The following is a 63,429-nucleotide window of genomic DNA, read 5'->3' as shown; positions in this document are numbered from 1 at the left end:
TAGAAAGCTTACATTAAGCTTTATTACCAATATGATTAAATTATTCCTTATACTAATCACTGATCACAAAATCTGGATACTATTTTTATTGATTTTTATGAAAGAGAAAGTTTAATAGCTGTAAGAAATATGTCACTTACATTTTCTTTACAGTACAGTTTGTTACAGATCAAGGGTATCTATTTTGATAAATTCATTCTGAGCACAAAGGATGGACAGGCAGCAGTTTCTTATTTGATGTGATATGAGCCTTGGGAACAGTGGTTCCCAAACTTTTTCGGGCCACCACCCCCTTGGTTATCCTCAGCACCCCCCTACCTCACTTTGTATAAAGCATTATTCAGCACCAGAGGGTGGTACCGCCCACTTTGAGAACCACTGTTCTAGAATGAAAGGAAGGAAATACAAATAAAACAGTAGAAAGATTATTACATATGTATTTGTTCCAGTGTATACACAGCCCACCCCTCATCCCACCATTATTTCATTAATGTTATTACTGTCACTTAACCAATTGAAGTCATAACATATCTTGTTCTCAAATACTCTGAAGAAAGAAATTATTGCTCTGATGTAGAGAAGAAAAATGGTCACAAACTGACCAGTTCATCCCTTCTTTGCAGTATTGTGTCCCAGAGCGTCATAATTGTTGACAAATTACAATTGTTGCAAAGACCAGCGCATCCTCAGCAGACCACAAACCACTGTCTGGAACAGAAGAGGCATTAGTCTACAGACAAAGCTGACGGTGTACAGAATGAAAGTACTCCCAATGCTATTATATGCCTGCGAAACTTGGAAAATTTACCAGCACTATGTGAAGAAGTTGAACCACTTCCACACAACTTGCCTCAGAAGACTCCTCAACATCAAGTGGCAAGACAGGATCCCAGATACTGAAGTCCTTGCCCAAGCAAGTCTGCCCAGTATCCACACAATCCTGATGCAGTCACATTTTCAACAGGAAGGCCATGTACCTCACATGCCAGACCACCAGCTTCCATAAAAACTCTTTTATGGCAAGCAATAACAAGGAAAGCGCAACAAAGAAGGCCAGAGAAAATGATAAAAAGAACACCCTTAATACGTCACTGAAGAACTCTGGCATCAGTTATGATATGTAGGAGCAGACGGCCCAGGACAGGGCCATGTGGCACTCCTCCATCAGTAAAGGTGCTGCAGCTTGCGAGGCCAACAGGACAGCCACAGCAGAACAACAGAGGCAAGCCAGGAAATCCGATGCTAGTAATTCCACAATCTGCATTGATGCCTTCCCTATCCACAATGCCATAGAACATACTGGGTGCACATCGGCCTCTTTAGCCACCTGCCCACCCACTGGATGACTAAAGTATTCATCATTGACTCGATGAACAAACTCATACACAAATCTGAACTGGGTAGAAATAATATGGAAACAGAGAAAAATTAAACATATTTATTGACTTTTCAAACAAATCATATCAATTTATAACATATCCATGTAATTAATGATGATAGTACCTTAACAACTACAGTAATTTTTTTCTTTTTATTATATGTCATTACAACTGAGAAAATACATTGATCGATTAGTAGAAAAAAATGTTGAAGGTGTCCCAAATATTTGTATTACATGAGTTTTTTAAAATAATTTTGTGTCCCAACATTTATAGATCAAACAAAAATTGCTTTTAAAAATAATTTAGGGAGTCCCACTGTCATTACAGTAAACACAAGAGTCAATCAAGGTATGACAAAAGGACAAGAGTAGAGCAAATTTGTTAGAACTGACTTTTAACAGCAATAGCCTACACAGTCAAAATTCTAGTACAAACTGGTGCCATCTTCAAAAATCATTATGGGTAATTTTCTGAAAGGCATTAGGTAATAAATTGCATAACTTTTCATCAATAAATGGAGTGAACTAGTTTAGTTATAGCTATGTACCAGTTTATCGTAAAAGGCATGCAGAAAATTACCCACAAGAGCTTGAAAATATGGCTCATTTGTACAGGAATTTCCACATTAAAAACCCCACTAGTCCGCTTATCTGACAAGTGGTGGGGTTGAGTAAGAACAAGCAGCTAATTCCCATAAATAAATGGCCACGGCCTGAATGATGATCCAGCCCAGAAGGATTTGGTAAATTAAGCATTGAATATGCACAAATCTGCAGATGTTTTTGTTCTGAATTAGCAGAATGAATGAGTTTGATATGGTGTAGGAATATGTTGCAGCTGTCAGGCCAAAAAGTTTTCATAAGCCATATCAAACAAGTTTTTCCCCCCAACACAGTACAAACCACGAATGTGATTTTGTATTTATTACATCCCCCACTTATTGTTTCTAAGTAGTTTTAGCTTTACTGTATCAACAAAATTCAAATGAACTTGGGATTTATAACAGTTTGAATCACTGTCTAAAAAATATCAATACAGATATAAAAAAGGCACCTAAGTAGTTTAAATCAGGTTGTGTGATATGAAAGTATGGATCGAACAGTTGTATCAAATGCCAGCACGTAAGATTAAATGGGTATGTAATAAACATAAAGATGTATCCACATACCAAGTAGGATGACTCTGGCCAAATGAAACTAACCAACATGAAAAGGTTTAACAATGAGATGTTGACAGACAGGTGTTTAGATGCACACATACCTGGATGTCAAAGTGATCGCTTGATCACAATGCAATTGACATATCTGACTAATATCACTATTATATATTTATGATGTATACCTATATACCATATCTGTCCCACGATAAGCCCATGTTTGATGATTACCATATATACTCACCTATAAGACCAGTCCAACTGCAAAATGCACAGACCAGATCTGCCACTGCATAATGCACAGACACATCTGGGTCTGTGCTGTGTAGTTTGTTAGGAGTAATCAGTAGAACAAACAAAACAGACCCTAGTCTACAGACACATTATACTACAAGAGATCAGGATCTTTGTTGTTTGCAGTTTTACTTGACTTACAAGCAAGTAAATATGATAACTTGTCAACCACATTTAAAATATGTTGTACATTTCTATCAAGGAAAACATTTCCCTGTAATTAGTGCACAACAACCTGTCAAAATTTCAAAAGTTTCTGGGCAAACATTGCTTATTAGGATATAAAATACTGCAAGCTACAAAACAGAGAGACAATTTCAGTAAAACATGGAAGCATGCATGTGTGAGACAAGGTTAGGAAAGGCCAAGCTGAATCACAAATGTAAACATTACCAGGAGCAACCCGATTTCACATATGAAAGTACAAAGTCAGACCATACTGAAATGATTGTATTTTATAAAGAATATTAAATTCACAGTCCTTTAAAAACAGAACACACCTTCTTTCTCTGATGGTAACATTGTGCTTGAAAATGCTTGGGGTTTTATCTTGATCTTAAGCCTATTTCCCACTTGTACCAAATCTTCATGAGTTTATATTTATAAAATCTTTACCTAATGATAAGCCACTCCCACTCTTCCAAAATATGTAAAAGGCATATATCGTAGGCTTATCATGAAAGAACTGTTACTAGTTACAGTCTGACAGTTCAATTTGCACACTGATATTACCTGTAAACTTCTGTCAGGTAAGGTTTTGGTGGTATAATAACTCCAGCTTGACTCATAATTGGCTCACACATAAGAGCTGAAATCTGTAAAATAAACATGATTACAATAAAGGCTGAAAGATTCAGACAAGTTCTGAACCAACTCCCTCATGGAGCCTCCAAATGCAACTACATGTGGCATTCCAGGCAATGACACTTGTACTTTTTACCTCGGTCTGTGAAACATCACATACAGTGATATCAGTTTCTAAAAATAGCCATTCGGACAAGGCGAACTGGCTTAATGGCATTTAGTGATCATTTCCGTGTTATGGTTCTTACTGAAAACCATGTACCAGGCACTAAATTTGTTCATCTGAATACAGATGTGCATTCCAATATTTAGTTACTTTGGTTGTTAAGCCTGCCTGCAGACTGTATAAACCATATAATTAAATTTTATGAATTTTTCTAGAACAGTATAATACACAAATTGCTTGCATTTCATCACTGATACCATTACCCTGAATATTTTGAGATGAAAATTGCAAGTGAAATGCCCCCTCCCAAATAAAATAATGTTGATGAAGTATTCTTATATCTGATTCATATTTTAACATATAAATATAAAGGGATGTATGTAGGAAAGTGACTATTTTCTTATATTTTGCTTAGTGCATAAAATTACACTCTGCTTAGTTGATGTGATGTTATGCATGTAGAATCTAGAAATGTTGCATATATATATATTCAATATATTTAAAAACATTTTTGGTGGTTTTTTTGTATTATGCATTAGTGATTTTATTACCCCTTTCTGATTCTGATGTGTTAATCGGTAACAAAGTATAGAAAAGAGAGAAAATTAATATGTTTGTTTCAATGTCAGTTTTACAAACATATCAGTTTAGAACATATAAGAATGCATTATATTCATCACAGTTATGGTGTGGAAAAGAGCAGCACTGGTTGATTATATTTATACTACGTGGATAATACATTTCTGTAATTAAAAGATATATACAATTACATTTTGTCGGGAAGTATAATTGTATGCATGTATTGATGGAAACAGCAATACAAAAACTGCTGTCCCTACTGACAACAGCCACCCTTAGAATGATACACATTTTACATACATAAACTAACTGCAAGGGAAACAAAGTAGATATAAATGAATATTATTCCTTTCAACACATTCATTTGGGACACAGAGAGAGAGAGAGAGAGAGAAATATATATATTCCTTTTATGTGTTCATAAAAGAGTTTTACTTAATGAAGAGTTGAAAACAATAGAAAAGGATGACAAAGAAAAAAATGTACAAAAATTATTACTGTACACACTCATATTATAGCTGATTATATTAAAACATTATAAAGTGAGGGTATGCTACTAAAAACGACTTTATTTTTGCATATATTTTGTGAATTACTATGTGTTACTAAGCGTGTCTCAGTGCTTTGTTCAGAAACAATATGGGGCAGCCAGGCACAGTGACATAATGGTCTATTTTTAGCACAAGGTAGATTTCAGTACAAGTGCCATACTGATGAAAGCTTCTTTTGGTAAAGAGTGATACAAAGTGGGGTCTGTTTTGGGAAAGACATTTATGTTACTAGATGGATGGTTAGGTTTTTTATTAAACAAGAATAAATCAGCAATATAACATTGCACAAAGCACCAAATGGCCTTGCTGATGCACACTTTTATTAAACTAACAGCACAGTCATGTAGAGTTGACTGGAGTACTAAGTCATACAGAGTTGATCAGAGTATGTACAGTTGATTGGAGTACTAAGTTATGTACAGTTGACTGGAGTACTAAGACATGTACAGCTGATTTGAATACTGCCATGTACAGTTGACTGAAATACTAAGGCATATACAGATGACTGGAGTACTAAAACGTTGATACATTTTATTCAAATGGTTGGTTAGTTAATTGTGAATTTTATGTGCATCAGCACTGTAAGGCTATACAGTACCACAAAACAAGGTTATATGATAAAAACTAGGTGTCAAAAAGATTTATTACCAACGAACACTAAAAGTACAAAGACACAAAGATGGCATGGTGAAAATATATGAAGATTCCCAATCAAAAGAGGATGTAAATGGTGTGTAAAAAGGGTAATGAGATAATAAAAGATAAATTAGGGTGATTATAAGTACAAATATCTGTTAAAAATACTCAAAGAAAATAGAATTTCAAAAAAGCTATAGTTCTGAATAAATGTTAACTTCCTTCAAGAAATTTAAAATACAAGACACATGTACCATATCAAAAGGTTCCTTCAGGTGCTGTTGCTGAACATTGCAGCAATGATCACGTGTAGGGAAATAATCTGTCATAAAGTGCTTCACAGCCAAGAGTTCATTCAAAGAGACACACTCAGGTGGGTCTTTGACCTTTAATATGTAGCAATGGGTTTATATAAGAATGAACAGTTCTAATTCTTGTAATGACTACTTCATCCCTACAAATGGTTCTGTAGGAAGGAGGCCATTCGCCTAAGGAGGGTTTGATCACATGGAACATGTTATTGAAAGTATCATTCCATAATACCTGCCACTTACTAAACAAGTCTTTTTTTATAACAGGTTTAAAACCAGTGTATGGAATTTTGAAGTCACATGGTTAAACAGATAGGACTATTTTACTTTAATTTTGTAGCCGCTTCCAATCCCGGAGAGTTAAGGCCCGGCAATCCTGCCACAAGGACAAACAAACCCAGGATGTCCTAAGAAGATCAGAACATGAACCACTTCGTTAAGACCAGATTGTGAAACTGCTAAAGGGAGTTGTGCTAGCCAAGGAGCCCCGCACAAGGGTAGACAACCTGGGATGTCCTGAAAGTGTCAGGACATGGTAGCCCAAGCCACATGAAGTACCCTATAATTCACTACACAGTGAGAAGCCATTGGAGGGCACACCTACACAGTGAAGGAGCCATTAGAGGGTGTACCTACACAATGAAGGAGCCATTAGAGGGCAAATATATTCAGTGAATAATAACTCAGTGCAAGAAGTATTAATGAACATAAAATGATCTAAAGAACTTGTTAAAAATATTTAATAATGTTTTAACTGCAGTTATTCTTTTTTTACTATTGTGCAATTCTTTTTTTAATTCATCATAATCATTTAATTAAATCATCTTAATTTTTGAGTGTGTAGTCTCTATGTTCTTCATATGTAGCATTCCATCCATCCATTCTGTGATACTCTTAGTACTGGTGAGTCTTTGAAAGCTAGACACATGTAAAAGACTGTACATTCAAATGCAGTTGTATATCCAAGATTTAAGTCATTTTTAAATTATGATTACTCAAGAATGTGACATTCACCATGAGCAACCAAATTTCAAAAGACATATTTTGAGAAAGGACTCATGGATTTATCTTGTGTAACTGGAAATGGGGCCTTGGCCCATAATTTATGAAAAACAATGATTCAAGTGGGAATATTTTCAGGAGGAAATAGCGAAAATTTTGAAATGACGTATGATTTGAAATTCCTTATGTTGGGATTTGGGTCTACTTTTGACCCCAAAGGACTCTTAAAAAGTCTGCAGGACTTGTACCAAAAGGGTTAGGATTTACAAAGCAAATCTAAAAACATCGATGATAAGAGAAATCATGCATTAATATTACTGATGAAGATTTATGGGTGTTAGAACGTCGTGCTGACATAAAGATAACTGGTAAATGTTAGAAGTATACAAGACAGACAACCATGGATTTATTTTAAAAATTCTGGTTATACATTCTTTAAAATTTCATTTCCTGTAAACATGCTTAAAATAACTGTGGGAGGGATTAAAATTCCTCCATTTACAATAATGGGCTCTGATATAAATGTTGCAACCTGGAAAATATGAATAGCATGTAGATTTTTAGTCATATTAAAGTCACGCTATCATATCACATAGACATCTAGTAAAGCGTGTGCTACAAAACAGACTCCTGAGCAAAATCTGCAAGCAGCAATGTACTCCAAACAAGCAATACATAATGTAATCATAATGCCCAAACAATGGTAGCCTCCCTAGAGTCATGTTTTATAAAATATAATAGTTTGTTTGAAAGAATACCCATAAATGACTCCAGACATGTAAAATGACAGTTATAACTCACATTTCTGCAGATTTAAAAGATTGGAAATGATAGTACAACAAACCCCTGACTTGTGCAATATTTGCATTCACAAGAGTACTCGCACTACTTAAAATCACTTAACTCTAAATTTTTGGTTTCACTCCTTCAATTTTCATTGAAAAATAAGTAATTTGATTAACTTTTATATCCTTCATTTTAGCTGCTTACAAATCCTACTTTGTTATCTTCGACAAATAATTTAATTATTTTGTAATCTTCACCAAAAAAATTAAATTAAAAAAAATTCAGTTGATATCATGTTAATAGAAAATTTTCATAAATTGAAATTGTGCAAGTTGGTGGATACCAATATTAACAACGGTATCATGAATGGCGGATTATGTTTCTTCTCCATGTTTAACAGTCATATCTAAAGCCACTAAACATTAAGCTTGATGTGCAGAAACCATTATTTTCTCATCAGACTTATCATCATCGTGACCTCTGACATTTTGATCCCTGAATCTATACGTTCTTTATTACTAGCCAAAAACTTACTGTAGAACAAATGTTTTTCTATAAAACCAACTTTTCTTCCAGTCATAATGACCGCGAACTTTCATATTTTGACCCCCAAATCAACAGGCATCTTCCACACCTTAATGGCAAGCCCTCTGCAAAATCTTCTTAAGGTACATAGTCCCAGTGACCTGGACATTTGACATTTTCACCCATAATCAAAAGGCTTCTTTCTTATGCAATGTGTAAGTCGTCCACAAACTTTGCTGAAGGTACACGGTCAAAAACCTTAAAGCTGGATACAATTTTTGTATTCTTTTAGTCATGACCTTTTACATTTTTTCTTACCCCAACATGAAAGTCATTCAAAATGTTTGGCCTATGTCTGTAACATGGAATTAATGGAAAACATTTTTCATTTTTCAGTCCCAATGACCTTGACCTTTCTGACTACAAATGAATAGGTTTCTTCCTTACGATATGAGTAATAGCCATCCATAAAGTTTAGTTCTGGTCTGTGATGCAGAAATAATGTTTTTGTGCAGAAACCATTTTTATTCTTTCAGTTATAGTCATCTTGACCTTAGACCCCAACATACATTGGTTTCTTTAAAATACAAGCTATCCACAATGTTTGGCAACTTTGGACTGGTGGAGAACTTGTGTTATTATGCAGAAAAGAATGTCCTTTCAGTCACAGTTACTTCATCTTTCACCCTCAACACAAAAGTGTTCTTCATTACCCTAAGTGTTAGCTATCTACAAAGTTTGGTAACTGTAGACTCCAGTTATTGTGTGGAAATTAAATTAGTAAACAGAAGGGCATCGTAATACATTCTGTTTTATAACATGCACATGAAAATAAAATCTTAACCATCTCAATTGATACATTCAACATCAAAAAAATTTCAAAACCTTTAATCAGGTATAATAAATGGTTACAGCAGACTAAACTATAAAAAGTGAATAGGTCTTGGTCAACAGCCAACATATCAATATTTGGATTATATAATACCTTGTTTGTTTCCAGTAAATCACCATTCAATGTATTATCATACTTGACCTTATCAGACCTCTGTTTAAGCCCCTAACATTGGACAACCAGGGAGATGCTAATGGCATCACATAACTGAATAGGTAACATTTATATTATAAAGAACACATATTTTGATGAGCATACATGTATATTTCTAGCTTTCCGTATAATGTAAGCTGGATTATACAATAATATATCATAAAATGATTCTATTTTTGCTTTTAACTTAGTCTCACGTTCCAAAACCAATTACTTCATTTTATATGACTTGTATCTATTCATTTATGTACATGTTCGCAATATCCCTGTCTTTATTTTGTATGAACTGCATGAAATACATATCTGGTCTATTCATTAGTACATTACATATCTGTTTGAATGTATTTATATATGTGGACAGCATTTAGACTGGTTTACTGAAACATGAATATTCACGGTTCATGGTTTTGGGAAGGGGTCTTTTGATTTACGATAAGGATCACTGTATGTTAGGGTAATAGCTATCTGATGATCCAGCTCCATTATTTTAAGCCTGATAGTTTAATTGATGTAAAGACTGGTGCTCTGTGATCATGCTATTGAACAGCTGGACATTATCCTTAATACCAATGTTACAAGGAAGTCAAATTTCAATGTAATATGCTTTTTCTTCTGACACATGAAAAGAATGTAATGAAATGAAACTTTAACTTAAAAATATGCTTGAAAGAATTAAATGTATTTGGCAGTGAACTATTTCATAATTAAATGGAAATAATCTGGAGTATTCAGAGCATGAATGATTTAGTACTGTACTGGATATTACACTATCATTCTGTGGCCATCAAAAATAATGAAACAGATATCCAGTGAGAGAAAGAGAGAGAGATATATCCATGAGCATGATACCTTGTCCTGTGGATTCACTCGTTGGCAGTTTCATAAATATATTAAAATAATAAAAGAGTACAGCCCAGTATAATAAGTTAACAAAATCAGGTTGCTTCTGGAACATTCCTGGCAGGTCAACCAATCCATGCCACCAAACCTGGCACACAGATGAGCTGCATCGACTCATGGCATAATTAAAGAAACCTTATGTTGGCAATACAAGCCAAAACAGCCTGATAATTCTGCAACATTTAACTCATTAACCCCATGTACATTACATGTTATAAAGTTGTACCTTACTTCCAAGTCTGCACCATGAACACTATTTAAGATACACCAAAGTGGGTGGTATTTTAGAAAAGTTGACAAATGTAGCTCTATGGTGATACCTTCTTAAATATGACTTTCTACACTCATTATAAAAAACAGTGGGACAAATGAAATTTTTGAGACCTGATTTTTTAAGACTAAAAATTACCAGTTGTTGGAATCTAGATTTGAGACTTTTTGGCCTAAGATCTAATTCAGGCCAGTCTGAACTGCACACTGACAGGTGAACTTTAATAAAAAGTCAGAAAAGTTTAAGATTGTGTGTAAAAAGTGGCCAGGACACAAAAATGATGGGTCCAATAAGCAAAAAACAAAAACAAAACTCTAATTTTTACTCTACTGCACATGTGTGAGCAAAATAGCCAATCCAAAACAATAATGTCCTTAACACAACTAGGCATCCAGCTAAAAGACAATCTCTTGGAAGCAGATGTATTTGGATGTTTTCAGAAGAAACCCCAACAATTTGTTTCCTACCCCCATTTCAGATAAAAATGACAAAAATCTCCAAGGGTTAATAGTTAACACAAGCCACTTCAAATTGCTCCAATTACTTTATTCCTGCACAATTCAGAACCCCGGCAACCCTTAGCTTACACTAAAAATCCTGGCCATTTTCTGGCAACAGCATATTGCCAAAAATTTTACCACTACAGAAAACTATTCCTTACTCAGGAATAACCACCTGGGATTCTTCTGCCATACTTCTGAAGAAATTAAATGACCAAGAAATACCATCTGCTTTGCAAACAGTGGGCACTTGCTGACTTTAGCATGAGTCCTACAACCCTTAAGTTATCAATCAGTGGCACTTGCTGACTTTAGCATGAATTCTACAACCCTTAAGTTATCAATCAGTGGGCACTTGTTGACTTTTGCATGAATCCTACAACCCTTAAGTTGTCAAACAGTGGGCACTTGCTGACTTTAGCATGAGTCCTACAACCCTTAAGTTATCAAACACTGGGCACTTGCTGACTTTAGCATGAATTCTACAACCCTTAAGTTATCAAACAGTGTGCACTTGTTGACTTTAGCATGAATCCTACAACCCTTAAGTTGTCAAACAGTGGGCACTTACTGACTTTAGCATGAATCCTACAACCCTTAAGTTATCAAACAGTGGGCACTTGCTGACTTTAGCATGAATCCTACAACCCTTAAGTTATGAAACACATAAGTCTCTTTAGATGCTCCTCAAATGTTCTCCCAAACACAACAAAGTCATTAAGGTATAAACCAGCTAGTGCCTCTGCATAAATCTTTCAAAGGTGTGAGGCATTGTTCAGAGTATAAGGGGCATGGTCTTAAATTGGTTAAGTCCCATCCAAGTTGAAAAAGCAATCTTAGCACAATCATATGGATCTAATTCAACCTGCCAGAACCCTCAACATAAATCAAAAGTAGAGAACCAGGATGATCCAGTGATCAAGACAGTTATCTATCCTTGGCATCATTTTGATCTAAGCAGTGGTTCAATAATCCCCTATGCTCAATGAATCCTGGGCCTGGAAATCAGTTTGTCATACTAATAAAGGTGGAAGCCTTCTTAGCCATTGCTTAATTAACTGTTTCAGCTTTAAATACTTGGTAGCAATCAAGATTTCCCTCCAGAATACATGGTATCAGCAAGATATCCAAAGAGAACTGATTACCAAAAACTGTTGGCAGCATTCATTTACTATCTGAAGTCAAGTCCTAGTATCCTTTATGAATTAATTTTGGTGACAATACCGGTAAATTGTATTTCCTGCCCTGAGACAATGATGAATTCCACCTGGCCAAGAACTCAAAACTTGAAGACTCACCACAAATATCTTCTTGTAAAATATTCTTTGGGCATCAGTCTGGCTTAATTTTATTACATTATCCTATACCTCTGTTATCATTGTCACACTGTAGGGTCTTTTTAAAGAGTTACTGCAATGGTGTCATGAAAACCTTCTGGTATTTTAAATGAATTAATGCAACTGTGTAAGGTAAACATGTAAAGTCTTTTATAGCAGTCTGCAACTGTGTAAAATAACCATGTAAGGTCTTTTATAGTAGTCTGCAACTGTGAATTAACCATGTAGGGTCTTTAAAAGTAGTTACTGCAACTGCACTAAAATAAACCTTTCCTTTTATCAAAGCAATAATTTGCTAAAATCATCATAGGTAATTTTTGTCTCATTCAGATTAAGTGTCTTTCATTTTGGCCAATGTGCATGGACATGAAGTTCTGATTTTATATATTTTAATTCTTTGCTGCAATAAAAGGTTTCAATATTTAAGTACAGCAAAACAGTCTGCAAGTTCTGAGGTTCTTTTAACACAATGTACAACTGTTTTTCTGTTGTGATCAGCCATGTTACAAATGGTTTAGCAATTCTGTGATATCAGCTGTACTCCAAAAATGTAATCACACTCTGTCCAGTGTATACACACATTTTAAATCTTACAAAATTTATTTTGATTGCAATTTATAAATCATTCATATTTTTAAAATGATCATGTAAAAGTAAAAATCATACATGATCTGCTAACTAAATAAGTTTTGACATGATTCAAACTCTTACTTTATGTTTCAGCAAAGTGTTCAACATAGTGACTCATGAATGATATCTATATTATCAGTTACAATCTACCAGCAACACCTTAGCTGAAAGATTTCTATAACGTCAGTTACAATATACCAGTAACACCTCAGTGAATGATTCCTATAGTCTTAGTCACAATCTACCAGTAACACCTCAGTGAATTATTCCTATATTATCAGCTGCAAACTACAGTAAGAACTCCATGAATTATCCCTATATGATCAGTTACTATCTAGAGTAAGACCTCAATGAATTATCCCTATATTATCAGTTACTATCTAGAGTAAGACCTCAATGAATTATCCCTATATTATCAGTTACTATCTAGAGTAAGACCTCAATGAATTATCCCTATATTATCAGTTATTATCTACAGTAAGACCTCAGTGAATTATCCCTATATTGTCAGTTATTATCTACAGTAAGACCTCAATGAATTATCCCTATATGATCAGTTACTATCTAGAGTAAGACCTCAATGAATTATCCCTATATTATCAGTTACTATCTAGAGTAAGACCTCAATGAATTATCCCTATATTGTCAGTTATTATCTACAGTAAGACCTCAGTGTATTATCCCTATATTGTCAGTTATAATCTAGAGTAAGACCTCAATGAATTATCCCTATATTTAATTTATCAGTTACAATTGACCAGTAAGACCATAATGAATGATCCCTATATTCCCAGTTACAATTGACCAGTAAGACCATAATGAATGATCCCTATATTCCCAGTTACAATCTATCAGTAAGACCTCAGCAGAGATGCAACATGCAGTTCAAAGGCTGAATGCTAGGATTCTTTCGAATCTGGTGAAAGTGGACTGAGATTTGTATTTAACATGGGAAGATGTACACTGGCACCATATGATCAACTTACCAAACCCCTCAGATTAAAGTAATTTATAAGAACATAACACCTATATAATTTGAAATAGTGAACAAAAACAGCTATAATTTTAACTAGCAAACAAAAACAGCTATAATTTTAACAAAAGAAGAAAACAGCTATATAATTTTAACAAAAGATAAAATGGGAACATCAAATACCTACCGTTCTCCCTTTTTCTTTGATTTTCTGTATAACTTTCTTTACTTCTTGTGCATACAAAATTCCTGGATTTGCAACAGTCTCCCTGAAGATTCCACGATATGTATCAGGCACTGCAACCTAAAGTTGTAATAAACCGGATATATTTATTCCAGTTTCTTTAAGTAAACATACAATATACAGCTGGTCTTGGTGTTCAAAATTTAATGATTAAACTGCTTTCTGGCAATGGGTTAATCAAAAATGTAAAGCTACTACAATGCATATCATACTCATCTTTGTACAACACAAATTCTGATCCATTACGTAATGCATCACCCAATCTGACTGTCATTTATTCTACTTGTGGGGTACCAGTACTGCCACCACAACATTGAAAATCTGGTGGTAAAATCTACCTGGAGAAAACCATGCATCTGGATAACTGCATTGTACTCAGTTTATACTGCAATTTTCTGTTATCTTTTCTCCACAAAACGGATTTGGTGCAGAATGTGAAAATTTACCTGGGGGAAATTGTCAGGAATTTAAGGGCTGATGATATTACAAGGTAGCATACAAAAGACATCACAATAAACTGTTGCCATGGCAATAAAGGCATCTGATTCCCCCATATATTGTCTGGTTTCGTTCCTTCACTACTTAATAAATTTCAATATGTGACAGGGTCAGATCAAGTTGACATTTTCATATCCTAATACACAACATCCAAAGATTTAGATTACCTGGGGGTTAAAACAGCCTTATGGCAGCAATATATGCAAGAGTATGAGCTGTGAGGAACTTGTGATACCAAACTAACAGCACTTTACAGGATGGCAGATCAGAATCTACACTGCAAAGATGACAGCTGTTGTGAAATATGAATGTTTGCCTTTATAATAGGCAAACTGCAAACAACAAAGATCCTGATCTGCTGTAGCATAATGTGCCTGCAGATCAGGGTCTATGTTGTCTGTTCCTACTAATTAATCCTAACAAACTGCACTGACAAAAATCTACCAAAGCATAATATGACAGCAGATCTGGGTCTGTGTAGTTTGCAGTTGGACTTGACTTATAAGTGAGTATATATGGTACACAGAAATAATTGAAATTATAATCCATAAGTTTGTTTAAAGTATTACCAGACTGATTAAACCTTTGCAATGTAACGCTCTTTGCAAACTTTAAAAATCTGTGGTCCAATGCTTCATAGAAGAGCATTCTCTTCAGCATTAATACAGACTTACATTAACAGCAAGGAAGACCAGACATCATCTGACAAAGTTGGCAGAAAGACTGTTTTGTTCTTTCACACCATGCTAAAAATGCAGAATTTGTACTTTAAGACTGTCCCAGCTCTATCTACTCTCTCTTCCCATCATACTTCTTCTGTAAGACTGTCCCAGCTCTATCTACTCCCTCTTCCCATCATACTTCTTCTGTAAGACTGTCCCAGCAATATCTACTCTCTCTTCCCATCATACTTCTTCTGTAAGACTGTCCCAGCTCTATGATTCTCTGCCTGCAGTATTTCTTCTGTAAAACTGTCCCAGTTCTATCTATTCTCTCTTTATGTCATGGTTCTTCTGTAAGGATGTCCCAGCTCTTTCCATTCTCTCTTCCTGTCATATTCCTTCGTTAAGACTGTCTCAACTCTATCTACTCTCTCAACTTGTCGTATTTATTCTTTAAGAGCATTCTCTTCAGCATTAATACAGACTTACATTAACAGCAAGGAAGACCAGATATTGTACAAATTCTTACCAGATTTTATCCTTCAAATTCGGACTTTTAAGTTCAGGAAAAACTAATTTCACCAGTACAGGATATCTTGTTACCAAAATACAAATTTATTTTGTGTTTCGAATCTCAATGGTCACTCATTACAAGTTTATCATAACAACACTGGCTTGCAACAACCCAAATTAAACCATATCTTTCATATATTACAAGTAATGACACCCTCTGTCGACTAAGAATAACTGCCTACATGGAACAAAATATTTATAGCACAGCAATATCTGATAATCATTGCAGCATTAAAAACTGTGAATGTCTAAAATTTAAAATTAACAAACTTGTGTACCATAAGAAGCCTACTGTACAATTAGATACTATAGCAATTTAATGTTTGGGATTGGATCAATAAACATTTAATGTTAATCCATGTATACAGTGTGTATGGGAAGTAAATCTAGCCAACTTCATCTCCTGTAGTTAATTTTCTAAACATTACATCCATCTTCACAGAAATAGGTCCGGCAATCCCCTGCTGTAACTACATTAACAGCATGCAAAATTACATGTTCAATATTTATCTCTTACCATTCTGCTGTCCAATTTCATTAATCTTGTAATTGCTTCAAAACATTTACATTGGTTTTAGACCTGGGGAATATGAAGGTGTGAACTGGGATCCCAAAATTCTATTGTTCTATTTTTCCCATGGTGCCCAAATATTTGTGAAATTTAAGACTGAAGCATTCAAAAGAGGTATAACAAGTTATAAGATAAGTCACTCGACTCAACTGGCCAGAAAGAATTTCCAGGAATTCAGAATAAAGTCATTTCTTCCTTTTCAATGCTGAGTATGGAAACGATTTCAGTATGACATTTCTTCAGCAATAACAAGATTTTCAAATTAGCTTCCACTGAGGTCAGATTGGATTCATTTTCATTTAGGACCAATAAAAGATCAAACAGAGTCTTCTGGAAGAAACTACATGTTAACATTACTTTTTTGTTTTGGAGACAAAATAATATCAAGATCATCAAGATGGCTGTCCTATGACCATTGGATATCAGATTGGCACCATTTCCATTCAAAACCAACCAGACACCACAAAAAGTCTTGTCGTAAAAGTACAATGTCAGTCTGATAAGCCATATAGAAGAATTAGCCATAAAAAGATTTTCTACATGATTTTTCCTCCTCTCATACTCAACATAACATATGCTGATTCTGCAGCAGCTTTATGGTGTAAACATCTCAGGCAATACTCACTCTAATATTCTCTTGGCCTTATGGTGCAAACATCTCAGGCAATACTCACTCTAATATTCTCTTGGCCTTATGGTGTATACATCTCAGGCAATACTCACTCTAATATTCTCTTGGCCTTATGGTGTAAACATCTCAGGCAATACTCACTCTAATATTCTCTTGGCCTTATGGTGTATACATCTCAGGCAATACTCACTCTAATATTCTCTTGGCCTTATGGTGTAAACATCTCAGGCAATACTCACTTTAATATTATCTTGGCTTTATGGTGTAAGCATCTCAGGCAATCCTCACTCTAATATTCTCTTGGCCTTATGGTGTATACATCTCAGGCAATACTCACTCTAATATTCTCTTGGCCTTATGGTGTATACATCTCAGGCAATACTCACTCTAATATTCTCTTGGCTTTATGGTGTAAACATCTCAGGCAATACTCACTCTAATATTCTCTTGGCCTTATGGTGTATACATCTCAGGCAATACTCACTCTAATATTCTCTTGGTTTTATGGTGTATAGATGTCAGGCAATACTCCCTCTAATATTCTCTTGGTCTTATGGTGTATACATCTCAGGCAATACTCCTTCTAATATTCTCTTGGCTTTATGGTGTATACATCTCAGGCAATACTCACTCTAATATTCTCTTGGCTTTATGGTGTATACATCTCAGGCAATACTCACTCTAATATTCTCTTGGTTTTATGGTGTATACATCTCAGGCAATACTCACTCTAATATTCTCTTGGTCTTATGGTGTATACATCTCAGGCAATAATTCTCTAATATTCTCTTGGCCTTATGGTGTATACATCTCAGGCAATACTCACTCTAATATTCTCTTGGCCTTATGGTGTAAACATCTCAGGCAATACTCACTCTAATATTATCTTGGCTTTATGGTGTAAGCATCTCAGGCAATACCCACTCTGATATTCTCTTGGCCTTATGGTGTATACATCTCAGGCAATAATTCTCTAATATTCTCTTGGCCTTATGGTGTATACATCTCAGGCAATACTCACTCTAATATTCTCTTGGCTTTATGGTGTATACATCTCAGGCAATACTCACTCTGATATTCTCTTGGCCTTATGGTGTATACATCTCAGGCAATACTCACTCTAATATTCTCTTGGCCTTATGGTGTAAACATCTCAGGCAATACTCACTCTAATATTATCTTGGCTTTATGGTGTAAGCATCTCAGGCAATACCCACTCTGATATTCTCTTGGCCTTATGGTGTATACATCTCAGGCAATAATTCTCTAATATTCTCTTGGCCTTATGGTGTATACATCTCAGGCAATACTCAATCTAATATTCTCTTGGTTTTATGGTGTATACATCTCAGGCAATACTCACTCTAATATTCTCTTGGTCTTATGGTGTATACATCTCAGGCAATAATTCTCTAATATTCTCTTGGCTTTATGGTGTAAACATCTCAGGCAATACTCACTCTAATATTCTCTTGGCCTTATGGTGTAAACATCTCAGGCAATACTCACTCTAATATTCTCTTGGCCTTATGGTGTAAACATCTCAGGCAATACTCACTCTAATATTATCTTGGCTTTATGGTGTAAGCATCTCAGGCAATACCCACTCTGATATTCTCTTGGCCTTATGGTGTATACATCTCAGGCAATACTCACTCTGATATTCTCTTGGCCTTATGGTGAATACATCTCAGGCAATACTCACTCTAATATTATCTTGGCTTTATGGTGTAAGCATCTCAGGCAATACTCACTCTGATATTCTCTTGGCCTTATGGTGTATACATCTCAGGCAATACTCAATCTAATATTCTCTTGGCTTTATGGTGTATACATCTCAGGCAATACTCACTCTAATATTCTCTTGGTTTTATGGTGTATAGATGTCAGGCAATACTCAATCTAATATTCTCTTGGTTTTATGGTGCATAGATGTCAGGCAATACTCCCTCTAATATTCTCTTGGCTTTATGGTGTATACATGTCAGGCAATACTCCCCCTAATATTCTCTTGGTTTTATGGTGTATACATCTCAGGCAATACTCACTCTAATATTCTCTTGACTTTATGGTGTATACATGTCAGGCAATAATTCTCTAATATTCTCTTGGCTTTATGGTGTATACATCTCAGGCAATACTCACTCTAATATTCTCTTGGCCTTATGGTGTATACATGTCAGGCAATACTCCCTCTAATATTCTCTTGGCTTTATGGTGTATACATCTCATGCAATACTCACTCTAATATTCTCTTGGCCTTATGGTGTATACATGTCAGGCAATACTCCCTCTAATATTCTCTTGGCTTTATGGTGTATACATCTCAGGCAATACTCATTCTAATATTCTCTTGGCTTTATGGTGTATACATGTCAGGCAATACTCACTCTAATATTCTCTTGGTCTTATGGTGTAAACACCTCAGGCAATACTCACTCTAATATTCTCTTGGCCTTGTGGTGTATACATGTCAGGCAATACTCCCTCTAATATTCTCTTGGCTTTATGGTGTATACATCTCAGGCAATACTCACTCTAATATTCTCTTGGCTTTATGGTGTATACATCTCAGGCAATACTCACTCTAATATTCTCTTGGTTTTATGGTGTATACATGTCAGGCAATACTCCCTCTAATATTCTCTTGGCTTTATGGTGTATACATCTCAGGCAATACTCACTCTAATATTCTCTTGGTTTTATGGTGTATACATGTCAGGCAATACTCACTCTAATATTCTCTTGGCTTTATGGTGTATACATCTCAGGCAATACTCATTCTAATATTCTCTTGGCCTTATGGTGTATATATGTCAGGCAATAATTCTCCAATATTCTCTTGACTTTATGGTGTATACATGTCAGGCAATACTCCCTCCAATATTCTCTTGGCCTTATGGTGTATACATGTCAGGCAATAATTCTCTAATATTCTCTTGACTTTATGGTGTATACATGTCAGGCAATACTCCCTCCAGTATTCTCTTGGCCTTATGGTGTATACATATCGGGCAATAATTCTCTAATATTCTCTTGGCTTTATGGTGTATACATGTCAGGCAACACAACATCTAATATTCTTTTGCCTTATGGTGTATACATGTCAGGTAATACTCCCTCTAATATTCTACTGACTTTATGGGTAGATGGTGCATCCTACTGCCAAGTCACTAATGCATCTTTCAAAAATTCTGGGCAAAGAAAAGGGGGAGGGGCTAACTTAGAACTATACTCTGATCTATCTAAACCATAATAATTTTCTGATGCTGTATTGGTGCTTGCAACTAATTTGTCTTTTTCTCCTCCTGTTTGGCTTTTTTATTCATTTGTGAATAAAATAATTGTTTGATGGTTCCAACATTTGAAGGAATTTATTGTACAATCCTCTAAAAAAAACATCTGAAAGTAATGTTTCATTACTTTTTCACTCTTGTCTAAGCAGCAATCAATTAAAATTCCTTTACATCATGTTATCTATGTGAACTCTTGTCTAAGCAGCAATCAATTAAAATTCCTTTACATCATGTTATCTATGTGAACTCTTGTCTAAGCAGCAATCAATTAAAATTCCTTTACATCATGTCATCTATGTGAACTCTTGTCTAAGCAGCAATCAATTAAAATTCCTTTACATCATGTTATCTATGTGAACTCTTGTCTAAGCAGCAATCAATTAAAATTCCTTTACATCATGTTATCTATGTGAACTCTTGTCTAAGCAGCAATCAATTAAAATTCCTTTACATCATGTCATCTATGTGAACTCTTGTCTAAGCAGCAATCAATTAAAATTCCTTTACATCATGTTATCTATGTGAACTCTTGTCTAAGCAGCAATCAATTAAAATTCCTTTACATCATGTCATCTATGTGAACTCTTGTCTAAGCAGCAATCAATTAAAATTCCTTTACATCATGTTATCTATGTGAACTCTTGTCTAAGCAGCAATCAATTAAAATTCCTTTACATCATGTCATCTATGTGAACTCTTGTCTAAGCAGCAATCAATTAAAATTCCTTTACATCATGTTATCTATGTGAACTCTTGTCTAAGCAGCAATCAATTAAAATTCCTTTACATCATATCATCTATGTGAACTCTTGTCTAAGCAGCAATCAATTAAAATTTCTTCCAAATTATTTGCAGCGTACTGGGCAGCTAAGTGAAGCTGACGACTGGGACAACCCTGAGCATTGACACCTGTTTTTGTTATTAAAGTATGTAAAAATCACTCCATTTTTTTGCCAATTAGTACTGATGCATTATCACATGACACATATGTATACATCAATCCTGTTCACAAATTGATGTATATTATATGCTGATAAATACAATATACTCCATCTACTACTCATTGTGAACTTGACCTTTGACCTTTTGACCAAATGATCCATTTCAGATCTTCATCCATCCACGATAACTGATAAAAGCAAAGTAACATCAGTCAGGGTATTATCAGTCAATGCGTATTATCGGACAAACCAATAAAAATTAGAAAAACTATTTATTCACAAAGTAGTAACCCATAAATATATTATCTTATCATGTAACATCAGACCTCATCATGTTCATTATTTTGAAATACGACGACACTCTAATGAAAAAAGGTGAAAGGTACTTTGTACTAAAACGAGTGACTTTTACGGCACTTCGGTATTCAAATAGTTAATTCCAAAACTGCATTATTGTATTACCGGAGAGAAAGAAAATATGCCTGACACAGCTATGAACCTGACATGGTATAGACCAATACTTGTTCTGTTTGACTGAATGTTTACTCTGATGCCTGCATTGAACTTTGTTGGATTGGTTGATAAATATATAAGGGTACACCTGAAGGGGGTATTATCGGATGTTTGAAATACATGTAGCAGGTTATGAAGTACAACCAGTTAATATTTCAAATAAATTAAGCTTCCAAAGAAGATAAAAACCACCTCAACGAATATTGTAGAAGATTTAGTTGGTATTCCCAGCAAAACTGCATTGATAACATTTGTGATTAATTAATTAATTAAGAGTCAAATATGTCAATACTCTACATTAACCCTCACCACTGACAATAAAATAAAATCTTTTCACCAACTTGTTTGTTATTATTATTATTATTATAATTATTATTACTATTATTTAAATATTTCATTTTAAAAAGTTTAAGCTGTCTCTTGACAAGTCATCAAGACTGTTTACATAACAGTGTAATACACATTATTAAGACATGATGAAACGTTTATAACAATCCCTAGCTTGACAATTCATGGACTAGTAATGTAAACATATAAAAGATTATCTTGAAACATAAATGATGTAATTTCTTTCATTGCACTTGGGTTATTGGAAAACAAAATAGTATTCAACTTTCTGGCAGAGCTGACATCAGCAATAACTGAATTTTTTGGTTACATAGATCATTTAAACATTTTTGAAACGCCATTATGCAAATTTTATACAGGCAGTAACAATCATGATAAATAACACAAAGGCGGACACAATCATGTTAAATATAACCAAAATTTTGAATATTTACATTTTCTTGTTTAATTTATTTCTTGTGCTTGATTAAATTACATATGTTAGGATTTAAACATTTTTAAAAAAATAATACAAATTAATGTCCAAGAATACCTGGAGGTGTCCGATTTTACCCCATATTGAGCCTCTATTTTGCATGACACAGCATGATCACATTATACATGTATGTTCAAAATGGATGCTGCAAAATAGCAGTTGAGGTTATTTGCTAACGTTAATTCCATTTGGCAGGAAAAACTTAAACAGATAAGTCTTATTACTGCATTCCATTTCATATTCATCCAATAATACCCAAACTGATGTTATTATAAAGTCATATACAAACTTTTAAAGAAATGCAGAAATCAGATGAACATGCAAACACTATGTGTACTACATTTTTGCTTTTCTTTTTCAGATTTAAGCATTACATATGAAAATTATGACAAGGGTAAAACTATTAATACATACGAGAAACTTTATGGGAGTGCATCCAAAGAACCACCTTCTGCAATGTCTCCTGCCAAAAATTACACAATCCATTCAATAATACCTTATGAGTTATGTAAATATTACAAGAATACAGTAAGGGTACTTGAAAAGTGGTGATAAAAAATGATCTTATAAATATACAGCCACCTTTCCTGTATCGTACCACAATGTCAAAGATGAAAATAAGTCAATAGCAATGTCTCTTCAAACAACTGTGGGACCAGTTGGCTCCAGTTGCAAGATTAAAAGGGCCAATAACTTTAACAAAAATTCACAAAATACAATGAGTGGACAATATTCACATCTTCACATGATGACTATAATATGCAACAAGGACCACAGCAATCCATCAATAACTGCAAGACCAGCTGCAACAATCCATGAATAACTGCAAGACATGCACTCCATCAATAACTACAAAAATAGCTGCAGTCAAAAGTACCACAGCAATCCATGAATAACTGCAAGACCAGCTGTAGTCACATATAACAGCAATCCATCAATAACAGCAAAATTAGTTGCAGTCACGAGTATCACAGCAATCCATCAATAACTACAAGATCAGTTGCAGTTACAAGATTGTGGAATATACTGACTACAGATTAGGTTGTAAAGGACAATAACTCAAAGAAAAAACATATAACAAACAAAGTCACTGATCAATATCTAGGCTTTTTCAGATGTTGACCATACTACAGGGTTAGTAGCATATTTCTTTTAAAATTTTCAAGGATTTTTCAAGGTTCAAAATCATGTTTTTCAAGGTGGATTATTACATTAATTGTACAGGATGCATAAATGAAACTGCATGTAAACACAAGCTAATTATTACTCCATACAAGGAACATTTCTTGCAAACTTATTTTTAAAAAAAACAAAATAAAATATGAAGTCAATAGTATAGTCATTGATATCTTTCCCATTAATATTAAACATCCTACATCTGTGCATTAGAATAATGTAGTCACTGAACAAAGTTCATTTTACTCCGTCTACACTAAACTATTTACAAAGTCCAAAATATTTTAGAGTGAATTTTTCATTTCTTGTAGCTTGTCATCAAGCTGTTTTTCAAGAGCTCAAAGTTCAGCGATTATGTCCTTTTCACTTTTCCTCAAATTATTGATGTCATGATAAAGAAAATTTTCCTATGGATCTTTGCTTTCAATGCAATGTCATCAGCAGCAGCTGTCATTGTCTCAATGTCTTTTTCACTACCTTCCTTTCTTTTTCACTCATCCCCATAACAAAAAAAGAAAAGATATTTGTTTTTTATATTATCGCTTATTTAAAAGCAGCATATGGATATTTTAAACTATTTCATATTAGATATATTAACATTTCTCTCAGCTTAGCCGTATTCTATATTTTTAGATTTATCTTGTTCATTGCGATTATTGTCTGTCCTATTTCTGCTCAATCCCAAATTAAGACTATATACAGTTTCTATTTTAAAACTTGAATCTCTGTGTTCACAGACATACCTCATTCATCAAAAATGATTTCATGCTGAAGGCTTCTTGTTTTGCCTTTAGTCCTACAACGTACGACACATCACCCAATATTTTTGTTCTGGGGGGTGATGGGTCTTACTAACTAATGGCACTGTGTAGTGTGTTTTGATCTTGACTAACAGAGTAACAAAAGTAACATTTTCAGGAATATCATGCACAACTTTACTTTCCCTGATGTCTTTTCTCTAATAAATTCAAATTCTCACAAAAGAAATGAACCCGTTTTCAAGTTTCATTCGCCTACATTTCAGTTGGCTGAAAAGTGATGAAAGCCAGAAATGCTGAAATTGGGTTAAGTTGAAATATTATTTTTTAATGAAACGAATCAAATATATTATGCCTGTTGGAACTGTAAGCAACATTTCGTTTCATTCAAGAAACATATCCCCTACATGAACCTACTTAAACATACTTTGGCATACCTTGACTACCATTGCATTGCAACAAATTCAAATGTATGTCAACAGAACATGAAAATGTGTCCATTTGCTAGTGTCATATTTTCACTCTGCCAGAATGAAGACAGCACAGTAAGTATATTAATTACACATAAGTTTGTGGAAGAGTGTCAATTTAGGCTGCCAAGTGTGTGAGACATTCCTAAACTTTGACTACTCATTCCGATGTCAACTGAGATCAGAACACACTATACAAGGCTGTTATTTGGGTAGTAAGACATTGCACTAAAACAAAAACAACATGTGCTATGTCTTACATTGTAGGACTAGTTTTGCCTGTATTAAGTGCCATTACAAGAGCTTGTTTTCATTTCTTCAGATGTATGTGACCATAGAGCACTCTCTCCCACTGCACACAAATCAATATCCTTCTGGCATAATTTGCATTTTGCAAAGCTCTTCTGAGAAAGATCTCATAATCCAAACTTTATATTTTTCTTCATCTATCAAGTGAAGTTGGAATCAGCAGCCAGCCATGTCAAAGCGAACAATTCAAATTTAAACCACTGCTACATCCAGGCTTTGTACAATCAGAAGTTCAGAATATACGACTGCACAGTAGCCAGTTGTGGACAAATTTCTATTCCAGCACAAACTTAGCACGAGCTTGATTTTTTGTTGTTTTTTCCCCCTTTTCTTTTTATTTAATTCTGTAAAATGATAACTATTTATTAATTCCTTTAGGTTTCATGAAAATCAAAGCTTTTCAAGGTACACTGACAATATTTTGAATTTTCAAGGTGTTTTGAAGGCCCTGAGGAAAAATTCATTTTTCAAGGCTTTTCAAAGTTCCCTACGGACCCTGATACTATTTACTTGATTTCACTGAAATCCGTCAAAAACTGCAAGACTACTTACACAAACATGATTCCATCACACACAGAATCCTGCTCTAAGACAAAATGAGACACTATAACAAAAATCATGGCAGTATCAGTATTGTCAATATGCATACCTTTAGATTATAAAAGTAATATGCACAGTTACATTCATACCATGTTGCATGATGCACAGGAAACCCTACAAACATCCAACTCAATAAGGCACGGGTAAAACAATTAAACAGGCGGTGGTATCTGCCACAGTGAAAGTCCCAAGAGGTGATCATTTCCATGACATGTAACACGAATACACTTATGCGTCAAGAGGGAGACATGGCAGCTAAAATGGTAGAGCATTCAACTCGGTATGCAAGGGCAATGGGTCTCATACATGCCCAGGACAACTGCTTTGGTGAAAAGGCACTTAACTTCCATTTCCCCAGCATGATATAACAAATAATGCATAAAAAGTAAAAAAATTCACCTATGTTAAAACCAGCCAACAAGAACTATTGCATCACTCTATGAAGCAGACGTAAAACAATCACATCATTCAAAATCAGTAAAAACACACAAAAGGACAATTTCCACTACTTGATGGCAGAAATGATGCTTAAATGTACTTTTAAAAAAGATTTGTGAATTGCTTTAAACTGAAAGATCTTTTAAAAATGTCATCTGATAAACATTCTTCTTCTACCAGGAGAACATGATAGAAATCTATGTCAGCAGACCCAAAGGAAATGGCTGACCAATATATCACAAAGTGAATGTCTGCAAGGAGAAAGACCCAAAGCAATTAAGATTGCATTATGTCAGCATCAAAATACAAAGAACACATTATAGGGAGAACCAAATACTGGATATGTGGAAAATCTGCAACTTACTATGTGAACCCAGTCTTTCTTTTCCATTCCATGTCTTTTCAGTCTTGAAGGGCTGATTTCAATGAGACTGGATATATTTCCATGGTAGGCACTGTAAAACAGTACAGTGAATGTTACATTATTCATCTGCCTCATCTTTATTAGTCCTCTAAATAGATAACTGATTTATTTTGTCTGCATAAAAATCTTTTCTTCTTTCTGTCACTGAATTTGACCTTTTAAATGAATACTGAAAGGCTTCTTTCTCAGCCTAGCCAACAAAAAAGTTTGGTGCAGGTATCTGATATACAAATAATGCTACTTTTCAGAAGCCATTTTTATTCTTTCATTCAGTGACCTTGACCTCTGACTCCAAAATTTAGTGACTGCTTCCTTACTCCAAGTGAAAGCCATCCTCAATGTTTAGGAACCAAAGATGGTATAGAACTCAAGTTATAGTGCAGAAACAATTTTTCTTTCTTTAGTCATAGTGACATTGAAATTTGAACTTTTATCCCAAAAGCAACATGATTATTCCACACAGAGTTTGGATACTGTTTGTGGTGGATTGCACTGAGGCCCAGAAAGCATATTTCTTCTTTCAGTGATAATGACTTTGACCTTAGACCTTTGGACCCTAAAATCAATAAACTTATTCCATACCTTATATGCCAACCATACTCAGAGTCTGGCAACTGTATATGATGGAGATCATGAGTTATTGTGCAGAAGCCAGGTTCCTTCTTTCATTCATAGAGTTTGGCCTTTGACCTTTAAACTCCAAGAAAAATAAGGTTCTTATATACTCCTAGTATAAGCTATCCACAAAGTGGATGGTAGCAACTGCAAGTTATTGTGCAGATATAATTTTCTTCATTCAGTCAGTGACCTTTACCTTTGGTTGACAACTGAAGTTATTGTCCAGAGATAAATTTGGTAACAGACAGATGCATGGAGAGATGGATCAGACAATATAATACAATACAACCCACCTTATGGCAGGGTTACAAAAAAGTAAAAGTCTCTGCAATCCAAGGATGTAAGAACATACCCAGGGGACAATTCATATAGGGTCGGGATAGCAGTAGTTTCCAAGGTGTAACTAAGAAGCCCAAACTTTATGCGAAGAGACCAAACCCAGGGGTCTCATTCAACCCTTCCCCTTCCATGTGTTATTTGTTGGCACAGAAGTCTACAATTTCTCTGGCTCTCTGTCTTTCTCCGTCATACACAAACACACATCATGCACACATTACCTACATCTGAAGGAAAGAAAATCTCAAATTTACACACCAATATTAAGAGGACATATGACATGAAGTTGATTTCCAAGTAATGCTTCCTCCTAATGCATGTAAAGTGAAGTGAAAAAGATTACTATCTAAACAACGATTAATATTTCATAGGTACTTACAGTAATGAATTCAAACTTATAAGAAAAACAAATCAAATATTTGAACTTAAAAATAATTAACCAGAATTATGTATTTTGAAAACACATCTCCCCTTGCTTCCCAATTTGACATTCCTAAAGGTATGACACTGGAATATGGGGGCACGGTAGACCCACATGTAATATCAGCCGTATGTAAATATGTATATATGGTTTACTATTGTATATCTGATTAATCCCTTCTTTAGCATTGTGTAAATGTTTAATCCTTTGGTTAGCATTGTGAATATGGTTAATCCTTTGGTTAGCATTGTGTATATGGTTAATCCTTTGGTTAGCATTGTGTATATGGTTGATCCTTTGGTTAGCCTAATCCTTTGGTTAGAATTGTGTATATGGTTAATCTTTTGGTAAGTATTCGCAGACCTGCCAGCCCTGACGAGTCTCAGTAAGGCAGTTGTTTTTTTCCCATAAGATTGACCAGTTTTTGGTAAGGTGTAACAAAATATCAATAACTGCTATTGTAAAGCTGGAAAATGTAATTAAAAGTTTGACGCATCGACGATAAACATTATGTTCAAATGAAAAGTTTGTAAAGTACGAGTAGGCTTTATTTACCACTAGTACAGTTGCATAAACTCTAGTTCCAAATCCTATGGAGCTCAATGGCTTGTTGCTATCTCTCAACTTGACATAATTCTTGGAAATTCTTTTCCATTTCACATGATTACAGCAATCATATCTCCTGCCACGAGACATACTCAAATTGACACGTGATGTCCAATTAACGTAACTGTGTCCTTTCCAGCTTTTATTCACAAGAATCTGAATACTCCTTTTTATTCTTCTGTGTTGATTATTAACACTTTTCCAGAAGCTTGTTTTCCCTTTCATCTTAAAGGTATCACTGTAGCAATTGTTTTTCCATAGACCTCAATGCAAATGTTTTGTGAAATAAATATACTTTCTACCTCGGCATGCATGTCACAATGTCATAGAGAACAATATTAGATCGTCAATTTGACAAGGACAAAACCAGGTACTGCATTTAAGAGAGATAACTGCTGGAACCAGACAGGAGTAAGAGTTATCTAGTCACAACAGACATAATTTCAGCCATGTGTACCACATTTTAAAAAAAATCATAACAAATACAAAATATGATCTAGATATGAATTAACATAATCTCACATGTTGCCAAGAGGCTCAACTTTTTTTAAGCCTAACAGAAAGTACAACTCTTACATAATGCATCAATCACAGCTAGTGTTTTTGTTTATTTCTGAATACAATTTTCCCTACACCTTAAGCTCTGCCCACCTGGGGTTGTACAATTGGTACCGTTATACCTTAAACATGCATCACTTTCTGGACGCCATTTTTAAAAATTCTATAATCAACAGTTTGATCATGCAGATGCTTTGCATGAATAAATAGGTGCAGTTTAAAGCATCTGGGGTGCTGCTTTAAAGTTAATCTGGTTCCCTGACTAATCTCACTAATTCTAAGATGAAACCCAGATATAAATAAAACACAGATGAATCAATTATCCAGATTTTTTGGCAACATTAATTTTTCTGTAGTTTTTGCTAGCATGCCATCTGTATTTTAAGGGTACCTTTCATAAGACTTATGGCAAAATCGTAAGAGTTGGCAGGTCTGAGTATTCTTATATGGTTAATCCTTTGGTTAACATTTTGTATATGGTTAATCATTTGGATAGAATTGTGTATATGGTGAATCTTTTGGGTAGCATAGTGTGTATGGTTAATCCTTTTGTTAACATTGTGTATATGTTTATCCTTTGGTTAGCATTGTGTATATGGTTAATCCTTTTGTTAGCATTGTGTATATGTTTATCCTTTGGTTAGCATTGTGTATATGGTTAATCCTTTGGTTAGCATTGTGTATATGGTTAATCCTTTGGTTAGCATTGTGTATATGGTTAATCCTTTTGTTAACATTGTGTATATGGTTAATCCTTTGGTTAGCATTGTGTATATGGTTAATCCTTTGGTTAGCATTGTGTACATGGTTAATCCTTTTGTTAGCATTGTGTATATGTTTATCCTTTGGTTAGCATTGTGTATATGGTTAATCCTTTGGTTAGCATTGTGTATATGGTTAATCCTTTGGTTAGCATTGTGTATATGGTTAATCTTTTGGTTAGCATTGTGTATATGGTTAATCCTTTGACTAGTATTGTGTATATGGTTCATTCATAACTACTGTATCATGTTACAAGCAAAAATATGACTAGTACACTTACACATGTACATGATGATTAAGAGATAGACATAACAATGTGGTTTAAATTTTAAATTTGAATCTTACAGATTCAAAAATCTTGCCATTATAAAATTCAGTTGTAACCAAAAAGCTTTCACTGATCCTTACATATTTTTTCCTTATAAACATACTTTAATAATTCATGCAACCTGAGTGGTTAAAAATTGTTTTGGACACTGTACATACTTAATTCATTCGATGCAAAACAACGCACTTATCAGCTCATGAAAATTTAATGACTTTACATTAATTCCATTTGCATGAAAAACTCTGACAGCCAACTCACTTGTCCACTACTAAGATATCACTCTGTTGGGTGTATGCATGAGCCAGACGTAGAGCCAGGTCATTAGCCTCGGAGCTAAAAAAGATGAAATAGATTTTATATAATTACTGAACTTGATAATGAATGATTATTATTTTAGGCCTAATTTTCTTGGTAGAGTAAGAAATGTTAAGGGTTGTTATAAAACTGAAAATTATGGGAAGAAAATCACTTTTCTTGCCAATTTATATTCTAATGTATTTTGGGTATACCTAAATTAACACTATACTATATAGCCAGAATTGTACTGGTATGTCTACTGATATGTATGTGCATGATAAACACAAGATAATACAATTTATCTTGCATTACATTGCCAGTTTTTCACCTCTGTCTGCGTGGGTTTGAGTCTTGGATTCGACCAATATGGGTATGTGAGAAAGACTGCCAGTAGCTTCTCATTGGCTGGTGGTTCCTTCCAGGGTTTTCCAGGGTTCTTCCTCCACCATTTATACTGGCCGCCATGTATAGCCTAGCTTGTGCTGAAAAATGGCGTTAAACCCTATAATAACAACAACCAGTTATCCATGAACAACTAAACTGCTACATGTTCATGACAAATGTGGTCACTCAAAGTAGATGTCGATCAAATCCAGTTTTATTGTAACAAACAAAGGAATTATGAATAGCATAATATGAAGAGTATTTTTTGCCAACATTTTCTTGTGGGTAAGGTACATGCATTACTGTCAACAATCTCTTTTGTCACTATTGTATTGCATAAGGTACATGCATTACTGTGAACAATCTCTTGTCACTAATGTATTGCATAAGGTACATGCATCACTGTGAACAATCTCTTCTGTCACTATTGTATTGCATAAGGTACATGCATTACTGTGAACAATCTCTTTTGTCACTATTTATTGCATAAGGTACATGGCATTACTGTGAACAATCTCTTTTGTCACTATTGTATTGCAAAAGTACATACATTACTGTCAACAATCCTTTTTGTCACTACTGTACTGCTAAAGGTACATGCATTACTGTGAACAATCTTTTTTGTCACTATCGAATTTCAAAAGGTACATGCATTACTGTGAACAATCTCTTTTGTCACTATTGTATTGCATAAGGTACATGCATTACTGTGAACAATCTCTTTTGTCACTATTGTATTGCATAAGGTACAAGCATTACTGTGAACAATCTCTTTTGTCACTATTGTATTGCATAAGGTACATGCATTACTGTGAACAATCTCTTTGTTGTTGTTGTTGTTGTGGGGTTTAACGCCATTTTTCAGCACGATAGGCTATACATGGCGGCCAGTATTAATGGTGGAGGAAGAACCCGGAAAACCCCGGAAAGAACCACCGACCCACGAGAAGCTACTGGCAAGCTTTCTCACAACAATCTCTCTTGTCACTAATGTATTGCATAAGGTACATGCATTAATGTGAACAATCTCTTTGTCACTATTGTATTACATAAGGTACATGCATTACTGTGAACAATCTCTTTTGTCACTATTGTATTGCATAAGGTACATGCATTACTGTGAACAATCTCTTTTGTCACTATTGTATTGCAAAAGTACATACATTACTGTCAACAATCTTTTTTGTCACTATTGTATTGCTAAAGGTACATGCATTACTGTGAACAATCTTTTTTGTTACTATCGAATTTCAAAAGGTACATGTATTACTGTGAACAATCTCTTTTGTCACTATTTTATTGCATAAGGTACATGCATTACTGTAAACAATCTCTCTTGTCACTATTGTATTGCATAAGGTACAAGCATTACTGTGAACAATCTCTTTTGTCACTATTGTATTGCATAAGGTACATGCATTACTGTGAACAATCTCTTTTGTCACTAATGTATTGCATAAGGTACATGCATTACTGTGAACAATCTCTTTTGTCACTATTGTATTACATAAGGTACACGCATTACTGTGAACAATCTCTTGTCACTGTTGTATTGCATAAGGTACATGCATTACTGTGAACAATCTCTTTTGTCACTGTTGTATTGCATAAGGTACATGCATTACTGTGAACAATCTCTTTTGTCCCTGTTGTATTGCATAAGGTACATGCATTACTGTCAACAATCTCTTTTGTCCCTATTTTATTGCATAAGGTACATGCATTACTGTCAACAATCTCTTTTGTCCCTATTTTATTGCATAAGGTACATGCATTACTGTCAACAATCTCTTTTGTCCCTATTTTATTGCATAAGGTACATGCATTACTGTCAACAATCTCTTTTGTCCCTACTGTACTGCATAAGGTACATGCATTACTGTGAACAATCTCTTTTGTCACTATTGTATTGCATAAGGTACATGCATTACTGTGAACAATCTCTTTTGTCACTATTGTATTGCATAAGGTACATGCATTACTGTCAACAATCTCTTTTGTCACTATTTTATTGCATAAGGTACATGCATTACTGTGAACGATCTCTTTTGTCACTATTTTATTGCATAAGGTACATGCATTACTGTGAACGATCTCTTTTGTCCCTATTGTATTGCATAACGTACATGCATTACTGTGAACAATCTATTTTGTCACTATTGTATTGCATAAGGTACATGCATTACTGTGAACAATCTCTTCTGTCACTATTTTATTGCATAAGGTACATGCATTACTGTGAACGATCTCTTTTGTCACTATTTTATTGCATAAGGTACATGCATTACTGTGAACGATCTCTTTTGTCACTATTTTATTGCATAAGGTACATGCATTACTGTGAACGATCTCTTCTGTCACTATTTTATTGCATAAGGTACATGCATTACTGTGAACAATCTCTTTTCTCACTACTTTATTGCATAAGGTACATGCATTACTGTCAACAATCTCTTTTGTCACTATTGTATTGCATAAGATACATACATTACTGTAAATATTACTGCTTAAAGTCCTAGCAATTCAGAGTATATGCTGTTCATTCTTATGATTTTGAGCACATTGGGTAGATTCTGATATGATAGCGCACTGGGCAATGCCAGATATGGGTCTATACTGCTTAAAATTAGTGCATTTTTAATAAAATATAGGATACAACCTTGACGTTCAAGTAATTTTTTCATTATACACACCCTGAGTTGACAAAATAACAAACACAGAGATTGTCTGGAAGGGTCAAAATAAGCTGTTTGGCGTAATCCACCATGGAGTCATTTAGGAATCCACAACATGTGGCTAGTTGTCCCATCTGCTCCTGTCCAACACTGACCACATGAGGATGACAGTGACCAACTGTAAGAAAAATCTAATGTAATAATATTCTGACACCTCTAAAATGTGGTAAATTTAAAATTTGTGAGAAAAAAGCAATGCTGAGATCATGAAAAATCTGTGATCATTAATTCTTTGTCTTCTACTTGTACCTAACCCAACAGTCTTTTCCATTCAAATTTTTCTCCACCAAGTTTTTTTTGTATATTTACTGAACTAGGCACTGAACATTTTTCCACTTTTTTAAATAAGAAATGATCTAATTATCTAATTTGAAACATAATACAACATAATCTTGAACACCATATACTCCTCCCCTGACAGTGACTCAGCAGTAAATACCCTATTTTGATAATGTATTCAGTACAGTACTACAGCATATTACTTAAATGAATGCTCTGCGGCCTAGTGATAAGAGCATCTGCCTAAGAAACAGGAGGTCATGGGTTCGAACCCTGGCTGAGTCATACCAAAGACTTGCAAAAGTGGTACTAACAGCTGCCTTGATAGGCGCTCAGCAGTAAGAGGTTAGTTTCAGAACTGGTCAGCCTGATGTCAGGATAATGTGACTGGGTGGGACATCATGCTACATATCTTTGGCATGGTGCCCCAGTACTAAGCATCACTATAAACTGCCACACTGCAGACATCATTGCGATATGACTGAAATATTGTTAAAGCTACGTTAAAAATCAGACAACTAGTATTTAATTCCACCCAGCAGTACAGACAGCTACTATACCAAGTTTGGTACATTTTTACCAAGTGGTACAGGACAGATAAGAAGACACAGATCTAGACAAAGAGAAAATAAGGCTATTACAATATCCCAGATACTTAAGACGGGAGATAGTTCCTGCTTATGGGGATGGCAATATTCTTTTGGTCTTTTTAAAAGTAGTAAATTATATGAATTTATGGGTATGAATATTAAGATCCACAGCCTAGCCAGAAGCAAAGATTCAAATTCTGAGTGAAGAAAACCAATAAAAGCTGTGATACCTCATTCAGCTTCCTGAATAAAGCAGGAGCAAATGTGATCTAACCCAAATTGTGTGTTTTGCTACAACTTGATACAGGATGATACATGATACTGAAGCTATGTGCAACACAATGGTTGGTGGCATGGTTTTGGTAGCACTCACTGGATTGAAACCTTTTCACAGTGGGAAATGGGAGGATGCAAGTCCTCATTTAAATATTTTTCAGTAAGGGACTGGTATGATCTTTTGATTGTCGTGACAATCCACCGTGAGACAGTGGCAGCTGAAATATCTACAGAGATCTTAAAACAAAGGAAAAGATGTTGCATAGCCTTTCTTTCTCCTAAGATCTTAAGAAAGACATGAAGGGTCATAACTGGGCATGAATCTATCATGATCATCCCCAGCAGAGATTCATCTGAGACTGGGGATCTCTATAGGTAGTGGGGCTAATGAAGATAATTTATTTTTTGACAAAAATCCTGATTGACAAAGGAGAGAAACAGAAACATAATTTCCATTTAACCAGAGCAGTCAATAATTCAATGTTTGATAAAAATCCTGGTGACAAAGGAGAGAAACAGAAACATAATTTCCATTAAATTAGAGGCAGCCAGAGTCAAAAAACAAATGCATGAATATAGCTGTGTCTTCTCCCTGTCACTAGGGCAAGTAAAAACAAGTACCAGATGGAATGGTGGAAGGGCATATACGAACAACTGACCCCACTGGTGGCTGATGGCATCCACTGCCCATGCTTCCTGGTCCGAGACAGAAGAAATGTAAAAGGGAAGTATGTTGTTCAGCCTGGTCACAAACAGGTCCACCAGGTTACTTCAGCACAATGTGTTATAGAGCAGTGAAGAGATCATAAGAGAATGGCTCTGCCATTCCTGGACAGGCGGTTAACTAATATGTTCTTCTTTCCCAGAATGTGGCAGACCTGGACGGCAATGTTCTCCAATGTGGACTAGGGGGGTAAGTTTCCAGACCTCAATGCAAAGAGAAGGAGCATGTGTGCCTATGGCAGACATATTATCTAGGGAGATCATGACACAGTGACCCCTTAATCTGTTGATACATCCCTGCCAATGTGCAAATGGTGATAAAACAAGGTTCACAAAAGGGAGTTAACATGATCAGACAACGATGCTTTTTCTCACAGCCCCTCTAAAAGTACCAGAATTCAATCTGTCCTATCCAATGGAGCCCATACTAAATTCTAGTTGGTGAGGAAGTACACCCCCATGTAAACAAAGTCCTGTGATGGAATAAGCTCCAGCGTCTCAAGATTGGGTAGAAGACCAGAGTTACTGCAGACCAACAATGGAACAGATTCTATACTAGTCAGTCATAATTCCATGAACAGTGGTATAAAGTACACTGATAATTTTTATGATTCTATTACTAATCTTAATTTTACAAAAATCTCTTCACATTAGTGGGTAACTATTAAATGGCAAACATAGCATCTTACAAAACAACTGCAATTCAGTCAGAGTGAAGATGGTTTTAAAACATAACATATGCATTAAGCATTAGGTCATACATGATCAGCTAAAATGATTATTACATACTACTTCATTTACTACTGCAAACACACAACTGATGCTCCAACCCAAATCATTGCGCATCACAAAAATGTACAGGCTGGAGTTTAGATGCCTCAGAAATGGAACAAACTTAAATTCTTGAATTCCAAGCATCACAATCTGCAGGTATGCCTCTATTGGAAACCCTGGTTCATATATTTTGCTGAGGATTTTGCTGAGGTTAAGCCTCAAACGGTTTATATAAATAACTTTTAACACAGAGTGTGAGTATTCTGTGTGTGTGTGTGTGATTTAGATATTTAAGGTAGCTTTAACAATTTTAGCCATATCACTATGATCTCTGCAGTGTGGCACTTTACAGTGATGTCTAGTACTGGGGCATCAAGCCACAGACATGTGGCATCATGTCCCACCAAGCCACATTATCCTGATATCAGGACAACCAGTCATAACACTAACCTCTTAATGCTGAGCAGCAAGTGAGGCAACTGCTAGTACCATTTTATAAGTCTTTGGTATGACTCGGCTGGGGTTCGAACCTGTGATCTCCAGCATCCAATTTGGATGCTCTAATCTTTAGACCACTAGAGTGATCAGTATTATGCTGAAACTGGTAACCTTGTATTAATGATTCTAGTCATTATTTGAACAATCAGTTTACAAAGACATAAATTTCTCACATAAAGCATGGGTTAGGACCAAATATAAATCATCAATGAAACATGTCCAACAATGTCTTTAAAAGTTCAGATTGAATATTGTGGAATTTACTCACTGACATTTTGACTTATAATACAGACATGTTACACTCTCAGATGTTATAGAAACATGTTACAATCCCAGATATGTTAGAGACATGTTACATTCACTGATATGTTCGAGACATGTTACATTCCTAGATATGTTAGACTGAACTTACCATGTGCAACACTGCTAATACAATCCAAATATTCGTTTCCAAAGTCATCATACAGATACTGTTTCAACGCTCGCACGATCTTCAAGGGGGAAGCATCAAAGTGCAGCCTACAGGATTTTCTGCCATAAAATTTATCAAAGTATTACATTTTAATATCAATGAAATTAACTACTGAATGGTTACTGCAAATCAACTAAATAGGCTGTTTCCTTGCTTTAGATTCAATAACTCAAATAATAAAGCAACAAAAACAAGCAAAGTCATTGAACTGATGTCCCCTACTTCTCACTCTTAGTAGGAGTGTAGATTTTTAAAGGAAAATAGAACCTATAAAGTTGATTACAAAATTCTGCTTCATAAAAATACAATAGTCATTGTGCCAAAACAAACATATATATCTAACAATCAGACTAAAAGCTGATAATCAAATTGTGCTTAAGTTCTATACAGAATTGCATATGACACTTTGTTGAAATCCAATACTAATTTGGGGAATTATTAGTTGGAAACAATAGCTGGTGGGTATTAAAATCTGGGGCTTTAACGCCACAAAATGATGATGAACAATTATGCAAATCAAATTAATCCCAGGTGTCATATAACATGAATTAAAGATTCCACACAGAAATGAAAAGAACTAGTTCTGACCATGAGCAGTACAAACTGATGATGCTGCATGTTGACACAGAAAATCAAATTCAGCAAAGGTCTCATCTGAATCAAGCTGCCTCCTAAATTTGGTTGAAATCAAATAAATGAGTTAATTAATCATGCAAAGATAAAGTGGGCAAGTCCAACCAAGACTTTATCTCATGTCTGATAACTAACTTAAATGAATAAAGATAAAATAATTGTTTATCTTCATCATTGGTACAGCAACAGTCATCACGTGTAATGACAATGTTGCTGGTCTTGATCTGATATCCACTACGGTTGCCATGGCAGCTAGCTTTAAAATGTTATCAGTCCTCCTCCTAGATGTACAATCATATCAACATGGAGTTCTCACTAGAAGACTTTGCATCATGTCTACTTCATCTTAAATGAAAAAGATGCTGATCTATCAAGTATGGTCTCAATGGCAACCATCTTGAAAATCTTGTTATTGCTACTCCTGAATCAATATCTATATCGCATTTTGCCCAGTTTGGGCACCAAAAATATTTTTAACAAATGTAAATAGTCTCTCTCGAGGGTACCCTAATTATATCCATATAACTTATAGCTGTGTGTGAGTTGATTGCCAGTAAGAGGTCCCACTACTCCACTATCAATCCATACTACCAGCTCTCAGGGTGAACCAGAAACAAGACTGGTTAATGTTTGTTTTTTGTTGTCTTTTATCTTTGTTTTATATGTCAAATACCTATAATCTAGTGTTATGCTTCCATACTGGAATGTTCAGCACTCAAAGTTGCTCCTGTTGGATAACTTCAGCTAAAAGGAATATGGCAAGTTTCCATAATCAACCAATCACAAATGATGTTGTAGACTGTACTGGCTTATTATGTAATGGCTAAATAAGGTCCAGCATACAATAGTTTAGAGTTCCCTGCAAAGGCGATGCATACACTAGTATCAGATAAACAAGAACATGAACTGTAATCATGTAGCTCAGATAAACATAAAAGTCAGATAAGCCTGTGGTCTCGGGTTGCAAACTACTGTACTACAATGCTGATGACAATAAGACTTGGGTTGCCAACTACTGTACTACAATGCTGATGACAATAAGACTTGGGTTGCCAACTACTGTACTACAATGCTGATGACAGTAAGACTTGGGTTGCCAACTACTGTACTACAATGCTGATGACAATAAGACTTGGGTTGCCAACTACTGTACTACAATGCTGATGACAATAAGACTTGGGTTGCCAACTACTGTACTACAATGCTGATGATAATAAGACTTGGGTTGCCAACTACTGTACTACAATGATGATGACAATAAGACTTCGGTTGCCAGCTACTCTACTACAATGCTGATGACAATAAGACTTTAAAAAAGGAGTAAATTTTTGATGTTTTATTTACTAGATTTAAAAGGATTAAATCAATGTAAACTTGTGTGATTTTCCATCAACAGGACTGATGGTGAGTTACAATTATTGTGTGCAATTAGGACTTAACATAACTAATAGCAAACTAATCAGCTAGTGAGTGTGTGTATACATCCAAATAATTTTGACAACGGTGATCTTGGGTGCAACCACAGTACTGTATGGGACAACCAGAATGGTTAAGCTATGTGTCCCAGGACAACCTTGGATTTTCACTATATTTCTACACCTGAATGGTACAGTCGGGAATGGGAGCTCAGAAAAATCAAGTTAATAGAAACACTGAAACATGCTCAAAAACTGAAATAAACTTATTATTTTCACTACAATACCCAAGAAGACGAGTATATTAATGATTTCCATTTTAAAAGAACACTTTGTGCAAAGAAACTCAAATGGCAAGACTATGATCCCGGGTCTTTTGCACTATTGGGAATATAATCACTATGGACCCAGTGTTTACAATCTGTGCATTGCAAAGCACAAGCCCTGACTCAATTCTACAAGCCTGGACTGCAATTTTAATATGCCCAAACATTCCCTTTTTTAAAATACATGCATTATTTGTAAAACAATGTAGCAATTGCTACACTTTTAATATGAATCCAAAAGGGTTCAAAAGGGGTTTGAAGGTAATGCAAGCATCAGTGTTCATCGCTACACTCACAAGACAATGGATGGTACTCTGAACAAATCCTGGCCAGAACTGAGTTGTACTTCATGACCATATTGTTAGCATTGTCAGAACTGTATCTGATGAAGTCTCATCACAAGAAATGATTTGTTTTATAGAAAAATAAATACCACATTTGGGACTGACCATTTCATTAGGAGAAGGGGGGCATAATATTTTAATTTTTATTGGGGTTTTTACAGGTAATAAAGCAGTAATAAACGCCTCTGTATAGTACGGGTGGTATCACTTTATCAACACAAATCAACTGTGCAAACACAAGCATGTGCTTATTACTGAGCTTCAATCAATCTATTTCATAGCTAAAATCATCCTGAAAAGAATGGTCATTTGAGAGTATTTTAATAAGATAAAGATAACAAATAATAATAAAGAGAACTAATCTGAATGTTCAGTTCTGCGTGTCTAATATGCTACATACAGGTGGTGCTCCTATTTTAATAGACATAATACACAAAGGAATGACATGTTGATATGCTGTTTGCCCTATGTACAAGGAATTAAATGCCCTTCCCCCTTTTATTTTTTGTCTGCATGCTTTATAAAGTAAAACTCCATCAACCAGGAACTCCAATGATGACTGTCCACCATCAATACATGCTACAGTCGAGTGGTCTAAAGCGCTCTCCATTACGGATCATTGCCATCTCACCTCTGTCTGCTTGGGTTCGAGTCTTGGATTCGGCTAATGTGGGCATGTGAGAAAACCTGCCAGTAGCTTCTTGTGGGTCGGTGGTTCTTTCTGGGGTTTTCCCGGGTTCTTCCTCCACCATTAATACTGGCCGCCATGTAAAGCCTATCATGTGCTGAAAAATGGCATTAAACCCTACAACAACAATATATGTTACAATATGTAATGGGAATATACTTAAGTGTTTTTCTATTTCTATTTTCAAACATTACTGAAAATTATATTTTTCTAACCACAACCATGTCAGCAGCTATGGGAGTGAAAAGTTGTGTTTTTAGAATGACAAACTGTGTTAAAGCAGGTAAACATCTTGAAAATAGTTTCCTCATGTCATGATTTAAATTATCTCAGACAAATAATAATTTTTTTGACAAACCCAATGGGCATTTCACCCACAATACAGGAGGGTCCCAATCTGAAATTAGAGGGACCCTGGGTGTCAGGCTATCAGATTTTTTTTAGCACTGATGAGACATTGTTTTCTTAGCCTGAGATATGGGATCAAAGAGTCTAGAATAATGGTATGCAGTGAATTAAAAAACTAATTAAACTGACTTTCATCTGACTCTCTCTTCCGATGATTCTATCCACTGTATTTGAAGTCTTCATTTACTTTAAAACACATAAGTCTAAATGATATATACAACAAAAACATGTCAATACATATTCTGTCTTCCCTCAACCATAATCTCATTCTTACATATACCATCTTATATTTTAAGTTCACCTCTTATTAAACCTGTCCAATCAAGTAAAATCAAGTACGACCGAGTGACCTGATTCCAAAAACAGTTAGAAATTGTTATATAAAAAAATAATTAAATAATCCCTATCAAAATAGCTTACATTTAAAAAAATGGGAATTCATTATTATTATTATTATTATTATTATTAAAACACTTAGAAATCATAATTGTGGTGTGTACACCGATATATACATTGAAAACGTGTAAATATTTCTGCATTTGTTTTTTTAAAGTGCATTTCGTATATATATATTTATATATGCGTGTGTGTGCTATGTACCAGCGTTGCATGCACACACTTGTAAGAAATACATATTTTTGGTAATACTTTATCAGATATCATGATTACATAAACAACATATACCCCGCCTACGTTATACAAGTGCAGAGGTTTTAGAATTCTCACCCGACATAATTTCTTCTCATAGCTAGGGTCTGTTTGAAATCGATTCTTTCTGACATTTCCACCCTAGAAGAAAATTCAAGCTTGGTCAGTCTTTGGGATCATACTGGACGGGACAAATTTTCACCGACACCTGATCACTGTTAAATTAGGTTAAACTGTCAATGGTCAATGCGAGTAGCTAATTCGAGCGAACTCTTCATTCTCATTCGCAAAGGACGTACTTGATTTAGCGTTCGGCTTAAACTGTTTACAATATTCTGTCATATCAAGTGTCACAGTGTAGCCTCTGGACGAAAACTTTCCTGCATTTTATCAACCGTATGTGCATCGGGTGACCGTGTAATGAAAAATGCACAATGGCGTCAATTATTTACCTATGCAGAGAATGCAATTTTTATTTTCCTTCATAGTTTATGTTAGGGTCCACAAAAGCATGTACTGTTTCAGTTTGTATATGAAAGAGTCGAACACACACACACACACACACACACACACACTGATAACGGCGCAAATTCAAAACGGTTTACCATCGTTTCGGGCTAAACAAGCTCTTCGCCAGAGGGAGAAAAAAAACTTACATATACAACACAAACATTTATAGTCTGAATAGCATATAAGCAACCCTTTTGTTGGTTCCACCACCGACAAGAAAAGAAAAAAACAAAAAAACAAAAAAAAAAACAAACACGAAAATGACAAATGAGATGAAAGATGCACAAAACTTAGTTAATTTATTGATTTGTAATTTCAAAGCTGATTATGACCAGTGGGTGACCCTAACCCTTATCGTCTGCGCGTTTCTTTCCGACGATAGTTTTCAATGTCGAGACGACGCAGCTCCCCAGATCCTGGACAAGTCCATATTTAGCAATGGGGTGCACGCACGACTACCCATGTATGTAGATAGAAGGAAATTACTTCGTCGTCTGCTTTACCATATGGTCTTATTGGATAGTTTCGTATTTTGACACCTCATGTAAAAGGCTTCAACCAAATTATTACAAGCATAGCATTGATAAATTCACACATAAGCTAAATCTCTAATGTGGTTTAGATTTACTTTGAATTAGGTTTGGAAATGGGTTGGTTTGTTGGTGAGGGCCTGTCACAGTTAGACGAGCATTGGAGATCAAATTCGTAACTTAGGCTGCAAATGAGCAGTCGACTTGGCTTACGTATTTACGTGTGTTTGCTACAGAAGTAAATATCTAAAAATCTAGATGGTTGAGGGGTAATGAAAAGTATGCTAATTTGTTATAGTACTAGTGAACTTTATTCATGCATAAGGCACATACTGATTCTTTTAACAGCCTTGTCACAGGAAAATATTCAAAAGAGCTCTTTGCTGTCAAAAATGATTGTAAAATTTAGGAGTTGGTTGCAGTGTTGGTTAGTATAAAAGCCACCAGTTGCATCAGGAATTAACCTGATTGTCACAGTCAAAATCTCACATGTATACTTTCTACAAATATCATTTATTTGTTTTTATTTGGATGTTCAGTGTAAAATTAATTGTCATTTTTCTGCAATAGGTCATTGTCGGATGAAAATTACCAGATAAACTGTCCAGTGAGACCTATCGAATCAAGCAAAAGCAAATAATGGCAACTACAAATTTGCCTATCACGTAGATTTAACAACCGGTTTAATTGCTATGTTCATGTGTGCGAAGGGAAATAACTCTAACTAAAATGACTACTCCCTTGTGTTAAAAAGCAGCCTGGATTAGTCTAAAGTACACTATACATAGCAGCTATTAAAATAGGGAAAATGAATTTTGCCAGACTAGACAATACCAGCTTCTGAAAGTGCAATGAATAAATTACCAAATATATAAAATGTAAAAAAAAAGTTATCGGCTCTTTTTTATACAATTTACCTCTGAAGTTCAGGAAGTGAAAATCACCAAGTAGAGCTAGCACATTTTTGAAAGATGCACATCTGAAGTAAGGCCAAGCTGTATACTCTATAACCCATAGCACACCCATCAATCATACACCAAACAAAAGGGAATTAAAGGTTCTTTGCATTATACCTAAGATATACAAGGTCTTTTTTAAATAGCCAGTATAACCAGTGAGGAAAGCCGGGGAAATTCTTTTTCTTTAAAATCCTAACCCATGCAAAATACGAAACTGTAGAGCGCCACCTGATCTACATCACTCTGTTGTCTAAGGAATATAGACTCGCCCATAGTGTACGCAATTTGGCGCCGTGTTGGTATGGAAAGCTTGAAACGCGCAGAGGCTGCCAGTGTTTGGGTTACTCTGGCTAGAGTCAGTTAGAAATTATAAATCAGTGAATAAATTTATTAAGTTCTGTGCACTTTTTTTTTTAAATCACATTAAAGTTTTCATTATTTAAATCGGTGGGGGGAGGATTACAAAAAACGGGGATTTATGCAAAAACTATAACACGAAATGTAACAAAAATCCGCTCGTCTATTATTGTTATATCTCTTGTTTCAAAGTTATTCTAACATGTAGATGTCCAGAATTAAAACACGAAATGTACTTTTAATTCTGGACAACTACATGTTAGAATAACTTTAAAACAAGAGCTATAACAATACAAAGTTGTGCAAAAATAATAGACGAGCGGATTTTTGTTTCTATCACACAGCGAACCAGTATGTTTTGATTTAATTCTAATTTGTAAACAAAGGCGAGAGGTAAACGCCATCTACAGGATTTGGTACAGAAATAACATCCCGGTAAAGTTATGGAAGGGGGTTCTGAAGGGAAGATGTTATAATAATTGTGTATCGGAATAATAATGATGATAATAATAATAATAATAATAATAATAATAATAATAACAAATGTAATTACAGGAGTAAAACTTAGCGCAGAATTTGCGTCTGGTGAAAAACTGATGACTGGCTGTAATTTTTATAAGACTGCAACGGGAAGGGTAGATTTTTTTTCGTTGATGCCAAACTCCCAGCGAATTTTCTTTTGTAGTATCCAGTATTGTTCCTTACATGTACGTTTTATGTCTGTCCACCCCAGGTTTGATTCAAGCACACATCTCCAGGGATTCAACTGAATATTTATTAGAGTTGAAGTGTTTGGCGACTTTTCCGTTGATTTTGTTACGAATGTGTCTTTTGTGATTGTTCATTCGCTTTCTGAAATTAGTGGTACACACACTGCTACGTATATTTCACTTAATTTATATTTGATTTAATTTTTAATTGCTTGCAAGTTTTAAAATCTTTTTAATTTTAATTTCAGTACATGTCAATGTAATGTAATGTAAGTAGTGAATGGGGATACCCTAGGGACAATGGGAATTACCATTAAAAACACCCTTGGGTCAATCTGGGGACTATGCAAATTTAACATTAACCACCCTGGGTCACTCTAGGGACAATGGAAATTTAACATGGGCAAAAAACCCTGGGTCACTCTGGGGACAAGGGAATTTAACATTGGAGAAAAGGAAATATCCATGCTAGGGACATTCTAGGGACAAAGGCATTCGAACAATGGAAATTTAACATGGGAGATATTGCTGGGTCACTCTAGGGACAATGGGAATTGAACATGGGGAATAGAGTTTGGGCCTGTATAGGGACAAGGGGAATTGAACATGGGATTTTTTAAAAATTTTTTTTTAAAAAAAAAAATTTAAAAAAGGGGTAGGCAATGGAAAGTCAATCTCTTTTCGAGAAATGTGGGTGGCCCTGAAAAGGGCCTTTGGTTTTATGTTAATATTAACATAGACGGCATCTGTCACATCTTCTTCTTCTTAAACTCCTTCTAACTGCAGGTCCACACACAAGTACCCTCTTGAGGCATCCTTGTCTTTCTATGTAAACTCTTCTCATCCATAGACTATTATCTGTCCTATCGACAACAGTCCACTTGGACCGGACATACATTGGTATGTCCGTCCTGAACATCATTGCTGACGCAAGGGTGGAAGATTGAATGTCGGTCCACATCTTGAGGCTCCGAGAACAGGTGAGTGATTGCGCCGAACTGCGCTTATTTATAGGGAGAGGAAGGATTGAAACGGATTGAGTTCATTGACCAATCCAAACACGCGTGACAAAATTCAGTCAGCCCGCATCCAATCCGATGAGAGCAGTCTGTGACGTCACGTGGTCTGTATAGATTCGCTAGCGCCTGTGTGCAGTCAATCTATGCGACAGTGATTCAACATGACGGAAACTCAGAAAACGATTCACTGGGGTGCACCAGCAGTGGAGACCGCCCAAGGGAACCCGGACTTACTTTCAGAAGAGGTACATTGGGATTTTGTGGATTTTCTTACCTCGCAAGAATTTGTTCCGGAACCTTCCTCTCATTCTTCATTACCGCAAGTGGAGAATTTTAGACAGAGACAGAAAGAAGAATTGGAGAAATTTATGCAACGACAAAAGGAAGCGGAACAAGCTTTTCTCCTACAGCAACAGCAACAGCAACAAGAAGAGGTAAGAAAAAAACAAGAAGAAGAAGAAGTAGCAGCGAAGAAACAAGAGGGTGAAAATCAAACGGCCACGGTACTGTTGGACATTTTAGCGGAGTTAAGAAGTTCTGAAACAAATGTATCAGACTTCTTTATCACGACCGATGAGAATACGACCTTCCCGAGCTAAACACGCCAACCCTGTGACTAAGCCTACCGTACCACCTTTAGTGATTTCAACCCAATCATCATCATCAGAAGTAGGCCTCGGCCGTGGCAAAGGCTTAAGGCAGTTAAAGTTGATTGCTTAAACTCACCTCTACACCAAAAAAGGCCCTTTTCAGGGCCACCCACTTCTCTCGAAAAGAGATAGCGTTTCAATTTGCCAATAACTAAAAAATCAACAAAAAAACCATTTTACCCTTATAGTACGTGTCTATGTATGAGTGCGTGAGTGTAGCTTCTTATTTAAAATCAAAACTCAAAGACACTTACCTTATATAATTAATGTATTCTTTTCTCCATAGTTACAATCCAATTCACAATTTACAACAGAACACTTTATAAATTACATTCACTTCTTCTGTTTCTTTTTTTTACTCTCTCTTTTTTTTCAATTTCTTCACCGTCACAGTCTTTTCCTCCTCTTCCTCCTCACTTTCTTCCCTTCTTCTTTTCTTCTCCTGTTTCTTTTTCTTCACCTGGCTGCTTTCTTCCTTTGAAGAATCTCTCTCTTCTTCTGAAGAATCCCTCTTTTCTTCTGACTCCTCTTGTTTCTTTTTTGGGCAATCTGGAGACCAATGTCCTTTTTCTTGACAATAATAACAGGTATCTTGACTTTTGTCTTTCCTAGCCCCTGTTTTTTTTTCTTTTTTGACGGTCTGTACACTCTGAAGACCAATGCCCTTTCTTCTGACAGATATAGCAAGTATTTTGACTTTTATCTCGAAAGGAAGGAGAGTAGTCCGTCGGCTGGTCTGAAGAGAATTTTCTAATGACCCCTCGCAAAGCTCTGATGAAACGTTCCATCTGTGTAGTCTCTTCCATCGTTGTGCTCGGTTTGAGAGTGAAATGAATAGTGAAAGGACAAGACACACACCCTTTTTATATACGCTGGTTTGCCATGACTATAAATTAGTCTATGGTGTTTAAACTTGAGTCATTTGACGTTTTCCACTCAAGATGAAACGATCCTATTCATTCGAGAAGAAAGAAGAAGAAAGTAAGAGGCAGAAACGTGATCTATTGCCTCGTACCAGAGCTGAAGTCTTGGCACAAATTCATGCCAGTGATTTTGAAGAGGACATGAGTGAACCAGAATCCGAACCCTCTAAACAAAGTTCACCACCCTTAATCAACCCTGAAAAGTACTATTCCATTCGAGAGACGGAAAAGCGCTCCTCTAGAAAATTTAGAACCACGGCTTACACCTACACAGTGAAGTTTAAAGATTTCAAGTCCGACGTACTATTGGAGAAAGCAGAAGGGTTTATCACCGAGATGTGGGATTCTTTGCTCACCGCACTCAAGCGACAATGTCAACCCAAAGAAGACGATCGCTTGACACTATCCATAGATCACGACAGTTTGAAATCCCCTGTTTGGATCGAGTTTAGTAGACCCGCAGAACTAACCCCTTCCAAAGTCATGGACAAGATTCAACACGTACAACAATCTAATGATGAGTTTGACATCACCGATGGTAAAGCCACACTGAAAATGGCCCTCGTCTCTCCTCCTCAAGGGACTGGACGCAAAAAGGTCTTATTGGTGGACGACCTTCGCAACACCAAAGCAAGTCTCGTCCGAATTCACAATTCTCAAGACCAGATGTGTTTAGCCCGAGCCATCGTGGTGGGACGAACTTATGCCAACAAGAACGACACGGTAGAATGGAAATGAGCCTGGGAGAATATTCGAAAATCGGACCGAGCCAAACAACGAAATGAAGCAAAACTCCTGTTATAACAAGCCGGACTGTCCAAAGACACCCTGTGGCATTCCTGAGATGCAAAAATTGCAAGATGTCCTAGCTCCACTCTACACCTTGAAAGTGCACCCTCAAGAAATGCGCGGACCTCTGTTGTTTCGAGGGAAAGACTTTAAGGACGGAAAATACATTCATGTCTATTATCACGATGACCATTTCGATACCATTACCAGTATCACCGGATTCCTGGGATATGGTTATTATTGTGAGGAATGTGACTATGGCTATAACAATCGAGAGCAACACAAACATTGCGGATGGAAATGCCCAGGATTTTTGGCCTCTCCACCCTGTCTGAGCGAAAGACAAGAAAGAGTACATTCTCCTGCTTGTCTGCGCACGTTTGTCAGCCCTGCCTGTTACCAACAACATCTGAAGACGCAAGGTTCACAGCAGAAATGTGCTTGTCAACTCCTGAGATTGTGCCCTACGTGTGGACAAGGCCTACGTACCAACAGTACCAAGACACACGTATGTTCAGGAAAAAAAAATGTCACATTTGTCACCACATCGTCGACTTGGAACACGAATGCTACGTGCAAAAATACCAACCCCCACCAGAGAAAGAGGACGGTCACAAGAAGAAAGGCAATTTCATCTTTTTCGATTTCGAATGCATGCAAGAGACCGGCATTCACATTCCTAATTTCTGCGTGGCTCATCGAGCGTGCGAGAAGTGCATTCAGGAACCTATCTTCAGTCATTGTCCTCACTGCAGTAAGATTCCCGGAGGGCGTGAAAAAATCTTTCGAGGACCGAACACGTTAGCCGATTTTGCCCAATGGGTCTTAGACCCCATCGACAAGACGTGGAGCCAAGAGGACATCGAACGTTACGGAGATTGTCATCGTCATGCCACAGTGATGGCTCACAATTTCTCCGGATACGATGGACAGTTTCTTTTGAGATACTATACGGAACAAGGCACCGAACGTCCTAAAGTCACTTTGAACGGAGCCAAAATCATTTTCATGCAAGTGGGACAAGTGCAGTTTAAAGATTCGATGAGCTATTTGCCCATGCCTTTGAGTCAAATGCCTAAAACGTTTGGAATGACAGAAATGGCTAAAGGGTACTTTCCACACTTTTTCAATACGGAAGCCAATCAACACGCCGTTCTACCCCATTTACCCGAGGCTCACTATTACGACCCCGACAACATGCGTACCGAACAACGAGAAGCTTTCTACGCTTGGTACCAAGCTCACGCCTCGGACCCTTTCGACTTTCAGGAAGAAATGCTAAAGTATTGTCGTTCCGACGTGGACATTTTACGGCGTTGCTGTGGAAAATTTCGAGAACTGTTCATGGAACACGGAGGGGTCGATCCTTTGAAAGAAGCTTGCACCATTGCCAAAGCGTGTTCCTTAATTTATCGACAACGATTCATGCCTGAAAACACCGTGGCTGTCATCAGTCCTCAAACGACCCACTTTGTCAAACGTCAGTACTCGGTCAAAGCCCTACGTTGGTTACATTACTTGTGCGACAAGGAAGACAAGTGGATTCAGCATGCCCGCAACGGAGGGGGTGAAAAGACCATCGGAACGTATTCGGTAGATGGCTGGGATTTAGAAAACCCCAAGATCGTGTACGAGTTTAACGGTTGCTTATTTCACGGATGTCCCGTCTGTTACCCTGATCGTAGCACTAAAAATCAGTTTTTACAACGAACCATGGAAGACTTGTACCAGGACACTTGTCAGCGACGCCTGAAGGTAGAACAGCAAGGATACCAAGTGGTGGAAATGTGGGAACACGAATACGATCACCGTATGAAAACCGATCCCGAATTTAAACGCCTAAGGAAAGTTACCAGTTCATGGACCCGCTGAACCTGAGGGATAGTTTGTACGGAGGAAGGACCAATGCCACCTGTTTGCTGTACCAAGCCGACGAAGAGAAAGGAGAAGAAATCAAATACTTGGACGTGTGTTCGCTGTATCCCTACGTGTGCAAATATTGTCGCTTTCCTGTAGGGCACCCGCAATTGCTGACGGAACACATCGACCTGAAAAACATTCGACAATACGAAGGCTTGATCAAGTGTAAAGTTTTGCCTCCCACGGACTTGTACCATCCCGTCTTACCTCACCATTGCCAAGACAAACTGATGTTTCCTTTGTGCCGTACTTGTGCCGAAACGTGCAACCAAGACCAACCTTGTCAGCACACCCAGGAAGAACGGGCCTTGACGGGGACGTGGGTCAGCGTAGAATTGTTCAAAGCTCTGGACATGGGATACCAACTGTTAGAAGTGTACGAAATTTGCCACTTTCCCAAGACACAACAATACCACAAGGGTGACCCCAGTCAGAAAGGCATTTTCGCAGACTACGTGGATGCCTTTTTGAAACTGAAGCAAGAAGCCAGCGGCTATCCTTCCTGGTGTCACACTCCCGAAGACCAAAAGACATTCAAAGAGAAATGCTATGAACAAGAAGGCATCTCTTTAGACCACATCGAGAAAAACGAAGGCAGGCGATCGTTTGCCAAAGTGATGTTAAATTGCTTGTGGGGTAAAATGGCACAACGACCGTGTTTACCCAAGACGGAATATTTGACAGAACCTTCCCGCTACTTCCAGATGATTCACGACAAAACTAAATACATGAAACACGTGGACGTCGTTCGAGAGGATTTGATCTTGGTCAATTACGAAGAAGATCTGGACTTTGTACAAGACGACCCTTTTGGAAATGTCATCATTGCGGCTTACGTGACAGCTCATGCTCGCTTAAAATTGTACGAAGCTTTAGAACTGTTAGGGGAACGTGTCCTGTACTTTGACACGGACGGTTGCATTTACATCCATCACCCGAGTCAACAGCACCCTGACATCGAAGGAGACCGTTTAGGAGCCTGGACAGACGAGCATCCCGACGACAAAATTCTAAGTTTCGTCAGTGGCGGTCCCAAAAATTACGGCTACGAATACCGGGACCCACAAGGAGAAGTGCACACGACGTGTAAAGTGAAAGGATTGACTCTGAATTATCGTACCAGTCGTGTGGTCAACCTTGGGGTATTGAAAGAAGCCTTGCAATCGGGAGAAGATGAACACTTTAAACTGACCACCTATCAACCGAACAAGATTGTACGTTTACCCACTCACCACATCGTCAGTCGACCCTTGGAAAAAGTCTATCAAATCGTGTACCAGAAGCGAGTGCGACTTTCCAATCATTTCACCTTACCGTATGGACACGTCGGTATTGGTCTGTATATAAAAAAGGAACCCTAGGCAAGATCGATAGTTCATTGTGACTACCAAGACCAAGTGAACAAGATGAATACTTTCAGAGAAACACAAAACAAGTTTAGAAAGGCACAATTCAAGTGCGGGGCTTCTGAAGTGGAATGCGATTGTGAGCCTTGCGACTTTTCAACCTGTGTTAGTGACGGTGCCAGAAGAACCCGTCTCCCAGGACTGTCGTGGACAGGCCTGAAAGGCCCTTTCGGGAGGACACTTGTGTGACCTTACCCCCCCTATAGAACTGGTCAGAACATTACCCAAAACATGTTGTACAGACAGTTGTGTTTATTCCACGTTGATGGTTATCATGTGCCTTTTATCGTTGTACTTAAGCCTTTGGCTTTTATGTATTTTTTGTCTTTCGTATTCATGTTTAAAACATTCAATAAACGTGTTCTGAAAAAAAGTATATAAACTCTTGTCTTCTTTGTTTTCGTGTCACAAGTGACATTCCTGACACTATGGTTACCTCTGCTGTCTCTGCTCCCTCTTCCTCTACTGTCAAAGTCATCGACGAACACTTAGATCGTGCCAGTTGGGAGGCTTTGTATCTTCGCCATCCATTTAACATGCTCATTGCTGGACCTAGCGGTTCAGGCAAAACCGAATTCGTCAAACGTTTGATCGAACATAAACATCATTTGATCGATTGGCCACCTCAGCGGATCGTGTGGTGTTACAAAGAGTGGCAATCGGCGTACAACCTCTTGCGAGAAATTCAAGGCGATTCCATCGTGTTTGTGGAAGGCATTCCTAAAGAAGACGACGGCATCGTCTCTGACTCCCGTCAAACCCATTTGGTCATTTTTGACGACATGTTAGGAGAAGACGAAGAAGAAATTAAACTGTGGTTCACGCGCAAAGGGCATCACCGTAATGCCAGTGTCGTTTACATCACCCAAAATTTGTTTCAACAAAGTAAAGCCCATCGCACCATCAGTCTCAATGCGCATTACGTGGTCTTGTTTAAAAGCCCTCGAGATAAATCGCAAGTGTAAGTCTTAGCCAAACAGTTAGGGACACTTTGGCTGACTCAGGCGTACGACGATGCCACTCAAACTCCATACGCCTATTTACTCGTCGATTTGAAACCTACGACCCCCGAGGATTTGCGATTTCGTACCCACTTGTTTCACCACTGGGGCCAAGACGGAGGGCCTGTCCTGTACACGTCTCCGTCCTCGACTTAATTTCACTCCACAAAAAAAATCTATAAAAACCTCAGACCCTTTTCGTCTGTCTCACACACATTTTGAACATGACGTCCCTTCAGTCGCATCTTCCCGTCAAATTGATTCGTGCCTTGTACGGCATCAGTCGAAAAAAAAATCCACAAACACGAGCTCGTGTCTTAGAAGCTAGTCTCAAAGAAGTCTTACGATGGTTCACGGTGACGGCACGTCAATTACTCCAAGGAATCATTCAGATTCCTCATCAAACCCAACGCTTTTTTGATCGAAACAAAATCGCTTTGACCCAACTGGCCGATCCCCGCATCGACACTCAAACTAAAAAACAAATCATTTTGAAACCTGGAGGGAGCGGTACTCTAGGAGGGGTCATCATTCGCTCACTCTTAATGCCCCCAAACTTCTCCCCAAGAAAAAAGTCAAACGAAGCTCCAAGAAGAAGAAAAAGACCAGGTCCCCAAGGAGAACGTCTCCAGTGGCGGGACCCTCCTCTTACCAGACACCACCCCGGAAAAAGAAAGAAGCCCCCAGAAAAAGAAAAGTCCACAGAAGAAAACTAGTCGCAAGAGAGGCACTTCGGCCAGGATGCAACTTTACACTCGCAAACCACGACCTGCCACGACGGTGACCGTGTCTCCGGCAGCCTCAAGTTCATCCACTTCTCCGTTGATGACACCAAGAACTGAAGAGTACTTGGAGACGTTGATCACACCAAGAACTTCTCCGTTGATGACCCCAAGAAGAACTTCCCCAGTGGCAGGACCCTCCAATTTAGTGGCAGTGGCTGCTGCTCACAAAGTACCTTCTCCCAAAATCAAAGTCCAAGAAAGATCGGGCATCTTACAAAGTTTACTGGATTTGTCCAAGCAAGAACTGGCTCGATTTAGTCCGTTACGTACCCCTGCACGACGTGTAATGCCTGTCCTCAAATTGATACGACGTAAAGACAATCAGTGGCGACGCGTTCCAGTATAAAAAAGGTGTGTGACCAAGTAGGGTATCAGTGTTTTTTGGTGCTCCTGAAGACTCAAAGATGTCACCCTCCAGAAAACATCCCTCTTCTAAACAACCCCAAGGAAAGAAAAGGAAAGGACTACCTCCTCGTTTAGTCAAACATTGAGACATGTTATCTGTCCTGTCCAAAGCTTCTCCATCCCTACGAAAAAACTCATTCAATCGGCCTCCAAAGAGGTCATCGATACCGTATGCGAATGCTGTTTGAACGTCTTCAAAGGCACGATCCCTTTGTCCAAACACCAGAAACAATGCTTAGGCAAACATCGTCACGTTCTTCGCCAAATGGTTCAAAAGAAAATTCCCATTCGTCAAAAGAAGAAGATGTTGGTCCAACGTGGAGGCATTTTACCCCTCTTGTTAGGTCCCTTACTGAAAGGAGTCTTGGGAACCATGTTGGGAGGACTGGTGGGAGCAAGATAAAAAGGCCCTCGGAAGTCCCAAGATCTCAGAATCGACCCCTGACAACCCCATGGAAGGACGAAAACTAGCTTTAGTGCCTTACAAACGATGGATGGAATACCATCGTTGGCAAGAACAACGCACTCCGCATTTACCTCCCAATCCCAATTTGAGCGAGATGTCCCAGTTGCAACACGAATTGCAGTCCTTGATGGATCGCCAGGATTTGTCCGAAACAGAAAAATCGCAAAAGTACGGTCAACTCTTGCAACGACTGCAACTCTTTCACCAGAAAGCTTTAGACGAAACAGCTCTACCCACTCTGAAAGATTTTAAGACCTTGATGAAAAGTCCAGCACCATCACCAGTACCAGTACCACCACTACCAGTGACCAAGACAGAAAAAGGAGAAGAAGAAGAAGAAGAAGGGTTTCAAACTCCACCAGAAAAAGTACGCAAGTTAACAACACCACCTACTTCCAGAATTGGATGGATTAAAAAGATGATGGCCACCCCTTCTTCCTCACAAGAGAAAAAGAAAGTGAAGACAGAAGTGAAACAAGAACCGATATCCCCCGCTCAGACATCCTCCTCTTCAACACCTATTGCCGGTCGCTCACGCAAAGCATTGCAATCCAAGAAAATACCCCAAGAGAAAAAGAGTAGCATCCTCCAAGAGTGGGTGTCTTATCAACACACAAACACAAAAAAAATGGAAAAAGTCTTAGCCAGCATTTACCACGATCCCTCGCATCCTGCAGGTTACGCAGGAGTTCAAAAATTGTATCGTGCTGCCAAAATGCGACTGAAAAGTCTCCGTTTACCTCAAGTGCAACGATGGTTACAAGAACAAGCTACCTACACTTTACACAAACCCATTCGACGCAAGTTTGCCAGAAGTCGCACCCGAGTGGAAGGCATCGATCATCAATGGCAAGCCGATTTAGCCGATGTCTCTCATTTGGCCAGCTACAATCGTGGCTACTAATATTTGTTTTGTGTCATCGACGTCTTTTCCAAATTTGCCTGGGTCGTGCCCTTGACTTCCAAATCGAGCAGCGAGTTAGTGCGAGCCCTGCAACGGGTGTTGAAACAAAGTGGTCGTCACCCTCTTCGATGGCAAACGGACAAAGGCACCGAATTTCTGAACCAAGCTTTCCAAAAAGAATTAAAGAAACGTGACATTCATTTTTTTACCACCGAGAATCCCGAAACCAAAGCCAGCATCGTGGAACGTTTTCAACGTACTTTGAAACAACGCATGTGGAAATATTTTACGCATCACCACACTCTGAAGTACATCGACATCTTACCGCACCTGGTGCAAGCGTACAACCAATCTTACCATCGAAGCATCGGACGTGCCCCGCAAGAAGTGACTCCCGACAACGAAGTGCTGGTGTTTGAGCGTCTGTTTGGTACGTCCCCGACGAGGGCTGTCCCCAAGAAAAGTGGAGAGTTGGCCGTAGGAGATTGGGTGCGCATTGGCAAAACCAAACGCACTTTCGACAAAGGTTACTTACCTAACTGGACCACCGAATTGTTTCGTGTCACTGAACGAGTGCATGGCCGTCATCCTGCCGTCTATAAATTGGAAGACATGAACGGAGAAGTGCTCAAAGGAACGTTTTATTTGCCCGAGTTACAACGTGTCACCAAAAAAGAAGACGTGTACGACATCGAAAGCATTCTCGAACGCAGAACCCGTAAAGTAGGCAAACGACGTGTCAAAGAAGTCAAAGTACGTTGGAAAGGATATCCACCCAGTTTTGATTCTTGGATCGACGCTTCGCAAGTCATCGACTATAAAAAGAAGTGACCATCATGCCCTTTCACACAGACGCAGCTACGTCGACCACTCCTTCACCTAGTTCTTCTGTGCAAGATTTACAAAAACAACCCTTGTGGGTGTGGTGTGGAGAACGTGTGCCTAAAACGCAAATCGTCTTTTTCTGCCAAATCTTCGTGGTGTATTGTGTCATCGGGGCAGCCATTGCCAATTTGAGTTTGCAACAAGGAGACAAACAATTGTGGACCATTTTATTGAGCAGTTGCATCGGTTACCTGCTTCCCAATCCCTCCCTGAAATTCTCCTCGAACGGGAACCACGGGAACCTTGTGTCCAGTGCCAGTGCCAGTCACCACTCCAACCACAACCAGAACCCCATTTTGGGCGGAGACACGCCTCTGACGTCCAGTGACCCCTCGGACAGCCACAGAACTCTGGAATTATGAGTCACCAAAACCAATTTTACTTAACCTTACCCAGTGACAGTTCCATGGAGGTGTTTCCCCACAACACGTTGTGCTGTTACACGGCCAAATTACCTCAGGCCATCCCATTAGATCACGAAGCCCATTGGGAAGTGGCTTTGGTAGAAATGATTCACCCAACAAAAATCAAAAACATCACTGAAACTCAAAACACTTTTGACGTCGAATTTCTGGACCCAACAGTGCAGCAAAGCATGACGACCACTTCTCAACATAAATCACTTCCCAAGACCCCAATACTCCACAGCAGTGACACTTCTCCTCCTTTTTACATTTATCACTTTAAAATTAACTCAGGCCATTATTTTAGTGGTCAACATCTGGTGGAGGCCATCGCTGACAAATTCTATGCAGCATTTGACAAAGTTCTGACCAAACTAAATAAACGTGTCACCATGGAGTACCACAAACAGTCTCACCGTCTATTCATCAAATTTGAAAGTGAGGATAGAGGTATACGTATTAAATTTTGCCCTGAATTGTATGACATTTTGGGTGGAGACCTCAATTTGGTCACGGATAAGCAGACCAAAAAGATTCACATAGCAGACATTGACAACAACGGGGATTTTGCGAGGTATTTTCGTTTCCCGGTAGAACTGAACCAGGGACTGAATTTGATCTTCGTGTACTCCGATGTGGTGGAGTACAACGTGGTGGGACACACCTCCGCACCGTTACCACGTGTCATTCCTTTCAAAGTGGATTCTGCCACGGCCACTGACGAGGAAGGTGGAAACACTTACCACGTTCACCGCGAATTTGTACATCCTCACTATTTGCCTGTCAGCAAGTCGTATTTGGACACGGTCAACATTGCTATAAAAGGAGATTTGGGACGAAATATTCCATTCACCAAAGGAAAAGTCACGGTGAAACTCCATTTTCGAAAACGGTTCTCTCACGATTCGTAAGTCATGTATCCAGTGTACCGAGGGGTTGCTCGACAGCGAGGACACGGTTTAGGAGATATGTTAAAATCGGCCTTTCGTTCGGTGGCTCCGGTGTTGAAACCGATGGTGACACGCGGATTGCACGCCTTGAAAGATGCGGCACTGACGCAAGGCAAAGAATTTCTCCAAAATGTCATCATCGACAAACAAAACTATAAAGAAGCTTTCATGAGGGCAGGCAAAAATGTCTTGCTGCAAACGGGTAAAGACCTTTTGGGCCATCGAGACACACCTATAAATGCCCTGCACGCTACCGAGTCAGGCATTCAGCAAGGACAAGGCAGAAAGAGACGACGAAGAAAACACCCTTTCACCAGACTTCACACTTCTAAAACTAGAAAGGCCAAGAAAAGAAGAACGGTTCGAGACTTAGACGTTTTCGATTATTGAGACACAGCAACAAAAAAATGATGCACCGAGAGTCATGCGCCTGTTCCAAGTCGGAACTGGATCTGTTTGCCATGCCGCCCACCATGATGACCATGCAAGAATCCCAATGGGTGGAATTTCATCCCGTCTCCTCACTGACCGATTCCGCTCCCATCGAGTTTGAAATCAAGGGACAGCCCGAAGATTACATCGATCTGAATAGCAGTTACTTGTACTTGAAAGTCAAAGTTCTAGATAAGGATGATGGTGCAGTAGAAGACACTGAAAATATAGCTCCCGTCAACAATTTCATGCATTCCTTGTTCAGCTCAGTGGACTTGTACTTGAATAACAAACTGGTCAGCAGCAGCATGGATACTTACCCTTATCGTGCCTACCTGGAAAATCTCTTGACGTACGGAATAGATGCCAAGAATACTCATCTCAATGCCTGTGTGCCATGGGAACCTGACGAAGCGGGCAAGTTCGAAAAAATAGATGGAAGCAATGACGGCTTTGAGGAAAGACAAAAAAAATCTTAAATAAGAACAGTTTAGAACTGATGGATCGTTTGCATTTGGACATGTGGTTGCAAGAGAAATATTTGCTGAACGGGGTAAATGTTCGCTTGAGACTGAATCGCGGCAGTACCGCTTTCCATTTGTTGGCTGATACTGCTGCTGGCAATCCTAAAAGCCAAATCGAGGACGTCAAACTCTACGTACGACGCGTGGAAGTGTTACCCAAAGTGGGAAATGACATCAGTCAAACGTTGAGCAGAACGACCGCCAAGTATCCCATACGACGTGTGGAAGTGAAAACGTTCACCATTCCCGCTAACCATCATTCCATGATCGAAGATCATCTGTTTCAAGGACAGTTACCCAAGCGTTTAATCCTTGGTATGGTCCTGAATTCAGCCTTCAACGGAGCCTTCAAAGAAAATCCTTTCAACTTTCAACACTTCAACGTGAAGAAAATCGAAGTCAGTCGCGATGGCAAGACCTTGTGTACCAGACCTTTCGAACCTAACTTTTCTCCCAATAAAATGAATTACTTGAGATCGTACTTGTCCTTGTACGAAGCCACCGGACAGTTAGGAACCAACACCAGTCACGGCATTACGTACGAAGAGTACGCAGGAGGCTATGCTTTGTGGGCTTTCGATTTCACTCCAGACCAGGGCAGCGACGAGGGACATTTCCACCCTATAAAATCTGGCCAGATTCGTGTGGAACTTCAGTTTACAGAACCACTGGACAAGACAGTGAACGTCATCCTGTATGCAGAATTCGATACTACGATAGAAATCAACAGTTTGAGAGAAGTCATTCTAGACTATTAGAAGCTATGGAAGACTGTTCTCCCTCTTTACCTAGTGGAGAAGCTTTGAAGATGGAATGTGAGGAGACCGTGGAAGGAGAATCCCAACACGAAGACGAAAAGGACATCGTGATCAAGTCGAGATGTCCAGAACAAGAACAGCAATTGGTCTCCTACTGTGCTACATACCTGGCAGACACAGTTACGATATGGATGAAGCATGATTACTATGAATGTCAAAACATCAGTCAAGAAGAAAAATTCAACGAATATCTGGACGAAGCTTGGAGTCTGTTTAAAAAAGACGTGTTACGTTGGTGGTATAAAGACTTGCGTGAACATTTCTGTCCTCCATTAACGACTCGAGACATCCATTACATCAAAGCCCTCTTTGACAAATTCAAAGAGAAAGTCGAGATCGAAATTGATCACTTATTATCAGCAAAAGAACATTTAGTGACTTATTTTGATCGTGATTTTTCTAGAAACGATAAGAAAGTAAATCGTTGATTTTGTGACTAGTATGCTTATTTTGTTGTCTTCAGCTAGGAAACGTAGTGTCCATCCATGACTCAACGACTTGCAACAGTGGAAATCACAATTTCATTCACAACGTTGCCAACCCTGTTTAAAGTAGAGTGTAAATTGAAAAAAATGTTTGTCATTTGAAAAAAATGTTTGATGTTATATTGTTGGATTATTGTTAAAAGATGTTAGAGTTGTTGGTTAATGTTAAGTGATCTTGAATAAAAAATGTCGTGTTTTGAAAAAAATGCCCTTGTGGTTTGTTTGGCTATAAGAATGTTGATTTATGCTCTTTGACTTCTTACTATCCCTCTCATGACACTCATTGAACGTTGCGGCTCGAAAACAGTAGAGGGATGTTTTCCTTCACGTCCGCGCTTTGACTTTAAGAACCAGGGCAGTTTCCAGTCTAACCATCCATTGTCGACTCATCCTCCTACGAAGATGTGCTCCAAACTAGCTAAGCTAAACGAAGCCTTCGTGAATTTGCACAGGGTCAGACACAGTCTGATACCGAAGCCAGAAGAGATAGAGAATGTGAGAATGCTAAAAGTCACTGAAGACCCGATAGAAGAGCTCTTCAGAGAAGAAGTGAACAGGGAGAAAGAAGAATGGACAGAGAAGTACAGACTTCAGAGACAGCAGCAACAGCAACAACAACAACAGCAGCAGCAGCAGCAGCAGGAACCTGAACCTGACAGAGGCTTTGTCGATTGTCGCATCGACACCAAAGAGTTCTTCTTCTCTTTCCGAAGAAGCAGACCTATCGTCAGAAAGTCTATCCTCAGAGGACGTCGCATTCTTAGAAACTAAAAGATTGCCATAGCAAACAAAAAAAAAAACAAAAAGAAACAAAAACAGCCCTTTTCAATTCTACCCCAATACTCTAGAAAAGAAATAACAATCGATTTGCCAATCTGTGTAGGTAGAGTAGTGTAAATATAAACACTAACTCTTTTTTATAGTGAGAGGGTATGTGTTTGTGTATAGGATTGTGTGTTTGTAAGTGCTCACGTACGTTGGTGTGGATAGTAGATTAAGATCATGTTTTTGACTGTTTGAGGTGTGGGGAGAGTAGATTTGGGGGTTTGATTGGATTGCTTTGCGTATGTGGATAGTATATTGAAGTGATTAATGAAATTTTCTTTAGAATAGTAATGGGTAGTATAAAAAAGTGAGTGAGTGTTTCTTTTAGGTCCGCGCGTTGTTTTGGTCATGATCTAGGCAAGATAAATTTTGTTTTAGGGGGATGTTTTCCTTCACGTCCGCGCTTTTACTATAAATTGAAACTCGCTGGGCAGTCTAGCTAGCCTTGTTGATTGATGAAGAGAATGAATACCAGAATTGTAAAGCTTCTAGAACTCCAGATGCACCTGGAATATGCCAGGCGCCTGTTGAACGAACTGGCTGCGGAGGCCATTGTCGAAGAGGGAAGGATGAGAGAGGAGGAGGAAAGAAGAAAAAAAGAAGAGGAGGAAAAGGAGAGAAGAAATTTCAGAATCCCAGAGACAGAAAATTGGGATTCTGAAGCCACATATCCCGCCTCTGCTCTTCCCCAAAAAAGAGTGAAAAGAGACTGGGGAAGAAGATGTGTGTGTGGCGCCAGGCCAGGAAGGTGCCAACATTAGATAGGTGCATCTGGAGTTAAAAACCAACATCCCTTTTCAGGGCTACCCCAATACTCTAGAAAAGAAATAATAATCGATTTGCCAATGTGTGTAGGTAGAGTAGTGTGAATATAAACACTAACTCTTTTTTCATAGTGTGAGTGTATGTGTTTGTGTGTTTGTGTTTGTGTTTGTAACCGATCACGTAAGTTTGTGTGAATAGTAGATTATGGGTTTGTTTAGTGTTTCTTAGCGTATGTGGAGAGTATAGTTTGGGTTTTGTAACCGCTCACGTACGATTGTGTGAATAGTAGATTATGGATTTGTTTATTGTTTCTTAGCGTATGTGGAGAGTATAGTTTGGGTTTTATAACCGCTCACGTACGATTGTGTGGATAGTAGATTATGGATTTCGTTTATTGTTTCTTAGCGTATGTGTTTGTGTGTTTGTGTTTGTGTGTTTGTGTTTGTAACCGCTCACGTACGATTGTGTGTATAGTAGATTATGGATTTGTTTATTGTTTCTTAGCGTATTTGGAGAGTATAGTTTGGGTTTTGTAACCGCTCACGCACGATTGTGTGGATAGTAGGTTATGGATTTGTTTATTGTTTCTTAGCGTATGTGGAGAGTATAGTTTGGGTTTTGTAACCAATCACGTACGAATGTGTGGATAGTAGATTATGGATTTCGTTTTAATGATTTGCGTGTGTAAATAGTAGATTCGGGGTTTGTTAAATGTTGCTTCACTTATGTGGATAGTATATTATATGAAATGAGAAAAGTAGGGGATGTTTTCCTTCACGTCCGCGCTTTCACTATAAGAACCCACAAGGTTTGATGTTCAAACCATTCTACAAAGAATAAAAAAGAAGATGGAAGTGTCCCAACTGTTCAATGATTTAAGGCATGTTTATTTTTGGATGGTGGATGGTGAATATGGAGTTGAAAGGATTGAAAGAGATTGGAGGTTAAGAACCAATGTGCACTATGTGAACGAACTAAAATTAGCCAGGGAGATGATAGAAGGATTAATTGAAGAAGAAGTGAAGAGACTGAGAGGGCTAATAAATCCCCCTTATGTCAGAGTGGGGACATTAAAAGAGGCCCTGGAGAAGGTAGAAGAAGTAAGAAGGTTTTTGGAAGAGATAGAATAAAGGTCAGAGTGGCCCTTTGTCAAAAGGAGTGTTGAAAGATTGAAAAAAGGGGAAGAAAAGATGAGAAAGGTGATAGATGAAGAAGTGGAGAAAATAAAGGACAGGTGGGCAAAAGATAGAAAAGAAGAAGAAAATAGAAAGAAAAAGGAAGAACTAGAGAAACTGAACGCTAACTGGATAAAAATCCAACAGAAATTCCGAGCCATGGGTCACCCGGACTGGATACCGGAAACAGAAAAGAAGAAGAAGAAAGGAATGATGGAAAAAATAAGAGGATGGCTACAGAAGTGGAGGAAATAAAAGAAGAAGATGATGATGAAACCAAAGGCCTTTTTCAGGGCCACCCACATTTCTCGAAAAGAGATTGACTTTCCATTGCCTACCCCTTTTTTAAATTTTTTTTAAAACAAATTTTAAAAAATCCCATGTTCAATTCCCCTTGTCCCTATACAGGCCCAAACTCTATTCCCCATGTTCAATTCCCATTGTCCCTAGAGTGACCCAGCAATATCTCCCATGTTAAATTTCCATTGTTCGAATGCCTTTGTCCCTAGAATGTCCCTAGCATGGATATTTCCTTTTCTCCAATGTTAAATTCCCTTGTCCCCAGAGTGACCCAGGGTTTTTTGCCCATGTTAAATTTCCATTGTCCCTAGAGTGACCCAGTCGTTAATGTTAAATTTACATAGTCCCCAGATTGACCCAAGGGTGTTTTTAATGGTAATTCCCATTGTCCCTAGGGTATCCCCTTTCACTACTAATGTATTTTTGCTTACTAAGAATTTGATATTTTCCAGAAAATTCAGTTTGACCTGAATTTTTTTTCATAAATATCTAATAATAGAAACAGTTTAGCTGTACTGTGTGCTACGTGCCAATAGACTTGTAGATATTTTGTAATTTATTCAAGAATGTGGTCACGTGACCCTTATCCGGTAATATGTTTTGCGTCTCGAGTTATTGTATAACCTTTGTTTATAGAG

At 37.5% G+C, this 63,429-nt stretch overlaps 1 protein-coding gene across 1 annotated transcript; it reads right to left on the bottom strand.

Annotated features, from left to right (window-relative positions):
- Positions 1–3,527: 3,527 nt before the first annotated feature.
- Positions 3,528–42,172, bottom strand: LOC149803842 (ethanolamine-phosphate phospho-lyase-like). Its single transcript, XM_089951449.1, has 7 exons — positions 41,973–42,172; positions 37,373–37,491; positions 33,779–33,938; positions 30,663–30,737; positions 26,716–26,806; positions 14,036–14,152; positions 3,528–3,647 (listed from the first exon to the last, which is right to left on the bottom strand). Exons 1-7 carry the CDS (start codon positions 42,026–42,028, stop codon positions 3,561–3,563), a joined length of 705 nt encoding a protein of 234 aa, XP_089807575.1. The 5' UTR covers positions 42,029–42,172; the 3' UTR covers positions 3,528–3,560.
- Positions 42,173–63,429: the final 21,257 nt, after the last annotated feature.

Source organism: Sinohyriopsis cumingii, chromosome 3 (genome assembly GCF_028554795.1).
Source record: "Sinohyriopsis cumingii isolate HCF-2022 chromosome 3, ASM2855479v2, whole genome shotgun sequence".
Taxonomy (NCBI): Eukaryota; Metazoa; Mollusca; class Bivalvia; order Unionida; family Unionidae; genus Sinohyriopsis; species Sinohyriopsis cumingii.
Note: the sequence above shows the minus strand (reverse complement) of the source record. Positions and strands in the feature narration are given on the sequence as shown.

What these genes read in the sequence shown, in the direction of transcription:
- LOC149803842 (XM_089951449.1), bottom strand. Translation starts at nt 42,028, where the DNA reads ATGTCAGAAAGAATCGATTTCAAACAGACCCTAGCTATGAGAAGAAAT. An exon ending in TATTAGCAGTGTTGCACATG is followed by an intron (nt 33,939 to 37,372) that starts GTAAGTTCAGTC and finishes TTTTTCTTACAG; the next exon opens with TTGGTCACTGTCATCCTCAT. An exon ending in TGTTATTTTGTCAACTCAGG is followed by an intron (nt 30,738 to 33,778) that starts GTGTGTATAATG and finishes CATCTTTTTTAG; the next exon opens with CTCCGAGGCTAATGACCTGG.